We start from the raw sequence: 71,504 nt of genomic DNA, 5'->3' as shown, positions 1-71,504 counted from the left end.
TGATTCCTCCCCCTTTTTGCCTGTGCCTCAGGCTCATTTTGTCCTCACTGAGCTCTCTTGTATTCCACCTTTTCTTTCCTAGTTTATGTGCCTGTGTTTGGCCAATACTCACCTGTGTCTCGTTCCCTTTTCCCTTAAAGGGCTCCTTGATCCCTCCCCCCTTTTTGCCTATGCCTCAGGCTAATTTTGTCCTCACTGAGTTCTTTTGCAGTCCACTTTTTCTTTCCTACATTATGTGCCTGAGTTTGGCCAATACTCACCTGTGTCCCATTTTTTATTCCCCTTTCCCTCTCAGAGCTCCATGATGCCTCCCCCTTCTTTCTGCCAGTGCCTCAGCCTCATTTTGTCCTCACTGAGCTGTCTTGTAAAACACCTTTGCTTTCCTACATTATCTGCCTGTGTTTGGCCAATACAAACCTGTGTCTCATTCCTTATTCCCTTTTCCCTCTCAGGGCTCCTTGATCCCTCCCCCCTTTTTGCCTATGCCTCAGGCTTATTTTGCCCTCACTCAGGTCTCTTGTAGTCCACTTTTTCTTTCCTACATTATGTTCCTGTGTTTGGGCAATACTCACCTATGTGTCATTCCTTGTTCCCCTTTCCCTTAAAGGGCTCCTTGATCCCTCCCCCCTTTTTCCTGTGCCTCAGGCTCAATTTTCCTCACTGAGATCTTTTGCAGTCCAAATTTCCTTTTCTAGTTTATGTGCCTGTGTTTGGGAAATACACACATATGTCTCATTCCTTATTTCCCATTCCCTTTCAGGGCTCCTTGATCTTTCCCCCCTTTTTTCCTGTGCCTCAGGCTCATTTTTTCCTCACTGAGCTGTCTTGTATTCCACCTTTTCTTTCCTACATTATGTAACTGTGTTTGGGCAATACTCACCTGTGTCTCATTCCTTGTTCCCCTTCCCCTTAAAGGGCTCCTTGATCCCTCCCCCCTTTTTCCGTATGCCACAGGCTCATTTTGTCCTCATTGAGCTGTTTTGCAGTCCACCTTTTTATTCCTAGTTTATGTGCCTGTGTTTGGCCAATACCCACCTATGTCTCATTCCTTAATCCCCTTTCCATTTCAGGGCGCCTTGATCCCTCCCCCCTTTATTCCTGTGCCTCAGGCTCATTTTGTCCTCACTGAGCTCTCTTGTATTCCACCTTTTCTTTCCCAGTTTATGTGCCTGTGTTTGGCCAATACTCACCTATTTCTCATTTCTTGTTCCTCTTTCCCTCTCAAAGCTCCTTGATTCCTCCCCCTTTTTGCGTGTGCCTCAGGCTCATTTTTTTCCTCACTGAGCTGTCTTGTATTCCACCTTTGCTTTCCTACATTATGTTCCTGTGTTTGGCCAATACTCACCTTTGTCTCATTCATTGTTCCCCTTTCTCTTTCTGGGCTGCTTGATCCCTCCCCCCTTTTTGCCTGTGCCTCAGTCTCATTTTTTCCTCACTGAGCTCTCTTGTATTCCACCTTTTCTTTCCTAGTTTATGTGCCTGTGTTTGGCCAATACTCACCTATGTCTCATTCCTTGTTCCCCTTTCCCTTTCAGAGCTCCTTGATCCCTCCCCCTTTTAGCCTGTGCCTCAGTCTCATTTTTTCCTCACTGAGCTCTCTTGTATTCCACCTTTTCTTTACTAGTTTATGTGCCTGTGCTTGGCCAATACTCACCTGCGTCTCCTTCCTTGTTCCCCTTTCCCTTTCAGTGCTCCTTGATCCCTCCCCCTTTTAGCCTGTGCCTCAGTCTCATTTTTTCCTCACTGAGCTCTCTTGTATTCCACCTTTTCTTTACTAGTTTATGTGCCTGTGTTTGGCCAATACTCACCTGTGTCTCATTCCCTTTTCCCTTAAAGGACTCCTTGATCCCTCCCCCCTTTTTGCCGATGCCTCAGGCTAATTTTGTCCTCACTGAGTTCTTTTGCAGTCCAACTTTTCATTTCTAGTTTATGTTCATTGTTTGGCCAATACCCACCTATGTCTCATTCCTTATACCCCTTTCCCTTTCAGGGCTCCTTGATCCCTCCCCTTTTGCCTGTGCCTCAGGCTCATTTTGTTTTCACTGAGCTCTCTTGTATTCCACATTTTCTTTCCTAGTTTATGTGCCTGTGCTTGGCTTATACCCACCTATGTCTCATTCCTTGTTCCCCTTTCCCTCTCAGAGCTCCTTGATCTTTCTCCCCATTTTTGCCTGTGCCTCAGGCTCATTTTATCCTCACTGAGCTGTCTTGTATTCCACCTTTTCTTTCCTGGTTTATGTGCCTGTGTTTGGCCAATACCCACCTATGTCTCATTCCTTATTCCCCTTTCCCTTTCAGGGATCCTTTATCCCTCCCCCCTTTTTGCATATTCCTCAGGCTCATTTTGTCCTCACTGAGCTCTCTTGTAGTCCACCTTTTCTTTCCTACATTATGTGCCTGTGTTTGTGCAATACTCACCTGTGTCTCATTCCATTTTCCCCTTTCCCTCTCAGTGCTCCTTGTTTGCTCCCCCTTTTTGTCTGTGCCTCCGGCTCATTTTGTCCTCACTGAGCTCTCTGATATTCCACCTTTTTCCCCCTACATTATGTGCCTGTGTTTGGCCAATAAACACCTGTGTATCATTCCTTGTTCCCCTTTCCCTTAAAGGGCTGCTTGATCTTTCCCCCCTTTTTGCCTATGCCACAGGCTCATTTTGTCTTCAATGAGCTCTTTTGCAGTCCTCCTTTTCTTTCCTAGTTTATGTGCCTGTGTTTGGCCAATACTCACCTGTGTCTCATTCCTTATTCCCCTTCAGGGCTCCCTTATTCCCTTTCAGGGCTCCCTGATCCTTCTCCCCTTTTTTCCTGTGCCTCAGGCTCAATTTTCCTCACTGAGATCTTTTGCAGTTTATTCCCCTTTCCCTTTCAGGGCTCCTTGATCCTTCTCTCCTTTTCTCCTGTGCCTCAGGCTCAATTTTCCACACTGACATCTTTTGCAGTTTATGTGCCTGTATTTGGCCAATACTCACCTATTTCTCATTCCTTGTTCCCATTTCCCTCTCAGAGCTTCTTGATCCCTCCCCCTTTTTGCCTGTGCCTCAGGCTCATTTTGTCCTCACTGAGCTCTCTTGTATTCCACCTTTTCTTTCCTGCAGTATGTGCCTGTGTTTGGCCAATACTCAGCTATGTCTCATTCCTTGTTCCCCTTTCCCTTTCAGGGCTCCTTGATCCTTCTCCCGTTTGTACCTGTGCTTCAGGCACATTTTGTCCTCACTGAGCTCTCTTGTATTCCACCTTTTCTTTCCTACATTATGTAACTGTGTTTGGGCAATATTCACTTGTGTCTCATTCCTTGTTCCCCTTTCCCTAAAAGGGCTCCTTGATCCCTCCGCCCTTTTTGCCTGTGCCTCAGGCTCATTTTGTCCTCACTGAGCTCTCTTGTATTCCACCTTTTCTTTACTAGTTTATGTGCCTGTGCTTGGCCAATACTCACTTGTATCTCATTCTTTGTTCCCCTTTACCTCTCAGAGCTCCTTGATTCCTCCCCCTTTTTGCCTGTGCCTCAGGCTCATTTTGTCCTCACTGAGCTCTCTTGTATTCCACCTTTTCTTTCCTAGTTTATGTGCCTGTGCTTGGCCAATACTCACCTGTATCTCATTCTTTGTTCCCCTTTACCTCTCAGAGCTCCTTGATTCCTCCCCCTTTTTGCCTGTGCCTCAGGCTCATTTTTTCCTCACTGAGCTCTCTTGTATTCCACCTTTTCTTTCCTAGTTTATGTGCCTGTGTTTGGCCAATACTCACCTGTGTCTCGTTCCCTTTTCCCTTAAAGGGCTCCTTGATCCCTCCCCCCTTTTTGCCTATGCCTCAGGCTAATTTTGTCCTCACTGAGTTCTTTTGCAGTCCACTTTTTCTTTCCTACATTATGTGCCTGAGTTTGGCCAATACTCACCTGTGTCCCATTTTTTATTCCCCTTTCCCTCTCAGAGCTCCATGATGCCTCCCCCTTCTTTCTGCCAGTGCCTCAGCCTCATTTTGTCCTCACTGAGCTGTCTTGTAAAACACCTTTGCTTTCCTACATTATCTGCCTGTGTTTGGCCAATACAAACCTGTGTCTCATTCCTTATTCCCTTTTCCCTCTCAGGGCTCCTTGATCCCTCCCCCCTTTTTGCCTATGCCTCAGGCTTATTTTGCCCTCACTCAGGTCTCTTGTAGTCCACTTTTTCTTTCCTACATTATGTTCCTGTGTTTGGGCAATACTCACCTATGTGTCATTCCTTGTTCCCCTTTCCCTTAAAGGGCTCCTTGATCCCTCCCCCCTTTTTCCTGTGCCTCAGGCTCAATTTTCCTCACTGAGATCTTTTGCAGTCCAAATTTCCTTTTCTAGTTTATGTGCCTGTGTTTGGGAAATACACACATATGTCTCATTCCTTATTTCCCTTTCCCTTTCAGGGCTCCTTGATCTTTCCCCCCTTTTTTCCTGTGCCTCAGGCTCATTTTTTCCTCACTGAGCTGTCTTGTATTCCACCTTTTCTTTCCTACATTATGTAACTGTGTTTGGGCAATACTCACCTGTGTCTCATTCCTTGTTCCCCTTTCCCTTAAAGGGCTCCTTGATCCCTCCCCCCTTTTTCCGTATGCCACAGGCTCATTTTGTCCTCATTGAGCTGTTTTGCAGTCCACCTTTTTATTCCTAGTTTATGTGCCTGTGTTTGGCCAATACCCACCTATGTCTCATTCCTTATTCCCCTTTCCATTTCAGGGCTCCTTGATCCCTCCCCCCTTTATTCCTGTGCCTCAGGCTCATTTTGTCCTCACTGAGCTCTCTTGTATTCCACCTTTTCTTTCCCAGTTTATGTGCCTGTGTTTGGCCAATACTCACCTATTTCTCATTTCTTGTTCCTCTTTCCCTCTCAAAGCTCCTTGATTCCTCCCCCTTTTTGCGTGTGCCTCAGGCTCATTTTTTTCCTCACTGAGCTGTCTTGTATTCCACCTTTGCTTTCCTACATTAAGTGCATGTGTTTGGCCAATACTCACCTATGTCTCATTCCTTGTTCCCCTTTCCCTCTCAGAGCTCCTTGATCCCTTCCCCTTTTTGCCTGTGCCTCAGCCTCATTTTGTCCTCACTGAGCTGTTTTGTATTCCACCTTTGCTTTCCTACATTATCTGCCTGTGTTTGGCCAATACAAACCTGTGTCTCATTCCTTGTTCCCCTTTCCCTCTCAGAGCTCCTTGATCCCTCCCCCTTTTTGCCTGTGCCTCAGGCTCATTTTGTCCTCACTGAGCTCTCTTGTATTCCACCTTTTCTTTCCTGCAGTATGTGCCTGTGTTTGGCCAATACTCAGCTATGTCTCATTCCTTGTTCCCCTTTCCCTGTCAGGGCTCCTTGATCCTTCTCCCGTTTGTACCTGTGCTTCAGGCACATTTTGTCCTCACTGAGCTCTCTTGTATTCCACCTTTTCTTTCCTACATTATGTAACTGTGTTTGGGCAATATTCACTTGTGTCTCATTCCTTGTTCCCCTTTCCCTAAAAGGGCTCCTTGATCCCTCCGCCCTTTTTGCCTGTGCCTCAGGCTCATTTTGTCCTCACTGAGCTCTCTTGTATTCCACCTTTTCTTTACTAGTTTATGTGCCTGTGCTTGGCCAATACTCACTTGTATCTCATTCTTTGTTCCCCTTTACCTCTCAGAGCTCCTTGATTCCTCCCCCTTTTTGCCTGTGCCTCAGGCTCATTTTGTCCTCACTGAGCTCTCTTGTATTCCACCTTTTCTTTCCTAGTTTATGTGCCTGTGCTTGGCCAATACTCACCTGTATCTCATTCTTTGTTCCCCTTTACCTCTCAGAGCTCCTTGATTCCTCCCCCTTTTTGCCTGTGCCTCAGGCTCATTTTTTCCTCACTGAGCTCTCTTGTATTCCACCTTTTCTTTCCTAGTTTATGTGCCTGTGTTTGGCCAATACTCACCTGTGTCTCGTTCCCTTTTCCCTTAAAGGGCTCCTTGATCCCTCCCCCCTTTTTGCCTATGCCTCAGGCTAATTTTGTCCTCACTGAGTTCTTTTGCAGTCCACTTTTTCTTTCCTACATTATGTGCCTGAGTTTGGCCAATACTCACCTGTGTCCCATTTTTTATTCCCCTTTCCCTCTCAGAGCTCCATGATGCCTCCCCCTTCTTTCTGCCAGTGCCTCAGCCTCATTTTGTCCTCACTGAGCTGTCTTGTAAAACACCTTTGCTTTCCTACATTATCTGCCTGTGTTTGGCCAATACAAACCTGTGTCTCATTCCTTATTCCCTTTTCCCTCTCAGGGCTCCTTGATCCCTCCCCCCTTTTTGCCTATGCCTCAGGCTTATTTTGCCCTCACTCAGGTCTCTTGTAGTCCACTTTTTCTTTCCTACATTATGTTCCTGTGTTTGGGCAATACTCACCTATGTGTCATTCCTTGTTCCCCTTTCCCTTAAAGGGCTCCTTGATCCCTCCCCCCTTTTTCCTGTGCCTCAGGCTCAATTTTCCTCACTGAGATCTTTTGCAGTCCAAATTTCCTTTTCTAGTTTATGTGCCTGTGTTTGGGAAATACACACATATGTCTCATTCCTTATTTCCCTTTCCCTTTCAGGGCTCCTTGATCTTTCCCCCCTTTTTTCCTGTGCCTCAGGCTCATTTTTTCCTCACTGAGCTGTCTTGTATTCCACCTTTTCTTTCCTACATTATGTAACTGTGTTTGGGCAATACTCACCTGTGTCTCATTCCTTGTTCCCCTTTCCCTTAAAGGGCTCCTTGATCCCTCCCCCCTTTTTCCGTATGCCACAGGCTCATTTTGTCCTCATTGAGCTGTTTTGCAGTCCACCTTTTTATTCCTAGTTTATGTGCCTGTGTTTGGCCAATACCCACCTATGTCTCATTCCTTATTCCCCTTTCCATTTCAGGGCTCCTTGATCCCTCCCCCCTTTATTCCTGTGCCTCAGGCTCATTTTGTCCTCACTGAGCTCTCTTGTATTCCACCTTTTCTTTCCCAGTTTATGTGCCTGTGTTTGGCCAATACTCACCTATTTCTCATTTCTTGTTCCTCTTTCCCTCTCAAAGCTCCTTGATTCCTCCCCCTTTTTGCGTGTGCCTCAGGCTCATTTTTTTCCTCACTGAGCTGTCTTGTATTCCACCTTTGCTTTCCTACATTAAGTGCATGTGTTTGGCCAATACTCACCTATGTCTCATTCCTTGTTCCCCTTTCCCTCTCAGAGCTCCTTGATCCCTTCCCCTTTTTGCCTGTGCCTCAGCCTCATTTTGTCCTCACTGAGCTGTTTTGTATTCCACCTTTGCTTTCCTACATTATCTGCCTGTGTTTGGCCAATACAAACCTGTGTCTCATTCCTTATTCCCTTTTCCCTCTCAGGGCTCCTTGATCCCTGCACCCCTTTTTGCCTATGCCTCAGGCTTATTTTGCCCTCACTGAGGTCTCTTGTAGTCCACTTTTTCTTTCCTACATTATGTGCCTTTGTTTGGGCAATACTCACCTATGTGTCATTCCTTGTTCCCCTTTCCCTTAAAGGGCTCCTTGATCCCTCCCCCCCTTTTTCCTGTGCCTCAGGCTCAATTTTCCTCACTGAGATCTTTTGCAGTCCAAATTTCCTTTTCTAGTTTATGTGCCTGTGTTTGGGAAATACACACATATGTCTCATTCCTTATTTCCCTTTCCCTTTCAGGGCTCCTTGATCTTTCCCCCCTTTTTTCCTGTGCCTCAGGCTCATTTTTTCCTCACTGAACTGTCTTGTATTCCACCTTTTCTTTCCTACATTATGTAACTGTGTTTGGGCAATACTCACCTGTGTCTCATTCCTTATTCCTCTTTCACTTTCAGGGCTCCTGGATCCCTCCCCCTTTTTGCCTGTGGCTCAGGCTCATTTTGTCCTCACTGAGCTCTCTTCAATTCCACCTTTTCATTCCTTGATCCCCTTTCCCTCTCAGAGGTTCTTGATCCCTCCCTTTTTTGCCTGTACCTCAGGCTATTTTTGTCCTCACTGAGCTGTCTTCTATTCCACCTTTTCTTTCCTAGTTTATGTGCCTGTCTTTGGCCAATACCCAATACCTATCCTTTGCTAGTTTATGTGCCTGTGTTTGGCTAATATTCACCTATGTTTAGTTCCTTATTCCCCTTTCCCTTTCAGGGCTCCTTGATCCCTCCCCCTTTTTGCTTATGTCTCAGGTTCATTTTGTCCTGACTGTTCTCTCTTGTATTCCACCTAGTTTCCTAGTTTATGTGCTTGTGCTTGGCCAATACTCACCTGCGTCTCCTTCCTTGTTCCCCTTTACCTTTCAGGGCTCCTTGATCCCTCCCCCTTTTTGCCTGTGCCTCAGGCTCATTTTGACCTCACTGAGCTCTCTTGTATTCCACCTTTACTTTCCTAGTTTTTGTGCCTGTGTTTGGCCAATACCCAACTATGTCTCATTCCTTATTCCCCTTTCCCTTTCAGGGTTCTTTGATCCCTCCCCCACTTTGCCTATGCCTCAGGCTCATTTTGTCCTCACTGAGCTCTCTTTTATTCCACCTATTCTTTCCTAATTTATCTGCATGTGTTTGGCCCATACTCACCTTAGTCTCATTCATTGTTGTCCTTTCTGGGCTCCTTGATCCCTCCCACCTTTTTGCCTGTGTCTCAGGATCATTATATCCTCACTGAGCTCTCTTGTAATCCTCCTTTTCTTTCATACATTATATGCCTGTGTTTTTCCAATACTCACCTGCGTCTCATTCCTTGTTCCCCTTTCCCTTTCAGAGCTCCTTGATCCCTCCCCCTTTTTGCCTGTTCCTCAGGCTCATTTTGTCCTCACTGAGCTCTCTTGTAGTCCACCTTTTCTTTTCTAATTTATGTTCCTGTGTTTGGGCAATACTCACCTGTGTGTCATTCATTGTTTCCCTTTCCCTTTCTGGGCTCCTTGATCCCTCCCACCTATTTGCCTGTGTCTCAGGATCATTATATCCTCACTGAGCTCTCTTGTAATCCTCCTTTTCTTTCCTACATTATGTTCCTGTGTTTGGCCAATACTCACCTTTGTCTCATTCATTGTTCCCCTTTCTCTTTCTGGGCTGCTTGATCCCTCCCCCCTTTTTGCCTGTGCCTCAAATTCATTTTGTCCTCACTGAGCTCTCTTGTATTCCACCTTTTCTTTCCTAGTTTATGTGCCTGTGTTTGGCCAATACCCACCTATGTCTCATTCCTTGTTCCCCTTTCCCTTTCAGTGCTCCTTGATCCCTCCCCCTTTTAGCCTGTGCCTCAGTCTCATTTTTTCCTCACTGAGCTCTCTTGTATTCCACCTTTTCTTTCCTAGTTTATGTGCCTGTGCTTGGCCAATACTCACCTGCGTCTCATTCCTTGTTCCCCTTTCCCTTTCAGTGCTCCTTGATCCCTCCCCCTTTTAGCCTGTGCCTCAGTCTCATTTTTTCCTCACTGAGCTCTCTTGTATTCCACCTTTTCTTTACTAGTTTATGTGCCTGTGTTTGGCCAATACTCACCTGTGTCTCATTCCCTTTTCCCTTAAAGGACTCCTTGATCCCTCCCCCCTTTTTGCCTATGCCTCAGGCTAATTTTGTCCTCACTGAGTTCTTTTGCAGTCCAACTTTTCATTTCTAGTTTATGTGCCATTGTTTGGCCAATACCCACCTATGTCTCATTCCTTATACCCCTTTCCCTTTCAGGGCTCCTTGATCCCTCCCCTTTTGCCTGTGCCTCAGGCTCATTTTGTTTTCACTGAGCTCTCTTGTATTCCACATTTTCTTTCCTAGTTTATGTGCCTGTGCTTGGCTTATACCCACCTATGTCTCATTCCTTGTTCCCCTTTCCCTCTCAGAGCTCCTTGATCTTTCTCCCCATTTTTGCCTGTGCCTCAGGCTCATTTTATCCTCACTGAGCTGTCTTGTATTCCACCTTTTCTTTCCTGGTTTATGTGCCTGTGTTTGGCCAATACCCACCTATGTCTCATTCCTTATTCCCCTTTCCCTTTCAGGGATCCTTTATCCCTCCCCCCTTTTTGCATATTCCTCAGGCTCATTTTGTCCTCACTGAGCTCTCTTGTATTCCACCTTTTCTTTCCTGCAGTATGTGCCTGTGTTTGGCCAATACTCAGCTATGTCTCATTCCTTGTTCCCCTTTCCCTTTCAGGGCTCCTTGATCCTTCTCCCCTTTGTACCTGTGCTTCAGGCACATTTTGTCCTCACTGAGCTCTCTTGTATTCCACCTTTTCTTTCCTACATTATGTGCCTGTGTTTGGCCAATAAACACCTGTGTCTCATTCCTTGTTCCCCTTTCCCTTAAAGGGCTGCTTGATCCTTCCCCCCTTTTTGCCTATGCCACAGGCTCATTTTGTCTTCAATGAGCTCTTTTGCAGTCCTCCTTTTCTTTCCTAGTTTATGTGCCTGTGTTTGGCCAATACTCACCTGTGTCTCATTCCTTATTCCCCTTCAGGGCTCCCTTATTCCCTTTCAGGGCTCCCTGATCCTTCTCCCCTTTTTTTCTGTGCCTCAGGCTCAATTTTCCTCACTGAGATCTTTTGCAGTTTATTCCCCTTTCCCTTTCAGGGCTCCTTGATCCTTCTCTCCTTTTCTCCTGTGCCTCAGGCTCAATTTTCCTCACTGACATCTTTTGCAGTTTATGTGCCTGTATTTGGCCAATACTCACCTATGTCTCATTCCTTATTCCCCTTTCCATTTCAGGGCTCCTTGATCCCTCCCCCCTTTATTCCTGTGCCTCAGGCTCATATTGTCCTCACTGAGCTCTCTTGTACTCCACCTTTTCTTTCCCAGTTTATGTGCCTGTGTTTGGCCAATACTCACCTATTTCTCATTTCTTGTTCCTCTTTCCCTCTCAAAGCTCCTTGATTCCTCCCCCTTTTTGCGTTTGCCTCAGGCTCATTTTTTTCCTCACTGAGCTGTCTTGTATTCCACCTTTGCTTTCCTACATTAAGTGCATGTGTTTGGCCAATACTCACCTATGTCTCATTCCTTGTTCCCCTTTCCCTCTCAGAGCTCCTTGATCCCTCCCCCTTTTTGCCTGTGCCTCAGCCTCATTTTGTCCTCACTGAGCTGTCTTGTATTCCACCTTTGCTTTCCTACATTATCTGCCTGTGTTTGGCCAATACAAACCTGTGTCTCATTGCTTATTCCCTTTTCCCTCTCAGGGCTCCTTGATCCCTGCACCCCTTTTTGCCTATGCCTCAGGCTTATTTTGCCCTCACTGAGGTCTCTTGTAGTCTACTTTTTCTTTCCTACATTATGTGCCTGTGTTTGGGCAATACTCACCTATGTGTCATTCCTTGTTCCCCTTTCCCTTAAAGGGCTCCTTGATCCCTCCCCCCTTTTTCCTGTGCCTCAGGCTCAATTTTCCTCACTGAGATCTTTTGCAGTCCAAATTTCCTTTTCTAGTTTATGTGCCTGTGTTTGGGAAATACACACTTATGTCTCATTCCTTATTTCCCTTTCCCTTTCAGGGCTCCTTGATCTTTCCCCCCTTTTTCCCTGTGCCTCAGGCTCATTTTTTCCTCACTGAGCTGTCTTGTATTCCACCTTTTCTTTCCTACATTATGTAACTGTGTTTGGGCAATACTCACCTGTGTCTCATTCCTTGTTCCCCTTTCCCTTAAAGGGCTCCTTGATCCCTCCTCCCTTTTTCCCTATGCCACAGGCTCATTTTGTCCTCATTGAGCTGTTTTGCAGTCCACCTTTTTATTCCTAGTTTATGTGCCTGTGTTTGGCCAATACCCACCTATGTCTCATTCCTTATTCCCCTTTCCATTTCAGGGCTCCTTGATCCCTCCCCCCTTTATTCCTGTGCCTCAGGCTCATATTGTCCTCACTGAGCTCTCTTGTACTCCACCTTTTCTTTCCCAGTTTATGTGCCTGTGTTTGGCCAATACTCACCTATTTCTCATTTCTTGTTCCTCTTTCCCTCTCAAAGCTCCTTGATTCCTCCCCCTTTTTGCGTTTGCCTCAGGCTCATTTTTTTCCTCACTGAGCTGTCTTGTATTCCACCTTTGCTTTCCTACATTAAGTGCATGTGTTTGGCCAATACTCACCTATGTCTCATTCCTTGTTCCCCTTTCCCTCTCAGAGCTCCTTGATCCCTCCCCCTTTTTGCCTGTGCCTCAGGCTCATTTTTTCCTCACTGAGCTCTCTTGTATTCCACCTTTTCTTTCCTAGTTTATGTGCCTGTGTTTGACCAATACTCACCTGTGTCTCGTTCCCTTTTCCCTTAAAGGGCTCCTTGATCCCTCCCCCCTTTTTGCCTATGCCTCAGGCTAATTTTGTCCTCACTGAGTTCTTTTGCAGTCCAACTATTCTTTTCTAGTTTATGTGCCATTGTTTGGCCAATACCCACCTATCTCTCATACCTTATACCCCTTTCCCTTTCAGGGCTCCTTGATCCCTCCCCTTTTGCCTGTGCCTCAGGCTCCTTTTGTTTTCATTGAGCTCTCTTGTATTCCACTTTTACTTTCCTAGTTTATGTGCCTGTGTTTGGCCAATACCCAACTATGTCTCATTCCTTATTCCCCTTTCCCTTTCAGGGCTCTTTGATCCCTCCCCCACTTTGGCTCTGCCTCAGGCTCATTTTGTCCTCACCGAGCTCTCTTTTATTCCACCTATTCTTTCCTAATTTATCTGCATGTGTTTGGCCCATACTCACCTTAGTCTCATTCATTGTTTCCCTTTCCCTTTCTGGGCTCCTTGATCCCTCCCACCTTTTTGCCTGTGTCTCAAGATCATTATATCCTCACTGAGCTCCTTGTAATCCTTTTCTTTCATACATTATATGCCTGTGTTTTTCCAATACTCACCTGCGTCTCATTCCTTGTTCCCCTTTCCCTTTCTGAGCTCCTTGATCCCTCCCCCTTTTTGCCTGTTCCTCAGGCTCATTTTGTCCTCACTGAGCTCTCTTGTAATCCTCCTTTTCTTTCCCACATTATGTTCCTGTGTTTGGCCAATACTCACCTTTGTCTCATTCATTGTTCCCCTTTCTCTTTCTGGGCTGCTTGATCCCTCCCCCCTTTTTGCCTGTGCCTCAAATTCATTTTGTCCTCACTGAGCTCTCTTGTATTCCACCTTTTCTTTCCTAGTTTATGTGCCTGTGTTTGGCCAATACCCACCTATGTCTCCTTCCTTGTTCCCCTTTCCCTTAAAGGGCTGATTGATCCCTCCCCCCTTTTTGCTTGTGCCTCAGGCTCATTTTGTCTTCACTGAGCTCTCTGGAATTCCACCTTTTCTTTCCTTTGTTTGGCCAATACTCACATGTGTATCATTCCTTGTTGCCCTTTCCCTTAAAGGGCTCCTTGATCCCTCCCCCCTTTTTTCCTGTGCCTGAGGCTCATTTTGACCTCACTGAGCTCTCTTGTAGTCCACTTTTTCTTTCCTACATTACATTCCTGTGTTTGGCCAATACTCACCTTTGTCTCATTCCTTGTTCCCCTTTCCCTTTCAGGGCTCCTTGATCCCTCCCCCTTTTTTGCATACGCCTCTGGCTCATTTTGTCCTCACTGAGCTCTTTTGCAGTCCAACTTGTCTTTCCTACATTATGTGTCTGTGTTTGGCCCATACTCACCTTTGTCTCATTACTTATTCCCCTTTCCCTTAAAGGGCTGTTTGATCCCTCCCCCTTTTTGCCTGTGCCTCAGGCTCATTTTGTCCTCACTGAGCTCTCTTGTATTCCACCTTTTCTTTCCTACATTATGTGCCTGTGTTTTTCCAATACTCACCTGTGTCTTATTACTTGTTCCCCTTTCCCTTAAAGGGCTCCTTGATACCTCCCCCCTTTTTTCTTATGTCTCAGGCTCATTTTGTCCTCACTGAGCTCTCTTGTATTCCACCTTTTCTTTCCTACATTATGTGCCTGTGTTTTGCCAATACTTGCCTGCGTCTCCTTACTTGTTCCCCTTTCCCTTAAAGGGCTCCTGGATACCTCCCCCCTTTTTTCTTATGTCTCAGGCTCATTTTGTCCTCACTGAGCTCTCCTGCAGTCCACCTTTTCTTATTCCTCTTTTCCTCTCAGAGCTCCTTGATCCCTCCCGCTTTTTGCCTGTGCCTCAGGCTCATTTTGTCCTTACTGAGCTCTCTTGTATTCCACCTTTTCTTTCCTACATTATGTAACTGTGTTTGGGCAATATTCACTTGTGTCTCATTCCTTGTTCACCTTTCCCTAAGAGGGCTCCTTGATCCCTCCCCCCTTTTTGCCTGTGCCTCAGGCTCATTTTGTCCTCACTGAGCTCTCTTGTATTCCACCTTTTCTTTACTAGTTTATGTGCCTGTGCTTGGCCAATACTCACCTGTATCTCATTCTTTGTTCCCCTTTCCCTCTCAGAGCTCCTTGATCCCTCCCCCCTTTTTGCCTGTGCCTCAGGCTCATTTTTTCCTCACTGAGCTCTCTTGTATTCCACCTTTTCTTTCCTAGTTTATGTGCCTGTGTTTGACCAATACTCACCTGTGTCTCGTTCCTTGTTCCTTTTTCCCTTAAAGGGCTCCTTTATCCCTCCCCCCTTTTTGCTTATTCCTCAGGCTCATTTTTGTCCTCCCTGAGCTCTCTTGTAGTCCACCTTTTCTTTCCTACATTTTCTTTCCTACATTCTTTCTTTTGCAGTCCAACTTTTCTTTTCTAGTTTATGTGCCATTGTTTGGCCAATACCCACCTATGTCTCATTCCTTATACCCCTTTCCCTTTCAGGGCTCCTTGATCCCTCCCCTTTTGCCTGTGCCTCAGGCTCATTTTGTTTTCACTGAGCTCTCTTGTATTCCACCTTTTCTTTCCTGGTTTATGTGCCTGTGTTTGGCCAATACCCACCTATGTCTCATTCCTTATTCCCCTTTTCCTCTCAGAGCTCCTTGATCCTTCTCCCCCTTTTTGCCTGTGCCTCAGGCTCATTTTGTCCTCACTGAGCTGTCTTGTATTCCACCTTTTCTTTCCTGGTTTATGTGCCTTTGTTTGGCCAAAACCCACCTATGTCTCATTCCTTATTCCCCTTTCCCTTTCAGGGATCCTTTATCCCTCCCCCCTTTTTGCTTATTCCTCAGGCTCATTTTGTCCTCCCTGAGCTCTCTTGTAGTCCACCTTTTCTTTCCTACATTATGTGCCTGTGTTTGGCCAATAAACACCTGTGTCTCATTCCTTATTCCCCTTTCCCTTTCAGGGCTCCTTGATCCTTCTCCCCTTTTTTCCTGTGCCTCAGGCTCAATTTTCCTCACTGAGATCTTTTGCAGTCCACCTTTTCTTTCCTACATTATGTGCCTGAGTCTGGCCAATACTCACCTGTGTCACATTTTTTATTCCCCTTTCCCTCTCAGAGCTCCTTGATCCCTCCCTTTTTGCCTGTGCCTCAGGCTCATTTTGTCCTCACTGAGCTCTCTTTTATTCCACCTTTTCTTTCCCAGTTTATGTGCCTGTGTTTGGCCAATACTCACCTATGTCTCATTCCTTGTTCCCCTTTCCCTCTGAGAGCTCCTTGATCCCTCCCCCTTTTTGCCTGTGCTTCAGGCTCATTTTGTCCTCACTGAGCTCTCTTGTATTCCATCTTTTCTTTCCTTCATTATTTGCCTGTGTTTGGCCAATACCCCTTTGTCTCATTCCTTCTTTCCCTTTCAGGGCTCCTTGATTCCTCCCCCTTTTTACCTGTGCCGCAGGCTCATTTTGTCCTCACTCAGCTCTGTTGTATTCCAACTTTTGTTTCCTGCATTATGTGCCTGTGTTTTGCCAATACTCACCTATTTCTCATTCCTTGTTCCCCTTTCCCTTTCAGGGCTCTTAGATCCCTTCCCCCTTTTTGCCTGTGCCTCAGGCTCCTTTTGTCCTCACTGAGCTCTTTTGTAGTTCTCCTTTTCTTTCCTACATTATCTGCCTGTGTTTGACCAATACTCCTTTTTTATCTTTCTCACTCCCTTATTTCAACTCCCCCTTCCATATTATCAGGCTATCTTTGTGATAGTTAGTTTTGTATGTTTGTTCATTTCTTACATTAACAGGCCTAAGTGGTTACTGCTTATCTAACTGTCTTATTCTTATTCTATAACGGCTGCTGCACCATCCGAAGCGCACCAGGCAGGTGCCTCTGGCTTCTCATTTGTCCTCTTCCACCAGATGAGCAAAGCAGCCCTGCAATAAGGCTAATCAACTCTGTGCTAGCTATTTAGCAGGTGCAGAGTCAATACCCAACATGGGGCTCTGGATCTGGTGGAATTGAGCTCTGCTGGTACAACCCCCTCCTGCTCACTCACTCCTTGTCATACCCTCCCCCCGCTGGGCCAGTGGCAATGGTCCCAGAATGCCTTACTTTCTTATTCCTGCCCCCACTCTACATGGTTTAATTTAGCAACCACTTAGCTTGCTCTAATTCCTTAATTTTCTTAAAGTATCAGGCTCTGTTTAGCCACCACTTACCTATTTCTTTTTTCCTTTCCCACTTTATTCTCCAACATTATCAAGCTCAAGCTGCCACACTTAGCCCACTCTTATTTCTTCTTTTCTTTCTTCCCATATCATGTCTATTGCCATATGTGGCTCCCTTTTACTCCATATTTTCTTTCTTTGATTATAAGAGTTACTTGGTCACCAATCACCTCTTTCCTTTTTTTCTTTCACACTTTAGCAGGATCAATTTCGCTGCACTTAACTTTTTTATTCCTTTTCTTTGTTACATTATGAGGCTCTGTTTGGCTACCACTCCTATAACTAGGTGTTTGTTTCCATTGACAGGATTAGTCTATGTCTTATTGATAACAGGCTCACATCTGCATAAAATAAATAACACCATTTTCAAACACCTCTGTCTACAATGTTTTTTCCTATTCCAACTATTAGGAAAGAGATATACAGGTTGAGCCTCATTATTTGCGTAGGTTCCATTCCAAGCACTCACATGGATGGCAGAAAATGCACTATAGCAAATCCATTTAAAAAACAGTTTCTTTGCTCAGGTGATTTAAAAACAGCCTTGATGACCTTTGTGATGTAAGATAAGTCATTAAGAAGACAAGCCCCTCCCTTCACCAATGCAAAGTGATCACCTTTCTTTCAGTGCTGGGGGGAGGGGAGGGGTCGCCTGGAGAGACAGAAGGATTGATAGATTGTCAGCCAGCTGCCCTCTCTCTCATTAAAGAGACTATTGTTAAAGGACTGTTCAGTTTTTTAAACTGATTTTAAAGGGATGCATTTTCCCCCTGCTCCAGGGATCAGCACATTCCTTCTCATTTGCAGTGGTCATTTGTGTTGCTTTAAATATGTGTATAAATAGGCTGAACCTGTAGCTTTCTTATGTTTTCCAGGCTGAATATGGCCTCTCTTATTCCTCCTTTTTTTGTATATTATCAGGCTTAGTTTGGCCACACCTAGCTCTCTTTTGTATCTACTTTTCTCTTTAGGCTTAGGAAGTCCTCTGTTTTACACTCTTCTATTTCACACCTTATGAAACTGAGTTTGCCCACATGTGGCTCTGTATTTTTACACCTTCTCTCTCTTACTTTATGAAGCTCAGTTTGGCCACTACTCACCTGTATGTTATTCCTTTCTCACTGAGCTCTCTCTCATTTCTTCTTTTCCTTTCCTATGTTATAAGGCTCAATTTGGCCACACTTAATTCTCTTTTATTACTTTTCTTTTTTACATCATGAGGCTCTACCTGATAGCTCTATATCTTATTCTTTTCTGTCTTGCATTATCCTTCTCACCTTGGGCACTTCTTACCTGTATCTTATTCCTTTAGCACTGAGCTCTTCCTCATGCCTTGTTTTTTCCCCTATATTATCAGGCTCAGTTCAGGCACACTAAGCTCTCCTTTATTCCTTCCTTTCATTCTACCATTCCCATGCTAAAATTGACCACCACTTACCTGTGTCTTATTCCGTTTTTTCTTTCCTATCAATGAGCTCTCCCTTATTCTGCCTTTTTTGCCCTATGTTATCAGGTTCAGTGTAGACACTTAGCTCTCTTTATTTCTTTTTAAAATTATGATGCTCTTTTGGCCATTCCTGACCTGTGTATTCTTTTTTCCTCTTCCCACTGAGCTCTTCCTTATTCCAGCTTTTCTTTCCTATGTTACCAAAAATTTGGCCACATTAAGCTCTCTTTTATCCTCCTCTCTTAAATTATTAGTCCCAATTTGCTACTACTTCTGTGTTCCATATTCCTTTCTTGTGCTTCCAACTATGCTTCCCCTTATTCCATCTCGTTTTCTCTATATTAGCAGGCTCTCTCAGTGCGGTCAAACTTGGGTCTCTTGTCTTGCTTACATTATCAGGTTTTGTTTGACTGCAACCATATCTATTCTTACTTTTTTTTTTTAAACAACTGAGCTCTCCCTTTCTCCCCCCCTTTTTCCCTTTTCAGGCTCAGTTGCTTACACATAGCTGTACTTTATTTTTTCTTGCATTAGATGTTTATGCTTAGCCCTCTTTTATTCCTTCTTATTCTCACATTATTAGCTTCTACTTGGCCACTGCTTACCTGTGTCTTATTCTTTTTTCTCTCTCTACTTTAACTTACCTTTGTCCCTTTTCTATTTTACATTATCAGGATCAATTTGGCCACTACTTTCTTCTCTCTTATTTCTGTTTTTGCCCCATTTCTTCTTCACTTTTGCTTCCTGCTTAACTTTTTATTCCTTTCCCCTCTTTCTTTCCTCAGCCCTGTTTCAACTTCCTGCCATCTACATCTGTTTTATTCTCTCTCACATGTTCAGGTTCAATTTGGCTACAGATTGCCCCTGTATCAATCCTGCTTCAATTTCCTACCACCTGCCTCCCTTTATTCCTTCTTGTTATGCATTTATGTAGTTGAAATACATAGTTCTATCACAGCCTTGCAGCTCCCTAAGGGCCAGCAGGGTGCCTTTCAGAACATTAAATTAACATTTATTAAACAAAAGAACAGTATTTTATCCATTTTTCATATGAGGGCCTTAAGGCCCAATCCTATGGCCTTGTAATACCCACACTAGGTGACATAAACATGTCATTAAGCACATTTATGGCACTGGGCAAGGAGGGAATGCCAGTGTTGGGCCAGCACTTTTTCAGGGTAGGGGGAGGGAGGAACAGAGGGAGGGATCATCCTGAGAGGGGGTGAGACTACTATAGTCCTCCTTTGCTGGATCCAAAGCTCTGAGTTGGCCGTGCAAGCCTGTCACGGAGCTCTTCCTTGGGTCTGTGCAAACCAGTGGTTCTCACACTTTCAGCACTGGGACTCACTTTTTGGAATGAGAATCTGTCAGGACCCACCAGAAGTGATGTCATGACCAGATGTGACATCATCCAGCAGGAAAATTTCTAACAATCCTAGGCTGCAATTGTGTCAACACATACCTAGGAGTAAGCCCCATGGATTATCATTGTTAAAAGAATATACAGAGTAGCCAGTTAAAAGTACAGCACTGTAACATTTCCCCAGATGCAATCACAAGCCATGATAGCATCATCTAATATATTAAAAATAAAATCCTGAAATGAATGGGGACCCACCCAAAATTGATTCACGACCCACCCAGTGGGTCCCAGCCCACAGTTTGAGAAACACTGGTGCAAACAAATTGCCTAAGTGCAGATTTGAGGAAGCCCGTTGCAGAGGCTACAGCTTTCCTCAGGGGAAGGAAACCTCCAGTGGCAGGAAGCATAGGACTGGGCTCTTAGTTTCCTATCATTTAATCTCCTCCCATGTCTTGCTTCCCTTCCTTCTCTTTACATAGCCTCAATTACCCACCACCTGCCTCTTTTCCTTTTTGTCTTCCCTTCTTTCTTCCATCATATGTGAATTTCCCACCTTCTACCTCGCTTGAATTAATACTGTTTTCCTTTCTTTCTTGCTAGTTTTGACATGACTTATCTCTTCTGCTTTTATTTACAGAGCCCTGTGTGTTTTTCTGTCCATCTTTTCTTTCTGTCACCATATTCTGTTTTGCTTTTCCTACCTTTTCCCTGAATTTCCCTCTATTTTTTAGTTGTCCTCCAATTAATTCAATGGTCTTTTAATATTTTTTCCCTTACTTTTGGGGAGCAGTTGGTTTCTTGGGCAGAGGAAGAACAATGCTTGAGCTTGCCATGTCCAGGTTGTGTGAACTCCCAATTCTTCCTTGATTTATGAAAATGCGCATTGCCTGCTTGCTAGTTGGCAAAGCTAAAGTCTTTGTATTACTCCAGCTGTGAGATCTGAGGTATGCCAGTCAGGATCTGGATGTTGGTTCACATCTTCTTGTTCATCAATACCGTATATAATGTCATCTGAGGAAAAGAGAAGAGAATTGAAAAGTTACTTTTCTAAAATTTGATTTGGGAAAGGAGCTAAGAGGGTGGGTCATCAGGCAAGTGGAAGAGACTGGATGAGGTTATGTTTGATGGGGCAGAGGGACGGACTCCATTTGAACCAGAATGGAACCAGACTGCTGGCGCATAACATTAAAAAGGTGGCAGAGCAGCTTTTAAACTGATCCCTGGGGGAAGGCCGACAGGAGCCGAGGGGCATCCGGTTCGGGACTCCTCATCCCTATGGGATGAGGATGGGGAGGTTAGAGAACAACAAGACAAAGGCAGGGTAGGGGAAGAAATTGGGAAAGGTAGGGTGATGGGATGTGATAGACGGTTTGGCACAATGAGAGGATGCGGGGACAAAGGAGCGAATAAGCAGCCCATCCTGGGGCATTCCGTGTATAAATGCTTTTATGCAAATGCCCGAAGTCTACGAGCAAAGGTGGGAGAACTGGAATGTCTGGTGACAAGGGAAAATATTGACATAGTGGGCATAACGGAAACCTGGTGGAATGCGGAGAATCAGTGGGATACCGCAATCCCGGGCTATAAACTCTACAGGAGGGACAGGCAGGGGCGTGTTGGAGGTGGGGTGGCCCTTTATGTTAAGGAAGGGATAGAATCCAGCAAAGTAGAGATTGAAGGTGGGTCCGACTCCACCGTAGAATCTCTGTGGGTTAAATTACCAGGCTTGTGCAGCAATGTAATACTGGGGGCGTGCTATCGTCCTCCAGACCAGAAATCTGATGGGGACCTTGAAATGAGGAAACAGATCAGGGAGGTGACAAGGAAGGACAGGGTTGTAATCATGGGGGACTTCAATTATCCTCATATTGACTGGGTCAATTTGTGTTCTGGTCACGATAAGGAAACCGGATTTCTTGACGTGCTGAATGACTGTGGCTTAGATCAGCTAGTCAAGGAGCCCACCAGAGGACAGGTGACTCTGGATTTAATTTTGTGCGGTACGCAGGACCTGGTTAGAGATGTAAACGTTACTGAGCCATTGGGGAACAGTGATCATGCTGCGATCCGTTTTGACGTGCACGTTGGGGGAAGAATACCAGGCAAATCTCTAACAAAAACCCTTGACTTCCGACGGGCGGACTTCCCTCAAATGAGGAGGCTGGTTAGAAGGAGGTTGAAAGGGAGGGTAAAAAGAGTCCAGTCTCTCCAGAGTGCATGGAGGCTGCTTAAAACAACAGTAATAGAGGCCCAGCAGAGGTGTATACCGCAAAGAAAGAAGGGTTCCACTAAATCCAGGAGAGTGCCCGCATGGCTAACCAGCCAAGTTAGAGAGGCTGTGAAGGGCAAGGAAGCTTCCTTCCGTAAATGGAAGTCTTGCCCTAATGAAGAGAATAAAAAGGAACATAAACTGTGGCAAAAGAAATGTAAGAAGGTGATAGGGGAGGCCAAGCGAGACTATGAGGAACGCATGGCCAGCAACATTAAGGGGAATAATAAAAGCTTCTTCAAATATGTTAGAAGCAGGAAACCCGCCAGAGAAGCGGTTGGCCCTCTGGATGGTGAGGGAGGGAAAGGGGAGATAAAAGGAGACTTAGAGATGGCAGAGAAATTAAATGAGTTCTTTGCATCTGTCTTCACGGCAGAAGACCTCGGGCAGATACCGCTGCCCGAACGGCCCCTCCTAACCGAGGAGTTAAGTCAGATAGAGGTTAAAAGAGAAGATGTTTCAGACCTCATTGATAAATTAAAGATCAATAAGTCACCGGGCCCTGATGGCATACACCCAAGGGTTATTAAGGAATTGAAGAATGAAGTTGCAGATCTCTTGACTAAGGTATGCAACTTGTCCCTCAAAACAGCCACGGTACCAGAAGATTGGAGGATAGCAAATGTCACGCCTATTTTTAAAAAGGGAAAGAGGGGGGACCCGGGAAACTATAGGCCGGTCAGCCTAACATCCATACCGGGTAAGATGGTGGAATGCCTCATCAAAGATAGGATCTCAAAACACATAGATGAACAGGCCTTGCTGAGGGAGAGTCAGCATGGCTTCTGTAAGGGTAAGTCTTGCCTCACGAACCTTATAGAATTCTTTGAAAAGGTCAACAGGCATGTGGATGCGGGAGAACCCGTGGACATTATATATCTGGACTTTCAGAAGGCATTTGACACGGTCCCTCACCAAAGGCTACTGAAAAAACTGCACAGTCAGGGAATTAGAGGACAGGTCCTCTCGTGGATTGAGAACTGGTTGGAGGCCAGGAAGCAGAGAGTGGGTGTCAATGGGCAATTTTCACAATGGAGAGAGGTGAAAAGCGGTGTGCCCCAAGGATCTGTCCTGGGACCGGTGCTTTTCAACCTCTTCATAAATGACCTGGAGACAGGGTTGAGCAGTGAAGTGGCTAAGTTTGCAGACGACACCAAACTTTTCCGAGTGGTAAAGACCAGAAGTGATTGTGAGGAGCTCCAGAAGGATCTCTCCAGACTGGCAGAATGGGCAGCAAAATGGCAGATGCGCTTCAATGTCAGTAAGTGTAAAGTCATGCACATTGGGGCAAAAAATCAAAACTTTAGATATAGGCTGATGGGTTCTGAGCTGTCTGTGACAGATCAGGAGAGAGATCTTGGGGTGGTGGTGGACAGGTCGATGAAAGTGTCGACCCAATGTGCGGCGGCAGTGAAGAAGGCCAATTCTATGCTTGGGATCATTAGGAAGGGTATTGAGAACAAAACGGCTAATATTATAATGCCGTTGTACAAATCGATGGTAAGGCCACACCTGGAGTATTGTGTCCAGTTCTGGTCGCCGCATCTCAAAAAAGACATAGTGGAAATGGAAAAGGTGCAAAAGAGAGCGACTAAGCTGATTACGGGGCTGGGGCACCTTCCTTATGAGGAAAGGCTACGGCGTTTGGGCCTCTTCAGCCCAGAAAAGAGACGCTTGAGGGGGGACATGATTGAGACATACAAAATTATGCAGGGGATGGACAGAGTGGATAGGGAGATGCTCTTTACACTCTCACATAATACCAGAACCAGGGGACATCCACTAAAATTGAGTGTTGGGCGGGTTAGGACAGACAAAAGAAAATACTTCTTTACTCAGCGCGTGGTCGGTCTGTGGAACTCCTTGCCACAGGATGTGGTGCTGGCGTCTAGCCTAGACGCCTTTAAAAGGGGATTGGACGAGTTTCTGGAGGAAAAATCCATTATGGGGTACAAGCCATGATGTGTATGCGCAACCTCCTGATTTTAGGAATGGGTTAAGTCAGAATGCCAGATGTAGGGGAGAGCACCAGGACGAGGTCTCTTGTTATCTGGTGTGCTCCCTGGGGCATTTGGTGGGCCGCTGTGAGATACAGGAAGCTGGACTAGATGGGCCTATGGCCTGATCCAGTGGGGCTGTTCTTATGTTCTTATAGAGTTGTGCTGGGGTTCCCTGAGCAAATGGTAATGGCTACTTCTGTACTTGCATTTTGGCTGCGAGTTCTTCTCAGAAAAGGCCATGTTTGTTCTAAGGCACAGTTGGGATTTGGGGAGAATGTGACTTGGGTAGTTGGTATCTGGACCCAATTATGCATTACTTAGATCATTTTATTAGTCCTTACACTCTGGTACTTTCTCCCCTCTAAATATCATGGCCTGAAGACAACCCAGATAAGGGTTGCAGTAAAAGACAAGAGAGGTTTTAAGTTTCAGTTAGGGTCTCCCTGTGCATGCTCCATGTCCTGGGAAAAACATTTCTATTGGCTTCAATGCATAAATGACATACATAGAGCACCTTTCTTTGGATCCAGGTAACAGTGGTAAGTAAAAGCTAAAGATGGCCACCCCCCCCCCCAGTCCCACACAGGATCAGAAAATAAGAAGGGTGAACCTTTCTCTTTGAATATGTTGTGTCCAGGGATTTCCATATTGGGTCTTGCAGTCTTCCGCTTTCTTTCAGTTCAAGCCATTCTTCATGGACCTGGAGATTGTGCTTATTGCCATTCAACAGTACAAGGCAAGAGATGTGGCATGATGGTGTTCCTGCATCCTTAATTCATTGGCCAAGACAGAGAGCCCCAGAGAGAACAAAGTGGTTGATGCTGCTGATGACATGCAGCTGAATGGCAATCTTCCCTTGGGAGGCTTTCTCCATCCCTGTTTGAAATGAAGACATATTTGCCACACCTCCTCAGTGTGCTTGCCTTTTCAGTTCCCACAAAGTTCTGTCATTGGGTCCTGCTGCAGCCTGAAAGAGGAAGCCAATGTATGGCCTCTTTCCTTAGCCTCTTCCTTCTCTGTCTGAAGTGCACAGTGCCAGCTGACCAGCAGGTGTATTTGTCGCAGTACTGATGAGAGTTGTCCTGGTTAAGGTCACCTTCAGGTCTTGACAAGAAGGAGCATCCTTAGTTGGTCAGAGGAGTGCAAGTTCTGTTCCCATTTGAGGAAAGGGTCCACTTTACTGGCGGGATGGAAGGAAAAAATAGGACATGGTGTGAAGAGGGACAGTGATCCAGGTGCTACTGCATGTGGAAGTGGGCAGGGGATTGTGAAACCCCACCTGGAGGAAGGCATCACTACATACCTTGGGGCTCCGAACACCAACAAGTGGTAAGATCAGCAGTGAAGCTTCTTCCATTGCTGAGGATTCCCTGGTGCAGATGAAAATGGAACAAAATTGGATTTTTAGATGCACAGGAGCAGGGGAAATACATGTTCCTCCCTCACCCCTCTCAAAACCAACATTTTCCAACTCTTTTCACTATTATTATTACTTGCTTATTGAAGGGACTGTGTAGAAGCCAAGGCAATGAGACAGCCCTTCCTTTCTCAGGGGGTACTAGTTTCCTCCATGCCTCTTCCTGTGGCTTGAACGGCTCTGTTTGCTTGCTTGCACAAGGAAGCATTCCTACTATGGTTCATCCTTTCCTCCACCCTGACAGTACCTAATTGCTGTGAAAAGATATTCACTGAGGACTAAGGCTGCACTCAGACCCTCTCAGGATGAACATCATCGTACAGGACAGGTCAGCTGCCCCTCCCCACTGGTCCAAGAACATTGTAGCTGCACAGCTCACCACCACCCCAACCTGAAAAGAACTCTGCTCAAATGTCCAGTTGCTCCGTGACTGGCAAGGAGAATGCAACAAGCCTCTGCAATGGGTCAGAGGGCTATGGGCCCAATCCTATCCAACTTTCCTGCACCGGTGCCACCGCAATGCAGTGCTGAGGTAAGGAAACAAATGTTTCCATACCTTGGAGGCCTCTGTGACTTTCTCCTCATGAAAGGATGCAATCAGTGCATATCCCACTGGCACAGCTGCACTGGCACTGGAAAACTGGAAAGGATTGGGCCCTAAGAGGCTCCTGGTTTCCTTTGTATTATAAACTGCCATGGTGATACTTTTGATCAAAAAGCCAGGCATAAACCTAAAAATAATGAACCTCTTTAAAAAAAAGAACCTCACTAGCCTCTTTAAAAAAAGATATTTCATCTCTGTATGTAGGTGATTATCCTTGCACCCAAGATGATGGATACAGACTCCGCGATCTGAGCAGAGCATCTTTCATCACTTCCTGGAAGAGATTAAGGGGCAAGACACAGCAGATGAGAGTTAGTGCCCAGTGGAATCCAACAGGGTTGCTTCAGCCCCCCTCCCACACTTTTCTTTTCTCTAAATGTCACAATTCACTGCCACTTTGTCAGTGACAATTCTTTAGAACAGGAATTACTACTTCACTGTATCTGTTTAATGTTCTTGAAATCAGCCTGAAAGGGACTTGTTGAGGCTTTGTCCAACCTTGACCTCATGGCTGTTGTATAATTCCTTGGGATCCTGACACTGGCAGGTACAGCAGCTGCCATCCTATCATTTGGGCCTCTCCTCTGAAGATGGCAGCAGAACTGGCAGTACTTGAAAATTTGAGACAGCTTCCCCCCCCCCCCCCACACACACACATTTTGATGGTAAACGACTGGAAATAACCCCTCATCTCACTTTCAGGTACATACATGTATTGGGGATAAAGAAAAAAATAACTGAAATGCCACAAACACTCCTATGCTCTCTCCTTTAAAGGAAACTGGGTGAGAGCAGATTTGCCATCTTCTCACTGCTCAAGAAAGTGGAGACCCTATCACAGCACAGAAGAGAAGCCTCTTTCTCCACTGCCCTGCCTCACCTGGTGGAATTCTGACGATGTTCACAAAGGTTGACTGCCTTGACGCATTTAATCTGGTCCCAAGCATCACTTTTAACATAATTCTCCCCAGCTGCCAAGAAACAGCTTCCTAGGATTGCCTGAAGTATCAGAGAGATTCAGGATGTAGAAGTCATTAATAATAATAATAATAATAATAATAATAATAATATATATACTGCTTTTTAACAAAAAGTTCCCAAAGCAGTTTACAGGAAAAAAAAATCAAATAACTAATGGCTCCCTGTCCCCAAAGGGCTCACAATATAAAAATATGCAACACCAGCAGACAGCCACTAGAAAAGACACTGCTGGGGGGAGGTGGGCCAGTTACTCTCCCCCTGCTGAATAAAAGAGGAGCACCCACTTGAAAGAGTGCCTCTTACTAGTTAACAGGGGTGAAATCCTTCTGAGATCTTTCAACATGTTAACATCTTTCAATCAGTATAGTCAGGAGGGAAAGAATGAGGTAACTGGCAAAAAGCATTCCCTCTCCTGATCATTAGAACAAACATCATTACTAATATGCTACAACAACCAATAAAATCACTAATACAGTACTCTCTTCATACCTCCCTTCCTCTCACTAACTCAATCTCTTTATAACAGAAAGGATGAAAAATGTGAAATCATGGTAAAACAAACACAGACTGTCTTGTCTGGTCTGGTGAGGGTAATGTTCTGATCAACTGACAGTTGAACCAAGGGACTATGATGTCAGTGTGATGTCACAGTTAGGCCATGACACTGAGAATCCTAGGAAACCCCTGATAAACAGCAAATGGTATTGAGTGGCCTCTGAACTGAGAGGTTCCACTTGGCAATCATGATTAGCAGCTGTTGATTGGCCTCCATGAAATTGTCTCCTCCCATTTTAAAGCCATCAAACTGGTAGCCATTACCACTTTTTGTAGCAGCAAATTCCAGAAGTTAATTTCATTTCTTTTATTTGTTTTGTCTGTTTTTATTGCCATGTATACTGACCTTCAGTATAAATCATCAGGACAGTTGGCAACACTCTAAAAAACACGATACTGTACATTAAACACTTCTCCCAACAAAAAATCTGGGAGCATAATGAAGTCTTTGGTTGGTGCCAAAAAGACATTATATATTGTGGGATTAACTCTTCTCTTCTGAATCAATGTCTATCAATTTCATTGCATCACCCAGAATTATGGGAGATCGAGAAACACTCTAGCTACTTTTTCCATAGCGTGTGTGATGAATTCCTGGGGTTCCCACTTCTTTTCTGTGTCTTTTTGTCTGTTTTCTTACATTTTGGACAAATTTAACTCACCAGCAGCTTCTGTGCATTCAAGCTGCTGAAAGCATCACAGGTAGCTTTTGTCCCTTTATTTATAAGCACCATAAGCTCTCTTCCGCTTGGGTCAGAGTTCCTGTCAGGGACAGGGATGTGCCTGCTCACTGACTCGCACTCCCATATGTCCTACTCTAGAGGCATAACTATGTAATCCCTTTCCACTAATCAAGTAAACCAGTGACATCATGATAACCAAATTTTAAGGCTTGCAAGCCCACCAGGAACTGAGTGGTCTTCATTCCAGCTGCCCGAGAGCCCACTCTGTGGATATGGGAGAGAAGCGACTTGCAGGGCAGCAAGAGAATGTGGGCTGAAAGTTCCATGTTTCAGGTGATTAGGATAGGGACAAAGTCTAGCAGAGATCTGTCAGGCTTTGATTAATTTCAATTCAGTTTTTTCATCAGTTTACAAAATGTTCCTAAATGAGACAACCAGATTAGATGCCCCCCCCCCTCTGTTTGGTCTGATAGTCTGGCCTGATGGCAGCAAACATATTCTAACAAGGCTTTTCCCTATTCAACTGCATGTCCAAAAAGGGAAAGAAGGGAACAGGAAAAAAGTAAACAAGCTAACCATGAAGCACTGTTTTCCTGGGTCAGGCTGCAGTCCCTTGGGGAGCCCCCTCTTCTTCCTTGACAGTAAGCATAATTTTAAAGACCTCACTCATATTCCCCCTACGTGCAGATTCTCTTTTTTCTAACTTAAGAGATCCTAAACACTTTAGTCTCCTCAGAGGCAGGTGCTCCAATCCCTTGATTATTTTATCTGCCGTTTTCTGCATCTTCTCCAAGCCTACACCTATCTTCTGTGCAATATGGTGACCAGAAAGTACAAGTAATCCAAATATGTCCATAATTTGTTTAAGAATTCTGCAGTACTGGCACTTTTGTTTTCAATTCTTTTCCTAATAAATCCCGAGCATGTAGTGTCCCCATCCCTCATACATGATCAAAATTGTCATTAAGATTAAGTCTTAAGATTTAAGTCTTAATCTTAAGATTAAGATTAAGGTGGATTAAGTCCACCATGACTCAAAATTATTTTTCTCCCATAGTCATCACCACCAGTTTGGACCACATCAGTGTACATGTAGAGTTTGGATTTCTTGCTCCAATATGAGTCACTGTATTTACTCACAATGAACCTCCTTTGTCATTCTGTTGACCATTCACCCAGTTTGAAGAGATTTGCCAGAGCGCATTGCAGTCAGCTTGAGATTTCTGTGGAAGAAGTGACAGCATGTGAGTAGAGATACACCAGGGTATAGTTACAAAGGGCATGATTTGTTGCCTGTAACCTATCTTGTTAGTTGGTTAGAACTTGTAGGTTGCTTCTCTTCCCATAGCTAATTAACTTCCTTGTTAGCTTTTGTTTTCCTGTTCTGTAGCACAAGCAGTGTAACAATGCCTGCAGTTTTCCTGTTGCTATGAAGTCATCACAAACTCAGCTTTGCTTTGTATAGTACTGATTAATTTAGTCAACTCTAACAATTCCATCATCCTGAATAACCTGAAGTGTCACTCACAATAAACACTCTTAACAACATCACTCACATTCTTAACAGCTAATCACAAGATCAGCAAATGAAAAGTCCTCCCTGTTTCTACAGACTACTTTGCTCTCACACCTGATTCCAATCAACTTCACATCCCAACTGACACTCCTAACTGCCTCAGAATGCTCTTGTCCATCAGACACAGCTCTTTGCCAATCACTGAAGATGACATGTTCCAATTCCAGTTCCATGATAGCCTCCAGCAGCCCTAAGAAATACATTTCTGTAAGTCCTCTTGTCCAGAGGCTTTCCCTCCCCAAAACTCCACTTAACTCAGAGGATAAAGGTCTGAAGCCTCCAGTCCAAGTCCAATCCTATCCTATCTAATCTCCAAAGCACAGTTCAGTCTTCCCAATTCTTCACAGTCTAGTCTTCTGCAGCAGAGTCTCATCTCGTCTCCAGCAGAGTGTCCCCCTTTTCCCATAGCTCTTGGTCAGGTAGCATCTCCTTCTGGGTCAGGGTAGTCTTGCTCCTTCTGAAGCTGCCTTTTATCCTTGTATGTCCCATTAAGTCCAAATTAGGCTCAGGTGAGCCACCTCTTCAGTCCATGTCCATTCAAAGTCCCATCAAGATCAAATGAAGCTCAGGTGTCCATTCAGGTCTCCATTGGCCTTGATTGATTACAGCTGTGGAGCCAGCCCTGCCCTTCCCAGAGCTGTCAAACAGCTGCCAAAACATGGACTCGCTGTCAACACCACATCATCCACCTGATGATCTTCTGATCTTCCATTACAGAGATCCAACTGTGTGAGCCAAGCAACCTCTCCAGTGTAGGTGAACTTGTTTCATCTAAGTCAGTGATTTTCAACCTTTTTCATCTCATGGTGCACTGACAAGGGACTAAAATTGTCAAGGCACACCGTCAAGTTTTTGACAATTGACAAGGCACACTATGTTGTCAGTGTGAGGCTCACATCCCCAATTGGTCCTACTAATAAATGACCTTTCCTCAAATTCCTGTGGGACACCTGTGGACCACTCGCGGCACAGTGGTTGAAAATGGCTGTTCTAAGTCACTGTTTCCCAAACTGTGGGTGGGGACCTATCAGTGAGTTGCGAGCTGTTTTTTGGTGGGTTGCAAAGTTTCTGAAATATTTAAAAAAAAAAAACTTTGCAAGGACCCTTGCTGTTTGCAGAAGAAAACAACAGCAGTGAGCAATCCAGATAGAGAGATCACTCTCGTGGCTGGAATGCTAACCTGAGATATGAGGCAATCTTTGTACTCCCCCAATTAAAATGTCACATTTTCCACTTTTCTCTAGTAATTGGCATGCCATAGATCACATGTGAACCCAGTTTCAGCCTTCTGTCTGGGCTGTAAGTTCCTAAGTGCACATCTTGCTTTGCAGCTTTCTGGGTGCCCTGGAATGACGAAAAAGGTTTTGAGGAACAGTCCTTGAACTCCATTTCTAGGGAAAGCCAAGCAAAGGTCTACATGCACATACAATATGTAAGGTCTCTAGCAGCCTTGGAAACACAGGATCCTGACTGTTATTAATTAAAAATTTAAAATATCTCTCTCTCTCTCTCTCTGGTCTTATAAAGCTATGTGGATCACAACAGATTTTTCTTTTTAAAAGTGGGTCCTGATGCTAAAATAAAATCCACTAAGTGGATTGTAGTGCAGGGACTGTTGAGTTAGAAACTGGTTTTCTTTTCTTCTATACTGCCTGTAAACTCAAGTACTGTATTTGATTTTGCCAGTGTTGTCCTATGCCTGGAATCTCTGCTAGCAGTTAATCTACCCACCCCCTGCCTCCCCCACTATTGGGTTAGGAACATAGCAACAACAGCCAGAACAGGTTGCCATGTGGTGTGCTTCAGTCTTCCATTCAGGAACCAAAGAGTCACTTCAAGGTGAGGCACACAAGCCAAGTCCCCACTGGCAAATATCCCATGGCAGATGCGCTTCAATGTCAGTAAGTGTAAAGTCATGCACATTGGGGCAAAAAATCAAAACTTTACATACAGGCTGATGGGTTCTGAGCTGACTGTGACAGATCAGGAGAGAGATCTTGGGGTGGTGGTGGACAGGTCGATGAAAGTGTCGACTCAATGTGCAGTGGCAGTAAAGAAGGCCAATTCTATGCTTGGGATCATTAGAAAAGGTATTGAGAACAAAACAGCTAATATTATAATGCCGTTGTACAAATCGGTTAAGGCCACACCTGGAGTATTGTGTCCAGTTCTGGTCGCCGCATCTCAAAAGACATAGTGGAAATGGAAAAGGTGCAAAAGAGAGCAACTAAGATGATTACTGGGCTGGGGCACCTTCCTTATGAGGAAAGGCTACGGCATTTGGGCCTCTTCAGCCTAGAAAAGAGACGTCTGAGGGGGGACATGATTGAGATATACAAAATTATGCATGGGAAGGATAAAGTAGATAGAGAGATGCTCTTTACACTCTCACATAACACCAGAACCAGGGGACATCCACTAAAATTGAGTGTTGGGAGAATTAGGACAGACAAAAGAAAATATTTCTTTACTCAGTGTGTGGTTGGTCTGTGGAACTCCTTGCCACAGGATGTGGTGACAGCATCTGGCCTGGATGCCTTTAAAAGGGGATTGGACAAGTTTCTGGAGGAAAAATCCATTACGGGTTACAAGCCATGATGAGTATTTGCAACCTCCTGATTTTAGAAATGGGCTATGTCAGATGCAAGGGAGGGCACCAGGATGCAGGTCTCTTGTTATCTGGTGTGCTCCCTGGGGCATTTGGTGGGCCGCTGTGAGATACAGGAAGCTGGACTGGATGGGCCTATGGCCTGAACTAGTGGTGCTGTTCTTATGCTCTTAATGATTTGGCCTCTCAACTAGCTTGCAGTTGCCCAACTTAATATCAGGTTCCATAAGCTTTCTGCAAATATTTTGCTAATTCACTAGTGTCCTTATCTGCAGCTTGAGGCATTGTTTGCTCTTGTTTTTAGTCACTCTTTCCTGGTCACAAATTGTGCAAAAGCAAATGAAAAAATGTTTGTTTGTTTTTTAAAAAAAGATTGATCCTTGGTGTGAGAAGACAAAAATAAATATAGACCTTGCCTTCCAGTTGGAGTTTCTTTTTATCTGTGAGGCCAAGTCTACCCATCTGGGGGCTCACCCCCACCTACAGGCATGGCAGCCATACTCATGGCCAAAATCCCCCCCCCCCCATTATAAGCTGCAGAAGAGGAGTTTCCAGAGCCCTCTTCTACCAGATTTCCCCAATGTGGAGTCCTGGTCTACCAGCCAGGAAGGTCTGGCCAGGAAATATCTGGCTCCTTTCCTTTGATGTCACCCCCCCCCCCCGCAGTTTGTCACTCCACAGTGACACCACTGGTCACCATACAGATTTTTGGGGATCCCCACCACTTCTTTCTCTCTGTTGTGAAAACTGTCCCTTTACCCCTACCTTTTGTTTCCTGAAGAAGATCCATCCTCTTGTCCCATGATGGCTCAGTTCCTTCAAAAGCCTTTGGAGTCTTAGGGCACAATCCTAACCAGGTAAGTCCTATTTTGTTCAATGGGGCTTACTCTCAGGAAAGTGTGGTTAGGTTTGCAGCCTTAGTCCTGTTCAAAAGCTATGAATATTTGACCCATCTGAGGAAGAAAAGACATTGTGAGACCCACTGGATTGGCTTGGCTGAAACCAATTGTAGTTTGATGCCTTCCCTCCAGAATTGTCTTCATTAGCAGCCTCTGACTTGCATCCCAGAGAGGAAGGCAGCAAGGTTCACTCCATCAACTCTCATTTGGCTCCTCTCCCTCTCAACTGTCATCCTCAGTGGACATTCCATCTCAGGATTAGAACAATTGTGACATATGTATTGTGACATATTATGTATGAACTGATACCTGAATTTGCTTGCTTCAACATCTCTTCCTAATCCTTTTCCCATTTATAGTGTATTCAATGTATTGACTGCCATGATTAAATAATTTTTCAGTTGCTACCTGCCTTGAGTTCATTGGCAGTATGGTGTGTGTGTGTGTGTGTGTGTGTGTGTGTGTGTGTGTGTGTGTGTGTGTGTGTTATATATTTAGTGTATGGAATAAACTATCATTTTTGTTCTACTTTGTCTCAAAGCTTGGGGTAAGAAAACACAAATTATTAAAATAAAAATATCTGTAATGAGCCCAGGAATCCCCAGAGAAATATATAGAAATTACAGAGCTCTTTGCTGAGAAATATGCAAAAGCAAAAAAAAAAAGGGGGGGGGGATCACTGTGCTATTTGCCTGATTGCAAGGTTCCCTCTCCCAAGATATAATCTGGAAGTCATGAAGATTAGAAATTTGCTTCTTCTAAAAAGGGAAACTGATATTTGCTTGATTCTGTGATAGGCCAGGCAGCAGGTGTGTCTGTGGTCATGACCACTACTCCACCTTTCTATGATTCAGGCCTCGGTTTCCCCAACTGGAGCAGCAGAATATTATTTTTATAGCTCAAAGGCATCCTGAGGCAGCCTCAAAGGCTGAGGTCTGACTACAGTTCTTTTTTGCAATGGGCAGCACAATCCTAACTTGCGCTGGAACAGGTAGGTTCTGCTGCCCTGCACTGTATCCAGTGTGAGTTTCTGGCTGGCTGTGGCCTGGCCAGGGGAAGTAATTCTCTGAGCAGAACCGAGCAGCCAAGAGCAGGTCCAAGCTGCCCCGGGAACGGGGTCAGGACCTGCCCCCTCCCGCTCTCCCACCGCCTGCCCACAGGCCCATTCACCACTCACCCTCCCCTGCATGCTTCGTCCATGCCCCCCCATCCCTGCACTGGCTGAGCTTGGCCAGAGCAGACTCACCTGTCTCTATTGGCGCAGAGGCTGAATTTGGTCTCTGTGGGCTGGCGCATATGTGCTAGCCCAGCTGACTCCTAAGGAGGCACAAACATGCTTTATAGCACGTTTCTCCCAGGCTGGTGCAAGGGATTTGCGCTGGCCATGGGTGCAGTTAGGATTGTGCCCAGAGTATGTGATTAGAACACTCATGTTGCATTAAGAACAACTTTCATAATGGCCATTCCTGGAACTTGTTTTCCATAAGATGACTCACCCCAGGCACATGTGAATAAATAAGGGCACAATCCAAACCCCTTATGTCAGTGCTTTCCTGCACTGGCATAAGGGCAATGCAGCTCTGAGATAAGGGAACAAACATTCCCTTACTTTGAGGAGGGCTCCTTGAGTGACACCCAACTGCAGGATGCAGCACACATCCCATTGGCACCGCTATGCCAGTGCTGGAAAGCACTGACATAAGGGATTAGGATTGCACCCTAAGAAGAACAAACTAGTATACAATGCAAAGTATACTTTCTGCATTTCTAAGTAACCCTAACCATCCTTCTCCATAAAGTAGGGTGTGAACGTCCCAGCAGTCTTGAAGCCCTGCACTTATCATTTTAGAAATGTTGCCCCACTTACAGATGATGTTACTGGTTTACCACCACCAAAAATCTGGTCACAACCCACAGTTTGCAAACCACTGCTTAACAAAAAGCAGGCAACGCAGGGGGCACTGGGAGTGTGTATCCTGTGCGGCTTGCTTTGATTAAAGAGCCATGCAGAGGAAGGGGCCCAGAAGAAGGCCGGCTCCATTCGTGGAAGTGGAGGAGAGGTGGCAGGCATCTGTTCAGGACTGCTCGGGTCCCAATCCACCACCCAATGTGAAGGACGTCATTCGCGACATGGACAGACTGGACCTGCGTGGGTGGCACACTACCCATGCAGTGGCGTAGCTAGAAGGGGTGCAAAGCACAGGGAACCTCACCGCGGCGTGCAAGCAGTCCCTCCCAGATGTTTTCTTTTGTCTGTTCTCCCAACACTCCATTTTAGTGGATATCCCCTGATTTTGTGTGAGAGGGAAAAGAGCACCCCCCCTAAGCGTGCAGCAGAGGCATGCCAGGGACCCCCAGGCAAAAATTACTTCCTAGTGCTCATTTCCTACGTATTTAGAGTCATATGTCTCCCGTCTCACTGTACATGCACAATCTGCCACCAAATCAAGTGGCAGGGAGTTCCACAGGTTAACCACACTGCTGCCTAAGCACACCGAGAACTAGCACCTTCAGCGTTTGAGTGGTCACAGGGGAGGTCGAGCCTCCCTCCCTTGGGTCCAGCGCCCCCCGCAGTTGCCCAGAGCCCCCCACGCGCAAGGGGAACCAGAGGGATAGGGACTGACACAGCCCACGAGCCAGGTACAAAGCGCTTCCCTGCCATAGAGATGTTAGGCGCTTTAGCCGCACATCTCTATGGTGCCTCGCTACACTTAACCCTCTCGTGACCATAGAGCTGTGAGAGCGTCCGAGAGCGAGCCCATAGACAAGCGTTGGGCGCTCTAGCCGCACATCTCTATGTTGCCTCGCTGCGCTTAACCCTGTCGTGACCAGCTGTGCTGCTTTGTGGCTTTCCTGGGTGGGTCCCTTCCTCTTCCGGCAGCAGGGAAAGCGCATGCGCAGTGAGAGCGGAGCGATGGCTCGCCGGCTGATGTGAGTAGACCGTAGGTGGCGGGGAAGCGCTTTGTGCCTGGCTCGTGGGCTGCGTCAGTCTCTCTCCCTCTAGTTCCCCTTGCGCGTGGGGGGCTCTGGGCAACTGCGGGAGGCGCTGGACCCGAGGGAGGGAGGCTCGACCTCCCCCGTGACCACTCAAGCGCTGAAGGTGCTAGTCCTCAGGCAGCAGTGTGGTTAACCTGTGGAACTCCTTGCCACTTGATTTGGTGGCAGATTGTGCATGTACAGTGAGAAGGGAGACATATGACTCTAAATACATAGGAAATGAGCACTAGCAAGTAATTTTTGCCTGGGGGTCCCTGGCATGCCTCTGCTGCACGCTTGAGGGATGGTGCTCTTTTCCCTCTCACGCAACACCAAAAACAGGGGATATCCACTAAAATGGAGTGTTGGGAGAACAGACAAAAGAAAGCATTTCTTGACCCAGTATCTGTGGAATTCCTTGCCACAGGATGTGGTGATGGTATCTGGCCCATGTACCTGCAAAAGGGGGTTGGACAGATATCTGGAGGAAAAGTCCATCACATGTTACAAGCTGCGATGTGTATGTGTAACCTCATAAGAAGAGCCCCCCTGAATCAGGTCATAGGCCCATCTAGTCCAGCTTCCTGTATCTCACAGTGGTCCACCAAATGCCCCAGGAAGCACACAAGACAACAGGACAAGACAATCTCCTGACTTTCAAAAGGCTACCTCGGATTGCCAGATGCAAGGGAGGGGAGCAGGATGCTGGTCTCTTGCTGTGCTTCCTGGTGGGCCACTGTGAGATACAGGAAGCTGGGCTAGATGGGCCCTGAACCTGATCCTGTGGGGCTCATCTTACGTTCCTGTGTTCTTAAGAAAATCCCATTGAGTTGGGTGGAAAGCTCTCTGAGAAAAGAGTGCCCAGAACAGCTTTCTGTTGCTTGGTGTTTCATTTTAAGTTAATTAATTAATTAATTAATCATTTTATACTCTGCTTTATCTCCCTCCCAGGCATTCAAAGTGGAATTCAAAGTTTGTGTGTCATAAGTAAAATTTGCCTCTTGGCTTTATCTGACAACTGTTCATTTACCAACAGAACAACTGTTACTTAACAGCCTTGGGTGTAAATTGATTTTGTTTTAAAGTCTATGATTTGCAGCTGAGACAAGTGAAAAACAGATTTCAACTTTTCTTTTTTTAAAAAAAGGTCAAATTAACGCTACCTATTTTCCACCACTTATTTTTCAAAGAACTGTGTGGATGAAGATTTCAGGATACTCCTTGAGAGATCTCTTCTTGTAAAACTTGGAGCCAAATCAGGACCCCTGGTTTTGGGTTGTTAGTTCACCTCTTACAGGTTTAAGGTTCTCTATTTTTATTCACTGACAACAACAACAGTATTTATATACCGCTTTTCAACAAAAAGTTCACAAAGCGGTTTACAGAGAAAATCAAATATCTAATGGCTCCCTGTCCCAAAAGGGCTCACAGTCTAAAAGGATGCAAAGGAATACTAGCAGATAGCCACCAGAACAGACAGTGCTGGGGTGAGGTGGGCCAGTTACTCTCCCCCTGCTAAATAAAAGAGGAGCACCCACTTGAAAAAGTGCCTCTTACCCAGTTAGCAGGGGTCTGACAGATTTTCACTCTGCACTTGCCTTCCTGTCTGAAGGTGCTCAATGCAGCTCCCAAGAAGAAAGGTAAAATGCCATAAATTTTTTAAATTGCATAAAATAAAAAAAGAGTTAAAAACTCATGCTGCATCAGAACAAAACAAAACAAATAATCCAGCAGTACTCAAAAACCAAGTGAAACTGAAAAGTCTTGAGCTGATGCTGAAATTGAGGCATAGATGGTATAAGGCCTTACTTCTTGGGTGAGGCTAGTTCTGCAACTTGGGTGCCATCACTGAGAGGGCCGTTTCCTGTGTCATTACCAGGAATGTTCTGTTGGTGACAGAACATGTGACGAGCCCTCTCAAATAATCACAGGAAATGGGCAGGTTCATGTGGGACAGAGGTAGATTTGGTAGGTACTCTGGCTGAAGCAATGTTCCCTCTATTTTTTTTTTTCTTGATTGCATGCAATCCTGTGGCATCTGTGTGGCCTGGCTGTTTGGATCCAGAGTGCTTGGCAATGACATCATAACTGAGCTCTGTAGTCATGGGAATTGTTGTTGGTGCACTGCAGCATTGTTCAGCTGCTTGGGACTTCAGTTCCAGGTGTGCAGCTATGCAACATGTAGGGAAGACTGGTCATAAGGCATTTAGGACCTTTAAAGGCTAAGAACAGTACAGTGGGCCCTCAGTATCTACAGGGGACCCCCTGCAGATACCAAAATCCACAGATGCTGGAATTGGGGGGGCATGGCTGGCATGGCATTGCAGTTATGGGGCTTCACCAGACCCTCTGGAGATTGCACCGAACCTGTGGCTCACTCCATGGACTTTCCCTAGCCTCAGAACACCTCCCAGACTGGAAGTCATGTCCATGGACTGGGAGTGGCTTCTGGTTGCATTGGAGGCTAGGGGGAGATTTCCAAGCACCCAGGAGGCCCTCTGAAGCACCGGCTCTGCATCCATGGTGGTGGAATCAGTAGGTGCCAAGCCCATGGATTCCAAAAGCCCACTATACTAGAATTGTGATTGGAAACATACTGGCAACCAGTGCAGATGTTGCAGTACAGATATGATATGATCCTTGTGCCCTGTGCTGGTTAGCAACTTAGCAGCAGTGTTATATATGAGCTAAAGTTTCCAGATGGTTTTCAAGGGCAACCCCTCATATAATAATCTAAACAAGATGTAATCAGTGCATGGACAAACATAGGCAGGTCTGACTGGCTCAAGAAAAGATGCAGCTAGCTAACTGTCCTAGGCTGAGCAAAAGCACCTTGGATCACACTGAACACCTGAGTAATCCAGGTGCGAACTCAGACCCAGAAGTACTCCTAGACTGCACACCTTCTCTCTCAATCAGAGTGCAACCCCTTCCAGAACAGGTTGACAGTCCATAGCCTGGACCTCTGGACCAAACCAGTAGCAACTCCATCTTGTCTAGGCTTAGTTTCAGTTTGCCTCATCTGTGTCAATTTCAGGCATCAGTTCAGGACCTCCAGAACCTAGCTATCTGCTACCTTAGGTAGCTATCTGCTACCTTAGCTGCAAGTCATTTGCATATTGATGACATTTAGTTGCATAGCCCTGGTGATCTCCCTCTACAGTTTCATGTAGATGTTAAATAACATGGAGGCAGAAAAGTCTAACAGATAAAGGGTTAAGCAACAATCCTGCAATAACATCTTCTGAAGTCTACTTTCTGGGAAGGATTGGAGTCACTGCAAAACAGCGTCCCCATGTTCCACCCTGGGAAGGCAATCCAAAAGATTATCTTTGTCTATGTTAACAGTAAGCCCTTTTTAATATGCTTAAAAAATAAGATGGATATCCTTGATTCAGATTCATATAACAGACATCACAACTCTGTTGTGTTCCTGAAAAATATGAAACCTGATAGCGTTATAATTGTTAGTAAACAACCTGGTACCTTTCTTCTTGGTAACAAAAAAAGGCCATAACAGTTGCTAAAACTGGCAAGTTTATCCAAATTTATCGTTTATCCTGTTTCTTTCTAAATAGTCTATTATCTTCCCCTCTGTAGTTTACCTACACAGACTTGGAGCTGTGACAGTTCTTCACATACCCCTCCACCTTTGAAGTTAATTCACAGTTAATAGGAAATAGCATGCAGCCCATGTGACCATTGTCATGATAACATTTTTGTTATTTTCTTGTACTATTCTAGCACAATCAAGAGCAGAAAATCTAATTATCTGATTAAGATTTCAATCATATGCTTGCTTAGCAGGAATTAAGTCCCATTGAATTAAGTGAGACTTATTTTTGAGTAGTCATGCATAGGATTGTGATGTGACTATAGTGTATGATAGCAAATGTGGGGTTTTATTTCACAGTATACATTGTCTAATTGATGGTCAGAGACCTCTTTTTGCACCTTGGAGTTTGTTTCTACTGTTCCCACAAAATGGTAGTGAATGCATTTTAAATGGTTTTAATACAAATTCCATGTTTTTCAGACTTTCCATCTTTTGCTTTTATCTGCAGTTATCCCCTGTACCAGCTTGGAAATCCTCAAATAAGGGTTTTCCGGACAAATTACTTTGTGACACTGGTGAGGCCTGGTGTTCCACAACCAGAAGACACTGTGCAATTCCGCATCCCCATGGAGTAAGTACATGCAAGAAAGGGAATTGTCTGCTGACTGGTTTAAAACCCTTAAAGAGAATATAATCCACCTCCCTAAAATGATGGACAGCCCAGTTCTTATCTGCGCTGAAACAGGCAGGCCAGCAATACCCAGAGGAAGGTTGGGGGTAGCTGTGGTGCAACTTGGGGCAAGGGGATGTTTTTCCCCTTTATCCCAAACACTGCCCCAGCCACCGCAATGGGGCTACTCAGTCTGTGCCTGCTAAATCACTGGCACAGATTCGAGCAGTCCAGAGTTAGGCTGGGCTGCTCAAGAGGGAGGTTAGGATCCGACCTAAGCGCCGGAGGCTGGTCCCCCCCCCCTGGATCTGGTGCCCCTCCCCCTGCGCCATATCACCCCCAAAATGCCATCCCCAAATTCCTGTGCTGGCAGCCTGCGTCTGGTCCAAATGCACCTTCTCCACAGCTTGCTCCAGCGCAGGGATGCTGGTGTGCGCCTTTGTGCCAATCTCCCTGACTCAGATGGAGGCACAGATGTACCTTATAGCCATTTATAACTCTCCTGGACAGGCATAAGGATGTTACGCTGGCCCAGCGCGATCTTTGGATTGTGCTCTCAGGGAATATACTGTGCTGGAGGTATAGGTAGGACAGAGAAGAGATTTTTGCCATGTTAGCTTTTCTGTTTTCCTTCTCTTCAGACCTTTCCACAGCATCAAGGGGGTCCTACCACAGTTAGCCACTCCCCCCAAACCTGAGATGATTTGCTCTTTTCTGCTGAAATGAGGAAAATTATAATTGGTAAAATTATTTCTGACATAGCCAAATTTGTCTTAGGCAGCAGAAGATCTTCCAGCATTAGAAAGACATGTAGTGCCTCTGTGAAGTTCTTTAAATAGAAAAGTGATATATAAAAAGTGGTATATCAAGTGGGATCTCACTTAATGCAGGCATCTTGGCGGAAATTAAAGTTGGATTCATTGCTTCACTTGCACCTCTGTGCATTGATGCTCTTGTGTCCACTGGAGAGCTTTAGATGTCTGTGTTGAAAGTCAAAGTTCAAAGTCACATTTGAAGCCAAGGAATGAAGAGCATGAGTGCTTTGTGGAGTACCTGAATTCAACCATGCGTTCCCATTGTCTTAAGAGTGAGATTTCAAGCGTATTTTCCTGGAAGTCAGCCCCACTGATCTAAGTGGTGCTTATTTCCAAAATGTTTTGATGTATACAGGTGGAGCCTATTTATCCTCATTAGTTCCGGTCCATGACTCAACGTGATTAACAAAAACACATTGTGCTAAATTCCATAGAGTTACACAAATACACTGCAGCCTGATGCTTCTGGATGGAAGGAAACTAAGGCAGCTGTTATCAATCCCCTCCCCTCTGTACTCAGCTCTCCCTGTTGCCAGCTCTCCCGCTGAGCTTTTAAGAGTCCAGCCCTATGTGTAGGCTAAATTGCTTTGCTTTGCTTACTGGGAAGGCTTACTTGTGTTGGTGATAGCCTGCACCATCTGGGGGGGGGTTGCTTGTGTCGGTGATTGCCTGCACCATGGGGGGGGGAATTCAGCAAACACTCCCTGGGTTTTTTAAAGCAGTCCCTCTGTTGCTACCACATGTTCCCCTGTGTGTGTGTGAGAGTTAGAGAGAGAGAGCGAGAGCGCGCGAGAGCGCGAGTGAGCTCCACCTTGCTGCATGTGTTCTGGCTGCAGAGATTTTCCACCCCCCTTCCCCTCTTCAGCCTCTTTGCTGGCTCAGGGGCTCCAGGAATGCTACTGTTCCTTGCAAGGGTCCAGCTCCAGGGCTATTTCCCTGCCTGGGCGAGGTGGAGCCTTTTTGCAGTGTTTTGGGCTGCCTGGAAATGGATTGAGATGCCAGTGCAGGGCAAAGGAGTGTGTGACTTTCAGTTCCCCCACCCCATTCTCATTGAGACAAATCCGCAGATAAAAAATCCATAAGAACATAGGCTAATGTTCTTAAGCCTATAAGAACATAAGAAAATAGGCTGCACCTATAGTTGCTTTGTGTGCCCGCTTGGGAGAAAAGCAGGGTATGAATGAATGTCTTAGCAGATGGTGGACAAATTTTACAATTTTTTTTTTCTACAGATAAGAACAAAATGGAATTTTTATTCCATTTTTAAAGTGGAATTTTTTTACAGATAAGATTATCTCTGTAGTGCCAATAGCTATTAACCTGTTAGGATGGTATTTTAAATGAATTTTCCTCAGTGCTGTTTTCATGGTTATGTGCTTTGACCAGCGATTCCTAAACTCCTCAGGAGTTTGGGGGTAAGTTGTTATGGGGGAGGGTAGTAACCCAATCCCCAGGATTGTGCTGCTGCCAGGACTGATCAGGGGTTTCTTATCTTACAATCCCTGCTCCGGCCTCTGATCACATTTTTTTACATTAACAGAAGCTTGGGCCACGGGGCTCCCTGCACCCCCTAGAGGCTGGTGCAAGGATTGGTAAGGTAAGAAACCCCCAATCAGCCCTGGCAGCAGCACAATCCTGGGGATTGTGTTGCTGCCTTCCCTGCCCCTCAAGGCAGAATTTCTCAGGCTGGTGTGTTGCAACACCTCAATTTAAGAACCTCAGCCTTTGACCATGGTTGTTATTAGAATCATCACGTGGTTAAAGTTTGTTCTGGTTGTGTCCTAGGAGATTCCCTCAGTGTAGTGCAAGAGTCGTGTGTTTTGTAACAGAAGGAACAGTCCTGGTCAAATGAAAAACAACATATTTTTTTCCAAAGGCATGGCTTTAGTGTGTAGCTATTTTATGCTTTTTGAAATTAAATTAAATTCTGCCATTGTTTTATTCTGTGTTCTAATTGTTTGTTTGTATTGTGTGTTTGGTGCAGAATGACAAGAGTGGAATTGAAGGATTACCTTGAAAAAATATACAACGTTCCTGTGGCTGCTGTGAGAACCAGAATACAGCATGGTGAGTCCAGAGTTTAAGGGCTGAGGGTCCAAAGAACTGGCAGGAGCAAAATGGTGGTGGTGGTTGTAGTAGTAGTAGTTTGTGATTCAGAGGCTTGGGGAGCCCTGCATCCCTTGTAAGATCAGTGCTGCTCCTGGAAAGTCCTAAAAATACCCTTTGTCCATGGCAGTGGCACAGTCCTGGTGATCTTGTCACTACCCCACCACTTAAGGGGGCAGTGGCAGGGCTTCCCTGGCTGTGGTGTTGCAACGCCCTAGTTTGGAAACCTCTGATTTTAATGTCCTACAAATCAGTTATTTGTAAGCCCATTTTGAATGTATTTCCCACAGCCGATGATATTGTTAGTGTCTTTTTAAGGGAAAGGTGCTGATTAAATAAAGAGTGGTCTTTTTTTTTAAAGCACATCTGCTGAAGAAGATGGAAGCTCCATGTTTCTAAGAGAAAATACTGTCTTCTGCAGGGTAACATGACCAGTCCATTTAGCACAGTAGTGTCTCTGTCAGTCAGCAGGTTCAATCCCTGGTTTTGTCAGGGTTTCATTTACCAGCCATACCTGGAGATGCCAGAGGTTGAACCTGGGGCCTCCTGCATGCAAAACCAAGTACTCTGCTACTGAGACTGGGGCACTTATAATAGGAGGATGCTTCCTGCCTTCCATATAAGGGTTTTCTGTTTGACTATAGTAGTACAATGTGGATGCTTTTACACAAACACTCACTCTAATTCTTTACATGTAACACTGTGAGCTTTGTAACATGTAACACAGTGCTGTGAGCTTTGGTGTTGCAATTACTTATGAATTTAAAAAAAGAGAAAAATAGTCTTTGAGGCTGTAAAACTGCAACAGAATTAACAGTCCATGAGTCAAGTTCTAGGCGCCACACAAATATTTCTTCTCAAGCTACAAATTAGAATTTTTCAAAAGATCAAAACTGACTGAATGGAAAACTTTTTGCTATGGAAAAGGGGAATCGCTGGCGAATGTTAAACCAAGTCATATATTTCCTGTACTTAACAGGTTCAAACAAGCAGAGGGATCACAGAAACAGACGAATAAAGAAGCCAGATTATAAGGTTGCGTATGTACAGCTGGTGAGTACGTGTATCTGTGTGAACCTGTGAAAGAAGGGTATTATGGTGTACGTTTAACTAAATGTCCTATGCATCTACTGAATTGTATGGATCAACAGGCATTCGTGTGTGTCAACATTTTGCCAGGAAAGAGCTATTTGTCTAAACAGCCTCAGTGAGAAACTGCCACCTGTGTTTATAAAACCATTTGTGTTTATGGATACATTACTGAAAGTGTAAGACAGTAAGGCAATTGGATCATGAGTAATGGTGCTAGTGCTCTTTGTTTTGGCATATTATCCTGCAACAAAAGAGCTTGTTGAACTTGCTCTTAAAACTTCAGGGAGGGTCTGCTCTACAAGGTTGGTGCTGACTTTACTCTCCTGACTTCCCCACTAAGTACTGTGAGATTTTCTAATAGAGGATTTTCAGCTTTCTCACAAAACCACAGCTTCCCAAAAGTCCTTTGAAGAAAGCAATAACAATTAAACAGCTTTGTTGTAGAACAGAATGTCTAGGCACTTTTCCTATTAATCCACAAACATCTGGGATTAAATTCCAAATCCTATAAATGGAATGAAGAATGCAATTTAGAAAAATCTGCATAATATTAGTTAATTTGCAGAGTTAAGTTTCCTGGTGGGCTTCTTCCTTGTTGTACAGTTTGATTTGTCTTTTAACTTTTGAGAACTGGGAATTATTTTTTGGCATATTTTTCTCATGATCTTGAGGAGGGAGCTTGGGTTAGCATATTAGGATCTTGAAGGCTAAGAAAAGGGGCCTGATTATTGACTGAAGTACTGTACTCCTCAGATGAGTTGGTGGCCCTCACGGTTGGAACATACAAAGTATTGGTACATTAGAACCAACGGCTGCTGTTGTGTCAGCAGAGGGATTAGGAATTCATGCTAGTCTTGCTGCTTTGGGATCCTTCTGAAACACCCTGCAAGTATGAGCCCCTGCCCTCCTTCTGGCTTGGGAGAAAGGCAAGGGGATTGCACCTTCAGTCCCACTTGACCTTTGGAGATGCTCAGAAGTAGAGAGAAGTCTTGCTGCATCCAAGTGTCTCTGCAGCCCAGTGTGAGGTCAGAGACAAGCCCCTGCCTGTCTCTCTTACTCTGCACTCACCAAGTGAAAACATATGTTTGGCACTAGTGCGCACGTTTGTGGATTCCTGCTGTCTAACATGGGTGGAGGAACCCAAGATTTGAGCAAACATTAGCCTTTCTTTCCTGTTCCATCTGCTGTCTTGCTGCTACCATGTGGGTCCCCAATTTGGCCTCATCCTGTGATTGGTCTGGCTATAAGTCATAAGTAGTGGAGTTTCAAAGAAGCCAGAACAGGACTTGGCTCAAAGGATTTTAATAGGGAAATATATGGTGGTGGGAGAAGCATCTGTTCATACATAAGGCTGGAAGCTGGTTTTTAGGCTCAAGAGTGGCTTTATTTTTTATTTTTTTTTACCCTACTGATGGGCAGATTTCTTGGTAATTGGATGCAGGCACTGGAACCTAATTGGTACTTCTAGAAGGGAGAGGCTGATGAGAATGAAATGGTTCATTTTAGCTGCCCACACTACTTTTGCTGTCTGGGGAAAGAAGAATTGAAACTGCTTTGCTTATTCCTGTTACCTGAGGTGTGTGTGACTGAGGGGAAGGGTATGCAGGGCTGTGTGGGGAGGATTCTTCAGTTATGCACATGCATGTTCATTAGAAGTGCATAGTTACACAGTTTTCTTGGTATAGAATAGTGGCTGATACAAACTAGCAAAATGTCTTCCCAGGTGAAAATTATTTCAGGTATTTGGACACATACATAGTTAAGACTTGAATACTTTGCTGAGGTGCAGGCAGTGTACTCATAATATTTAAAAAGTTTCAGGTTACATTTCGCTTCCCCTTTTGTCGTCTTATTCACCTTGCCAACCATATTGAATTTCATTTCCATTTTTGTACTGTTCTTTGCAGTAGTCTTAGTTTGCTGCCATGCCTAGCTTTAAACTGGACTTTGTTCTCTTGCCTGCTTACTAGGGTTGCCCGATGGAGCAGAGAGCAGGGCCATTTCTTTGCACCTTTGTGATTTCTAAGAATTAGTCATTTGTATGAATATGACATTTGAGCAGCTTGCTGATCTTTGACATGATGTTTGGTCTTTTAAATACTAAAAACAAAAGCAAAAAAAAGCGACACCTGTGGTAAATGTGTTAAAATGCACTTGGAAAATTTCATATTCAGCCTTGACTGGTTTGCCCTTGTCTACTGGATGTTGTCAGTCTGTCCTGGATTTTGACAATGTTGTCATTATTCTAAGCAATGACTAATCTTTGTTGCCTCCACAGCCTTTGAACCAATTACTGCATCTTTTAAAAAAAGGCATTTCTGATTAGTTTCAAATGAGATGCTAATCCTATAAGGTTGCTGCTATTGTTTTCCTTGCTGAGTTGTCTGTAATTAAGTATGCTGTAAAATGAATATTACTCTTGAATGATGTGGGAGGAAAAATGACACTAAGGCCTGTTTTATATGACCAGAATTACCATGTTGCTTTCAGAAGTGATTAATTTGCAGTGGGTATCCTGAATTGGCAACCTTAACTGGGTTAGCTCACACAGGTGAACCCAGGATGCTCTGACACACTCCTTTTGCTTGCGGCTTCCATCGGCTCTTTCCCATGATATCATTTTCACAGCCTTCAGGGTGAAACAGGAAACAAAGGAGACTTTAATTGTCCATAGTTTCTTTTCCTTGCTTTTTACCTTGCTTCATCTGCTAACTCACTCTTTGATTGTTACAAACAAATCCAGCGCTTAAACAGGCTCATGTTTGCTAACTTCCAGGTGATTCTGTAAGAGAGTCATCTGTCCTGGAAGATTTTGGGCTGGCCTCCTTTACAGGGTCAGTAGGTGGCAGCAGCATTCTTCCTTGTATTACTTTCTTCACTCTGATTTTTTTTGTGTGTATCTGGGACATTGTTTTGTCTTGAAGGCAGCAGTTACGTTTCCCTATTCTGGAAGTCATCAGCTTCTAATTTCCAGGCCAACTTATGCAATATAATATGCACACATTAATCATTGCATTCAAGTGTTGGAAGATGAAAAGGCTGATGTGTTAGACATCATATAACACATAGCTGTATGGGTGAAAGTAGAGAATTGACTCATATGCATAAGGACCATATTGTCTTGAAGATTGGAGGTTCTTTCTGCCCGACCTCAGACTTGGCAAATGAGGTTTTTCAGTGCAGGTGGTATTTGTCTCCTATTGCAAATGACCTCAGATTGGTGCTTGTGGTCAATATCACCTTCAGCAGTTTCAGGCTGTTCTTGATGTGCTTTTCCCTTCCTCCTAAGGAAAAAAAACATTTTGTAACTTTGGTCATGATACAGAACCACTGCCTGCCTTTTATGCTTCATAAGCTACAACTAGATTATTTAGCAATAGAAAAACAGTTTTTTGTGTCTTTAGTACCTCAGATGTACTCTGCCCTGAATTCCCCCTCCCCCAGTACTCTAGAGGAGTGATGGGAGCATTTATCACTTGTGCTGTTGAAGGGAGTGGGGGAGGCTGACCCAAAGGCTAGCTGTGATCATCTGGTAAGTGGAGCACCTTGTAAAGACTCGGAGCTCTTTTGCCTTTGGGTAGTTCATTTAAATCTGGTACATATTACACACGACTCTGAGGCCACACATGACGTGCCAGCTGTGTATGACTGTCTGCCCTGTGCTTGATACAGTTCCTTGTTTTGTAGCCTGCCTCTTCTGTTGGAGATTACCACTACACATGTGAATGATGAGGTTTTTCTTTCTCCAGGTTTGTTTCCAGCATTTACCGGGGCATTTGGCAGAAGCATGTTAATTTGTACTCCATGTTTGCACTGGGCTTACTATAGGCCAGCCATTTTCAACCTTTTTCAGTTCATGGCACACTGGCAAGGCACTAAAGTTGTCAAGGCACACTACTAGTTTTTAGTCACATTATTATGTTACAATTAATTTAATTGATATAACTAAGGGCACAATCCTAACCAGGTCTACTCAGAAGTAAGTTCTATTTTGTTCAGTGGGGCTTACTTTCAGGAAAGTGTGGTTAGGATTGCAGCCTTAGATCATTAAGTGACAATGAAAGAAATTCACAAGAAGCTTGGAGAGGGAAGTATACAGTATGTGGTTTCTGGAAAGGAGGAACAATGTTTTGAAGTAACGTAGATACTCGCGTATAGTATGTGAAATTTTTGCCAAGTAATCAAGCTCCAATTCTCACTTCGCCTGATCTCTGGATCAATCAGAGGGCAGAGCCTCTCAACTCTGCAGTTCCTTTCTCAAGGGCAGACAGGCAGGTGCCAAGTTTCTCAAGCAGCAGGCAGACACCAGGCAGGCAGGGCAGAGATCATTTCTGCGGCAACTGGGAAATTCCAGCCAAAGGTAACCTTTTAATCTCCTTCCTTCTGCTGCAGCCTGCTTCTGGTTCTGGTTCTGCTTGGCAAATGCTTGCAAAGCAGGTCTGTTTCTTGAAACACCAGGATGGGAGCCTCCTTCCCAGGCTACAATTCAGTGCACCATTACTTCAGAATAACACCCATGGAAAGCAGTGGGTCTACTTCTGAGTCAAAAGGGCTTCAAATATATGCAGCAGCATCTCTCTGTTGTGAATTGAATTGCACACTCCCAGTTATGTGTTCTGGGTTGTATGTTGTACGTAGAGCTTCTGGCTTAACACACCAGACACCTTAAAGGTGGATTTGATTCATGGTTCAACCTTTTTCACTGGCATATCCCTTGGCAGCCCATTTCCATAAATTGTACCCTTCCTATTAGCAAAATGTCTGTAATTAATAATACAAGCCCTCATCTCCTCTCTATGAAAGCCCAGACTTCATGTATTTATCACAGTGTTTTCTCTTTTCATCTATTTGAAGAACAGAAGACTCTGCCTTTGCACTGTTTTGCACCAGAAGTGTACTGAGAAATTCTGGCTGATTGATCACTTTCCATATTATGTTTCAGCTTTTTTAGTGTGCTGGTTTTCAATCACTGGTGCATACATGAATTGATGACCAAAAACTAGCTATTGGTGGGGCTTTCACAGTCAACTAGCTACCCTCCTTCCTGCCTTGCTGGCCCTGCAAAGCATTCTGGAGCACGACCTGCCTTTTCTCCCATTATTCCATTCTTTTTCAAGTACCCCTATAGGTCCTGTTGAGTGTCCCTGGGAGTACATGAATACCAGGTTGGGAACCACTGTTTTACTGCTATGTTGTTTACAGTGCACTTACACTAATAGTGTTTACAAAAAGGTGGTGAAGACCAGAATTTAAAAAAGAATAAAAATGTATCTTATGATCTTTTATTATGTTTTTAATAAATTAGAGACTACAGTTCTTAGGTAACAATTAGTGGTAGGTTATTTTTACCCCAGGCCAGATCCTGAAAATCAGACAAAACTATAGTCAGACACCCCCCTAAGTTTAAACCCAGACTTATCCGAGGGTCATAGTAAATTCCATGGTTGTTGGCTCAAAACCTGCCCTCGACTTATCTGTTGGATCGACTTATAGGCGAGTATCTGCAGTAGGTGATCACATTGTTATCAATTGATATGCCAGGAAGTGTTGGCAAAGAGGGGTGAGACTGAGCACATACTGGAGAAATGTGGGGTGAGGGGCAGTGAGGGGATGTGGCTGAAACAAGTACAGGATTCACTGGGGTGGGGGGAAGAGAGAGAATGCGAGGCAACTGATTCTGGACTTTGAAAGGTGGGGAAGAGGGAGGGGGGGCAGTAAGAGAGGGGTTAACTGCAATTATGATGGGTGTGCAGGAGGTGGGGGGGGAAGAAAAGCGTCAATTGCCTGCTCATGTATTCAAGACAGTGCAACCAATAGCCCAAGCCTCTGTACGTCTACTCAGAAGTAAGCCCCATTATAGTCAATGGGGCTTACTCCTGGCAAGTGTGAATAGGAATGTGGCCCGGCGCCCTTACTGCCAAAGCCTTGCCATTGGAGGCAACACGGGAAGGGTCACTTTGGGGCATTCCAGGCAAGGAAAAGGGTCTCTCAAAGCTGGCTGGCCTTTTCCAGCCAGCTGCTCTGGCTCTGTACCTGTTTCCACCTTCTGGATCACTCTCACTCCCTCCACACTCCTGCTGCCGACAGCTCTTCCAGGCTTTTCTGGCTGCCCGGCTGGCTGCCCAATCAGCAAGCGGGGCAGGCACCAGCAACAGCAGGCACTTTGAAGGCCTTCGTGGGCTGCCCCTTTTTCTCCTGCTGCCGTGTGAGGCTCCAAGCAGCCGCTTCGCGTGCATGTGCAGCTGCTGCCTGACTCCTTGGCCCCACAGCACACCTGAGGAAGCCTCATGGCACACCAGTGTGCCGTGGCATAGTGGTTGAAAAGTGCTGCTCTACGCTCTCCTGCTGGAGTGCAACTCTTGCATGAATGCTTCTGCAGGCAAGCTCCCAGCACAAAACACTTCTGCAAGATCTTTTGCTCATACCTTCTTAACTTTGAGGCTAGACTACTTCAAGTAGTGTACATGGGGTTTCCTCAATGTCTGTCCAGAAGTTTCAACTGGAACAGAGGATAGCAGTCCACCTGTGTGTCTCTGGGAGTACATTAGACTAGACCTTGTGTGGCCAAGATGAAGTACCTTATAGGTTCAGTGTTCACTGCCCATGAATGCAAACATTCCTTGGCATGATTTCCCCACCTTCACCAAATGTTTGTAAATATGGCAGATGCTCAGCCTTGACTTGTCATGAGCAAAAGGTGTTTACAGCTGCAATACTTCAAAGGACAAGACTTCTGTATGAGTCTTGAGCCCCTTATGTATAGTTATGCCTCTGGGTATAGCTGAAGTAATGATATGGTCACGATACATGCTTTTGAACACTAGCTACTGAACATGCACAGTAACTATTTTTCATAAAGCTTTCAGCACTCCAGAATCTAACCAGTGCAAAATGACTGCATGGTATTGTTGAGGATTTATAAGACTTTCAGTTCTCAGAGTTCAATGTAATGTCTTGGCTGTTTCAAATCCCATCTGGCTCCCAGCCAAAATCAGCATTTCTCAGCAAAACAAGAGATGGAAAGAGCCAACTAGTCTGCACTGATTTTTATTTATTAAAAGGTTCCAGATACAGATTGACTTCTGCTCAATATTTGATTTTAACCAGCCTTGAAATGGAAGCACTTAAATGGCTGAGATTGTCTGGTTCCGCTGTCATGTCTGAACATTCTTCTATGCCCTGTTCCTTGAAACAAAAAAAGGAGGGGGAGAGAAATGTGTGGCATTTTGTGGCAACATCCGCTCTGAGTTATTTACCTTCAGTTTCCAGGAATGCAGTGTCAGATTTTGGAAACATGGAAGAAAGACAAGGCCTGGCACCTTGGCTCGTCCTACAGGCCATATCCCTGTCCTCTGAGAACGAAGGGCTGTGTCTACCACAGACAAGGCTTCCCAGTTTTCAGCTTGGCAGTAAGCTCAGCCCTGGAATGTGTAAGAACATAAGAACAGCCCCACTGGATCAGGCCATAGGCTCATCTAGTCCAGCTTCCTGTATCTCACAGCGGCCCACCAAATATCCCAGGAAGCACACCAGATAACAAGAGACCTGCATCCTGGTGCCTTCCCTTGCATCTGGCATTCTGACATAGCCCATTTCTAAAATCAGGAGGTTGCACATACACATCATGGCTTGTAACCCATAATGGATTTTTCCTCCAGAAACTTATCCAATCCCCTTTTAAAGGCATCCAGGCCAGATGCCGTCACCACATCCTGCGGCAAGGAGTTCCACAGACTGACCGCACACCACAGTAAAAAAATATTTTCTTTTGTCTGTCCTAACCCTCCCAACACTCAATTTTAGTGGATGTCCCCTGGTTCTGGTGTTACGTGAGAGTGTAAAGAGTATCTCTTTATCCACTTTATCCTTCCCATTCATAATTTTGTATGTCTCAATCATGTCCCCCCTCAGGCGTCTCTTTTCTAGGCTGAAGAGGCCCAAACGCCGTAGCCTTTCCTCATAAGGAAGGTGCCCTAGCCCAGTAATCATCGTAGTCGCTCTCTTTTGCACCTTTTCTATTTTCACTATGTCCTTTTTGAGATGTGGCAACCAGAACTGGACACAATACTCCAGGTGTGGTCTTACCATCAATTTGTACAATGGCATTATAATATTAACCTTTTTGTTCTCAATACCTTTCCTAATGATCCCAAGCATAGAATTGGCCTTCTTCACTGCCGCCGCACATTGGGTCGACACTTTCATCGACCTGTTCACCGCCAACCCAAGATCTCTCTCCTGATCTGTCACAGACAGCTCAGAACCCATTAGCCTGTATGTGAAGTTTTGGTTTTTTGCCCCAATGTGCATGAATTTAAACTTACTTACATTGAAACGCATCTGCCATTTTGCTGCCCATTCTGCCAGTCTGGAGAGATCCTTCTGGAGCTCCTCACAATCACGTCTGGTCTTCACCACTCAGAAAAGTTTGGTGTCTTCTGCAAACTTTGCCACCTCTCTGCTCACCCCTGTCTCCAGGTCATTTATGAAGTGGTTGAAAAGCACCGGTCCCAGGACAGATCCTTGGGGAGCACCGCTTTTCACCTCTCTCCATTGTGAAAATTGCCCATTGACACCCACTCTGTTTCCTGGTCTTCAACCAGGTCTCAAACCAGGAGAGGACGTGCCCTCTAATTCCCTGACTGTCAAGTTTTTTCAGTAGCCTTTGGTGGGGGACCGTGTTGAACACCTTCTGAAAGTCCAGATATATAATGTCCACGGGTTCTCCTGCATCCACATGTTTGTTGACTTTTTCAGTAGTAATATCACTTGATGATGATGTGAATGCAAGGATAAGGGGCAAATGGCAACCGTGCAAATATTGCTTGATCAGTATCTAGTGCTGCCCTTGCTGTGTGTGCTAGACTTATTCTTGTTGTTTTTACTGATTATTTTTAAAAAGATTTCCACCCTGCCCAATCTCTTAGGACTAAGGTGGACAACTGCCAGTTTAAGATAAAAATATACAGCCAAAATACCCCCAGGCATTAAAAGTCAGTTCAACTTTTCTTTTTTCTTTTTTGGTAAAATCTTGTATTGCTTTTGGAAAATGCCCCAGCCTGAACTTGAGTGGACCTCCAGAAGAAGAGAATTTTAGAGCTGCAGAAGAGTTGTCAAAAATTTTTTGGTTCTTTTGTGACACGACCCCACAATAATTCAGCTGAATTCAGGGTAGTGTCCTAAGCAGAACACAGTAAAGGCAGGCAGGGAAAGAGACAATTTCCTATGTTTGTAAGAACTAAGGTCCCAATCCTATAGTCACCAGCACCAGCAGTACGCATGTACCACTGGTTCTTGATGTCACAAATGTGTCGTAAAGCATGTTTGCAGCTCCTGGTGAGGAGGAAGTGCCGGCACTGGGCCGGCTCCAGTCGGCGCTGGGCTTCAGTGCCGGGTAAACACTGCAGAGGAGCTGCCAATGGTAAGTGTCACTGCCGGTTGGCAGTGAGGCTTCCTGGGATGGGGGAAGGTGAGGGGAGGGTGGAACTGGGTGGGGGTAGGGAAGGATCAGGCCTGGGGGGGCGGAGATAGCAGCATGCCACCTTATTCTGTCCCCCCTCCCTGGCCAGGCAGCTCGACACGAGCCTCCTCAAGACTGTGCCTGCTCAACAGCAGTCACAGAGCTAAGAAAACCCATTAGAGCCATGACGCTGTTAGCCAGGGTAAGGGAGCAAATGCTTTGTTCTCCGAGGAGGCCTCCGGAGGCTGCTGTAGCCCCATAGGATACAGTGGCAGCCACTTCAGCACCACTGTAACTTACAGCGCTGGTGCGGATAGGATTGGGCTGTAAATCTCCTAGGTCAAGGAGGTAGAGCATTAAACAACATATTTATGTGATGCACTGAGATGTGGTTCTCTTTAGATTGGGACCAGGACCTCTAACATGGGCTCTAAGCCAAGAAGCCTTAGGATACATCCTTGTGGTTGATGCCAACAAACAGAGATGAAAGTTGTCACTGCATTTTCACATGTCGTATCCACTTCCAAAGCAATTGCGTGAGGCCACTGTCATTTGCAAATGAGAGCTTAGAAACCAGCATTCATTTGTTGTTGGCAAAACCTGGTTAACTTGCAAAGCACACTTTGATTGTAGAATGGCAGCAGAAATGTTCATGGTTTCACAGTTTTATATGCATCAATTTGCCAAGTTCTTTAGGGGTGGGCTGTTAAGGTATTTCTGAAAATGGTTTTAAAATAGCCCCAGACATTGGTTTTTATAACACATCTTTCTGTGCAGTATTATTGTCTGATAGTTTTATTATACACCAAGTCCTCCACTTGAAGTGAATGGAAGGCTGACAGGGTTGGTTTTAATGTGGTTGTCAACACTGCATACAGTATGGAAAAATAAAGAGATAATGTCAACGGAATAAAATGCTGTCCTAGACTAATAGGTTCCTGTTGTTAAATAAAAGCTAAAAGGTCAGCCGATGATTGTTTTCCAAATGGGAGACATTGAGTCTGTGGCAACGCTCTGTGTTGGCATTGTCTCTCTTCATTATGGAGAATGATTGCTGTAAATTTAATGCTGCATTTCAGGAATTGCATGAATTTTACAAATTTATACAATTTAGTCTAGTATATCGTTTTTCTTGTGCTATTGTGCAACAGACCTTGAGACTCTGAAGAGGCATGGCCTGTATTTCGTTGAGATCCCTCTCTCTCTCTCTCTCTCTCTCTCTCTCTCTCTCTCTCTCTCTCTCTCTCTCTCTCTGTTCCTGCTTTGACTGATGGTGGACCTAAAACTATAAGGCACAAAGTTGAAGAGATCACTTAAGGGGTCTTAAATAACCCATGTCAAAGATAGCTCCCCCCCTTAATAACAATCTTAAAGCAAGAGAAAAGTACTTAGTAGTCTGCTGAAACTTGCCTGTAAATGTGCATTCCCACTGACCTCTCCCTTCTCGCACATCCCAGTCATTTCAGTTTCTGTTCTGTCTCCTTTAACCCTTGCCACTCGCTGTGTCCCTTCCCTATCCTTTTTGAAGCTACCAGACACCCCATAAGTGGGCCTTCTCCAGTTTTCTTGCAGTAGTCTTAACCATGGGGCGTATGCATGTGTCTGTTCAATACACTGAGGTTTTCCTTTTCTCCCATTGAACTTAGTGAAAAGAGTAGGTTGAATTAAAATCCTGATAACCTCTCATAGTTCGATGCAGTCACATCTGTTGCAACTGAGAACTGTAGTTTGTAAAATATTAACACATTTGGCAGAATTGGTTCTTCCCTGTAATCAGGTTTATCTTTCAATTTGACCAGGCTTCCCTGATGACTGAAGAAGGCTTCTTGAACTCTGTTATGTATTCATGTTGCAACAAACCATTGTACCATATTGCACAAGAGACTGTGATACCCACTGTGTCGCCATTTTGTATTTACTTATTTGCATTTATATGACACCTTTCATCTCAACTGATGTCACTAATCCAGTGCTGGGTATTTGCATGCATGTCTTCTGTAGGATGCATGACCATGAGAAAACCAGTGTGGTATAGTACTGATAAGTATGAGAATATGATTGGGAGTCCTAGGTTCAAATCCCCACTCTGCCATGAAGCTTACTGGCCAGTCACACTCTTATCAGCCGCCCTATCTCATTGGCTATGCGATAATATGATGGGAACAGGCGCAGGGTACATGTATACTGCCCTGAGCTCCCTGAAGAAAGAATAAGATAAAAATGCATGATGATAATGCAAATTCAGTACCTAATTGCCTTTGAATTCTGCTGAGGCTCTCTTAGAGGCTGGCAGTAGCATTCTGGAGCAGCTGAAACTTTACACAGCTGTCTAGAGAGTGTTGTAGCTACTACTGGAACAAGTGATTAAACATTTGTTTTCTGTCTTTTTAGGCTGTGGGACAAACTTTTCAGTTTCCAGACTTGTTTCCAGAGCAAGAAGAAACTATTGAGCCTGGTTCTTTTGATGACATCCAGAAGAAGTTTATGGAAGATGAGAGACAGAGACAGAAAGATGACCCTAGGCGAGCAGGAGTTCCTAGCTGGTTTGGACTGTGATAGAATGAACCTGTTTTTCTTTCGGTTGCTTGGAGGGACTCTAACCACTGGTGTTGGTATTGGTCCTGATCTTGTAGTACTGCTGCATCTTACGGCATTTTTTTTAAAGTCCTTGGAAAATGTCTTGCTGGTACCCATTTGGTGCAGAAGAGAAATGCAAAGCATCTATCCATGGAAGACCAGGCAACTTTTTCAGATCTTATGCATACTTTTCATGATTTCAACTTAGGAAATTTCAGTTATGGTATGAGGAAGTGCTGCTGTCTGAAGAGATGTGTCATCCAGGCCACCCCAAAAAAGTTTTTTTGAATGCCATTAACTGAAATGCTGCAAAATAGAAAATATGCATAAGGTCTGAGGCAGCCAGTTACTATAGTGGTAAGGGTCGGATATAAGAATTGAGCTATCTGTTTCTCTCTCTAATTGGCAGATCTTGAGTATCTTGCTACCTTTGGAATGGCATTCTTGGAGATTTGGGAATGCGGTCCTCTTTCCCCATTCATTTTGTACTGATACAATTACACAGGATGTGCTCTCACAGCTTAGAGGAGGACTCTGAAAGCTGAAAATGCAACCTGGTCCAATAAAAGTCATTGCAGAGCTGACCTTTCTTTCTGTGTATGTGTGTGTGTATGGACTTTTATCTGTAGGAATTCAAAAATTATTGTGCTTATCCCTGGGTAGTCAACAAGAGCTATTTGGGGTGGTTTTTTCCCCCCTGCTCTTGGCCCTGTTTTTTTTTCCTCCTTCAGAGAGCCCCTTTCCTTTTTAAAAACCAATATATATATAAAATGCAGAGACGTGATTTCCGATTTACTCTTGTACTTTGAAGTTCATGTGTCAGTTTTCAATCAAGACAGCACAACATAAGGAGCCTTCTTTGTGGAAGCTTAGCTCTGTTGCTTTTTGAGGAAATACTAGCTCAAATGTAGTGGTCTGTGGTTGGATTTCCCAGAGGTCTGTCCTGCTACTTAACCCACCAGTGTGTTTCAATAAACATGCACTTTTGCTCTCACCAGTTCTCTTTAATTTAGCAAAGCCTGCACCACTGTTTAGTATGCAGCAAAACAATGGAAAACAGGCTGGCCAAGGCAAACTAACTGAATGGTCATCTTTTGGTGGTTCAGATTGAGAGCTGCATTGTACCCAATCAAAGACTGATGCCACGTTGACTTACTTACTGCAATGGGTCTAAATCAGAGCATGACGCTTGTGAGTAGCATTCGCAGCTAAACTGTCTTCCATAGGATGATTTAGGACTGCTATCTATACAACTTGACTGTTTTGGAAATTGGGAAGATGCACTGTGGGTTGTCTTTCGTAAGCCTGTGAAAAAGCCAGTTTCTCCTAGATACTTCTTTTTCCTCATATTTATTTACTTATTTGATACCTTTCAGACTGATAGCCTCCAAAATGTGGTTTATATGCAATTAAAAATGACAAGGAAAGAATCTGTTCCCCCCCCCTTTTAGGCCATGGATGTCATAGTGACCCTTGGCTGCCACTTCTTCCTCATACAGCACAAAGGCTGAGGGAATGAAATGGCAACAGTCATCACCCCAACCCAGAAAGTGTGGTAGAAGCAAGAGATAGAAGTACCATAATTTCTTACCTAAAAAAAAAGCATAAAGATAACCCTGCATATATGAAGTGGAGGCTTGCATGTGTGACTGGGTGTTCATTATATCCTTGCATTTCCTTCAACTGAAATGGTTGGCCAATGACTCAGCTGCAAATCATCAAATTGCAGGTAATCAATTGATATGCATGTATGTATGAGCCAGGCTTAAGGCTTTCTTTAAAGGAAAAGAACAAGCTTCAGGAGAAGGGCAGATTTTGGGTAGAAGGTTTGCAAGTTCTGAACATTATGTTAAAACATGATCATCTCGAAAAATATATTACAGCACTGGAAAAGGTACAGCAAAAAAATTACCAAAATGATCAAGGGCCTACAGCACTTGCCTTACAAGGAAAGGCTTACAGCATTGTAGGCTTTTTAGTGAAGGAGGATTACTAAGTAGGGGGTAACTGAAGGGGGGGGGGGCTTATGAAATTAGGAATTGTACAGGGCCTGTGGGGAGAGTAAGGAATTTTTCTTTCTTCCTACAAGGTTACCCCTTGAAAAACCGATCAACTTTAGGTTCAGAGCAGATGAAGATTTTTTTTCCCCACATAGTGAACTTGTGTAGTAAGTAATGGCTTCTAGCTTTGATGTCTTTTTAAAAAGCAGAAAAAGCCATGGACTCCTAGAGGGGAGTGGTCTACCAACAGCTATTGAACATGACAGCTGAGTGGAACTTCACATTCAGAACCAGACTAGCTCTGAATAAATGTTTCCTGGGCCAGAGAGTGTGGGAGAACTGCAGTCTTCATCCTTTGCTTGTATGGTTCCTGCAGCAATGTTCAACCTGCACTGTTAGCTTTCCATGTACAACTGAAGATGCAGCTCAATTGTTAAGAAGACTTCCTGGAAATATATGCATCTTGAAGTTTCCCTGCTACTGCGTTCTGTCACTTGGAAAAGCATTGGATCTTCCCTACTGACACCTTCTCTCTGTGTCTCTCCCCCTCTGGCCTTTAGCCACAACAAATGTTTTCCATTCAAACTTGAAATCAGAACTAATAAAATGTTTACAAGGAGACAGCTGCTCCCCTGAGAAGCAATCTAAATAGGATTTTACGCACACCCTTCTGCTCATTAGTTGCCTTCAACCACCCCCACCCGCCCTGCCCTTTGACAGTCTGACTTGTGCAGTTTGTTGCTTACAACTCCTGTGAGTTTCCTACCCCCTTTGTGTACAATAACCAAAAGCAAATATTTTGGAGTGCATCATGATCTACTTAAGCTAGCAGGTTAATCCAAAGCAGAGGATGAAGGGTGGTCAGGAAGACTTTGCCACACAGTAGTTAATGAGAAAAAGTACTGGATCCACCTACAGTTATTCCTAAAAATCAGCAAACGTGCAGGTTTTCCAAAATAATATAGCATTGGCTTTACAAGAAGGTAGCTTACTGTTTTCGAAGGGATCAGGTTTGTAGGCTAGTTGGCTGTCTGTATTCTGACCAGCACAACTGCTTTAGTGTCACTCATATTTTGTACTTACTGCTATGCAGGACAGAGAAACAGTCTTTTCTCAATACTGTAGAACAGTATAGATTAGAAGACAAGAATACCAGCCCTGATAGTTTAAATGGTGCTACTCTAATCAGAGTCAGTATAGCTCAGTTGCCCTGATATTGAGAATCAACCTCAGGGAATGACTGTGAATGAATGTCCCAGGCCAGAGTATCTGATTGGCAGCCGTTAAACTAGGTTTTGTTCTGATTTAGCTAAATAGTACTTATGTTCTTTTCATTTTTGTTTACGTTCTTGTCATTTTGTTCATATTTGTATATATTATACCCTTTACAGGTAAATCTGACAAAGTGGCTTACACAGAATGGTTAAAATAGTAGCTACCAATTACAAAAAATTGTAAGGAAAAATGTTCTTATGTTTCTTCTTAGATGGATATGACTATGGTAGCAGAAGGGGTATGTGGAGCAAGAAGATTTGAAATACAAGTCGTGAGAGTTGGAGAGAGGATGAGTCTCAGCAATGGATACTAGTTAAGAGTAAGGGGGCCCAGAACAGGCTTTGCTATAGGCCTTGAGAAGAGACTTCAAGGAGGATAAGGAAATGGGTTGATAAATACAGAGCAGAAGGTTGGTTGAAGCTGCAGGGCAACATGTCAGAATCCCTGGTGATGGAAACGGAAATGTTATGTCTTCCTTAGAATTTTGTTTAGGCCTTTTCTTGGGTCTCTTTACAACACCCAGCAGGTGGTATACCTGCTCTTAAATGGGCTGTCTAGGTGTTGTGTCTCCTTCAACATGTACAGGAGAGAAAATGTCTAAATAATTAAAAGTGGGACACTCCAGATCCTTCGCAAATTCTGGTGTCGCTCTTTTTCCAAACCAAGAAAGTGAAATGAGATTTATTTGTATAATGCTTTCCCACCAACAGTTGTGCTCACAGTTGCTCACAATCTGCAAGAAGTCACACCATGTTCCTCCTTTCTGCACTCCCCCAACGAGGCATAGTAAGTTTGGGATTAGATCCCAGATGTGTCAAATTCTTTGTCCCTTTGAGGAAACAAAAGGCTGTGGTACTTTATTGCTGCATTAACTTTTGGAGGTACCAGCCCCCTCAGCCAGAGGCAGCCTACTAGTTTAGTGTATAGCCCTGCACAACCACTCATCCACACCCATTTCCAGTAGATTATCGCAGCCCTTCAAAGCAACTCAGCCCAAGTTGGTACTGGTCGGTAGCTCAAGAGGTCAGCTGCTGTACCTAGGAGGTCAGGTCGTGGACGCTTAAGTGGGTGCATGTCTCTGAGGAATGAAGCAATTATTTGACAGAAGTGCCTGGAATGAAGCAACATCATTTCTGGAGTGACGCACAAAGCTGTTTCTCACATTTGGCACAAGGAGGGCTGCAGCTGTTGGCCTTCCTGTCAAGTAGCGAAGTTGCGGAATGGCTCTTTCCCCCCTGGCTCTACACAGATCCCCGCAGAAAGTGGACGGGGGAGAGCATGAAGGGATTTATGATGTCTTGCTCCATCTGCACTAGGTGGATGACTCTGTGTCTGCACATTTTGAAGGCCAACAAAGGGCACGGAGATTATTACATCTGCTCATAGAGTTTCATCAAGTAGTGCCTGCATTGAGCCTTTCTGATTTGTGGCATCCAGTTCCTTCGAATAGCAACCCAAGCATCAAAAGCCTGGCCGTGATCCCAAAGCTGCCCTGTGGCAGCTTTGCAAAGAAATGCACTCATCAGACTGTAAGGCAAATGGGTCTGGATTACTCTGCATCTGTACACTGGGCTGAGTGTCCATTTCCTTGTCTGCAACAGGCAGTAGTTTCAATGTCTTTCCAATATGACATTTAGATGTGGTTCATGGTAAGCCACTCATAGCTGGTAACTGAGTTTCCAGGTTCTTGTCCTGCTCTTAATTTTTGCCTTTACTCTTTCCACCACATTTCCAGTAGCTAATATCTGGAATGTCATTCTTTGACATTTTGGTCATTATTTAATTAAGAGATTTATATCCCGCCTTTCCCATGCCAAAGCAAATGCCCAATTATCATTATCTCACTAGATTCCTAGGAAAACTAGTCAAAGCCAACTCAGGACAAACAGCTTTCACTGGTTTGGTTCCTGAGCAGTAGTGATGCCCCAGCAATGCCCAGCCAAGTTTGCTGCTGTCGGAGCCTGAGGAACAGGAGGCCAGCAAAAGTGCAGGCTGTTCTGGGGAGGACCACCTCAAGGTTTGAGTTCCTCACTGTGCCTTTGTGGATCTTGACTCGTGCTCAGGGTTTCAATTGTCCTACAGCTTTTTCCAAAAAAACATGCATGACCCATTTGATAACACAGGGATGCCAAAGCGAAACAAGGTCTCGGAAAAGGTTACCTAAGACCAGGCAGAAAGCCATGGTAGACATTGGATTTGAACTCAAGCCTTGATTCTCAGTGTGGTTTGTACAACCCGTCCCAAAAAATATAGGGTAAAACCAAAAAACAAGTGCCACAAGTCAGCACAACGCTGATGCACTTCAATTCTTGTTTATTTCAGGGGGATGTGAGTGTGCCTAGCTGTGCACTGGATTGTGGCCCAGAGATTTGCTGAGCAATGGAATATCAAACTGGCAGAGAGATCTGCTTTAACTGCATCTGTACAAATTAACTAACTGCCTTTGTCCTGGAAAGCAGATGACATGACTAGGTAAACAGCCCACCAATGATTCAATGGGTTTTTTTTTTGCCTCCTCCCATTTATTTTATTTTTTGCTCTGAATGTCTAGGACTGAGAGAGGCTTCTATGTGACTCAAAAACTTTCTTCTAATTCTAACACAAAGCAATTCAGAGAAAAGCATTCTCTCACTTGCCCTCTGAGTTCCTTGCATTCCCTCCCTCCTGCCCCATATTTGGGTTCCACCATGCGCACAGGAGAGCCCTGGTGTGTCCTGACAGCTGCAGAAGGTTGGTAAGCATACTGGGCAACTCTAAACATCCTGTTTATCCCAGAGAAAAGGAACAGTTGATTTGAAAGTTAAATCAAAGAGTTTATGCTTGGAGCACTCCCCCTTGCTCCAGATTGCAAACAAAGGGAAAGAAATACTTCTGTCAAGGCACATGGATTTCCACGCTCTTTTCTGCTCATGTGGGAAATCATGCGTCTGTATAGTGCCATATGGAGTGGGAGGGGTGTGGCATTGAGTGCATATGCAGGTTGCCAAAAAGTGAGTGAGTGAGCGAACAAGCGAGAGAGAGGGATTGACCCTAGGCATAGCTTATGTTTCACCACAAAAGAACACAGATTGTAAATGAGCTGGCAGGAATATTTTATTCCCCACCCCCCTCCACTTGTTTGCTGTTCATTTGTCGCGACAGGAGAAGTTGTTTACTTTACTAGAGAGAAGGCCAGATGCAAGAGAAGCTGTTTTGCATGCAAGGTTTTTATGAAAGGGTTGGGGAAAGGAGGAGGGAAGACAAGAACGTTCCAAGTCCATTATAACAGATTTTAAAGATCCAGAAGCCTGTTGTTTTGCAGGACCAATCTGTAGCAATCTCAGCTTTCAGGCAAAATGCAACAAAATCAAAATGGCTTTCCATGCTCTGGTAGGTGTTGACCATCCCAGGGCATCATGGCATGGCCATATCTAGGCACATGTACGCTGAGCCAGAGTTCTGCAACACAGAGTTCTGTACAGAGGCATGTACAGATGCTTTGCACAAGGGAATTCCCACATTGACAAGGAGGGAGTCTATTGGGGGGCTCAGAAGAATGCTCATGCAGCCTGAATCTGCTAAGAAACAAATGAGAAAGCACTTCTTGCAGGGAAGCTCTGTTCTGATTACTGCTCTGGAATGACAAAGGGCACAATCCTAACCAACTTCCCAGCACTGACATAGCTGTGACAGTGGGGCATGTGATAAATCCTGCAGTTGGGGGAACAGTCACTGAGGCCTCCTCAGGGTAAAGGAATGTTTGTTCCCTTACCTTGGAGTTGTATTGCCCTTACCTCGATGTTGGAAAATTGGTCCAAAATAGCAGTAAAAGTAACCGTTGTCCCAGGAATCTCATGTGAAGAGCATAATGGTATCTTGTTTGTGAAGGAGAGAAAGACAGTAAGCTGGAGGAACTTTCATCTGAGATCTGAAACTAATTCAGCTCCCCCATAAAACATTCTTTCACACACATATGCATGTTCGTTTATCCTATTTTTTTCTCTCTGCATTTTGATGGTGAGTATCCTTCAAATAATTCTTTGAACAGTTGCCAAATATTGAATCATATTCAGCATTTCAGTTGACGTCCAAAGTTTTGGCAGTTGCAGTCAACATTTAACCGTACCTAGCAGGAGGCAAGCCATATTTTCACTGTTTGACAATCTGACAGCACGCATCACACCACAGTCAACAGTTACATCTGTGTTGCGCGTAGCAGTTGGCATCAGGTTGCGATATGCAGCAAACAACATTTTGACAACACTTAACAGTATTGCAGTAGAGGTCAACATTTGGCAGTATCAGACATGGCACTAATCAATAACTGTCAATGTCTGACAACTGACTTGAAACTGATTTACTGCCATGCAGATGATTTGACAACAGCAGAATGCTTCTGTTTTAGGAGCTCTGTTGCAATTGTGGCAGCATGGTAGAACCACTGCTGAACCCAGGAAGGTAAGTCTGATGATGAGGTGGGGTGGGCAGAACAGGGATTGAATAGGGTGGAATGGGGAGGAGGGGCAGATTGAGGTGCAGAAGGAAGTGGTATCTGGCAGAGGGACTGATATCCTATCCTCCTTCCTAGCCTTGATCTGCCTTCCTGGGTCCACTTGGACTTTGACCAGCAGGCGCAGGTCTGAGTAGACCTATCAGGCAGCAGAGACTTACTTCTGGGCAAGTGAACAAACGTTCCCTTATCTGGAGGAAACCTCTTGGGCCTGAAACTCCCCCACAAGTTACAGTGCATACCCTGTTGGCATAGTTACATCACCACATGGGCAGTTAGGTAGGACTGGGCTATTAGTGACCTTCATTCCTTTAGGCCACAATCCTAACCAATTTTCCAGCACTGACATAAGCGCACTGCAACTCCAAGGTAAGGGAACAAACATTGCCTTACCTTGAGGAGGCCTCCATGACTGCCCCCCAACTGCAGGATGCATCACATGCTCCATTGGCACAGCTATGCCATTGCTGGAAAGTTGGTTAGGACTGCGTCCTTAGTGAATCAGAATAGGGAAATTTTAAATTCTGATGCCAAACTGATTTCAGAACCTGAATCTCACATTTCTGAGGGCAATTTTGACCTCCAGATTCAACTTTCTCCATCAGAAGTTTGCTGGGGCTTGAACTGTGACATTTTGTTTCTGCTCTAATTTTTTCCATAAAAACTCCCAAGTAAATGCCAAGGGGGAAGCCATTACAATATATACATCTACAATATATACATGTATACAATATATACATCTGTGGCCCAATTCCTAACCAACTTTCCAGGGCTGGCATAGCTGTGCCAATGGGACGTGTGCTGCATCCTGCAGTTGGGCGGCACTCATGGAGGTCTCCTCAAAGTAAGGGAATGTTTGTTCCCTTACATTCAGAGATTCATTGCCCTTATGTCGGTGCTGAAAGTGGGTTAGGATTGTGCCCTGTGTGGAACAGGCTCAGAGAGTGCTCTATAGTGACTTGGGGCCAGCTTGGACCAGACAATGGTACCCTAAGAACTCCACAGTTTAGCACCAAAATGACAACTTTAATTTTGCACCATTCCCAAACCAGTGGGCAGAGGGAACTAGACCTGAACCTCTTGTAGTAACCTAGCCTTGAATACTCCACTAATAGCCCAGTCCTATCCACACTTGCCTGGGAGCACGCCCCATTGACACTATTGGAACTTACTTCTGAGTAGACATGCATAGGATTGGGCTGCAAGTAGTTGCATTTTTTTACTACACTCATAGAGAGAATGTTTTTTTGGCCATGAAGGATGGCTCTTGGTCTTAGATGGTCATAGAAGGATGGCTCTTGGTCAATAGTCCTTGGACTATTTTGGACTTGTGGTGAAGATAATACAAAGGTCCTGAGCTCTGTCCACAGGCGGCTCTGAACGACCTGAACTAGAGGTTATCATAACTTGAGTTACTCAGTCCAATGGCCATTCTAGGAAGGAACAAGCATTCCCACAGGCCTAGTTATTTGTTTTCTATTTAGACATTTCCTTTGCTTTTGTTGGCTTACATAGGGAATATATGATGAATTTGTTACTAGAAGCAGGCTACAGGAACTCTGTAGTCAAATGTGGTGGGTGTTGTTTTGGAACACACAGTGCTAATGAATGCATTCACTAGCCCCCATGCTTTTCTCTTGTTACCTGAGATATATTTCCCAAATATAGCAAAGACTGTTGTCCCTGCTTATTTGGTGGTGGTGATGATGACTCTGGCAGTGATTGCCTTTCCTACCAAAATATCACCAAAGGGTAGGGAATGGTGTAGAAACTATCCAGGTTAGTCCTGGAGTCTCCAGGAATCAGTATCACTTTCTAGATGACCAGTGAAGCGCTCCTGGAGATTCTAATAGGCTCTTCTCTGGTTGAATGTCATGTTGGGGACAAAAACCTCCAGGAATAGCTTCAAGCTGGCAACCCTGGAAGGATGAAGGCTCACAGATGTGGCAGCATGGAGGGTATCAGAAGGGAGGGGCCTAGAGAGATGAGTCCTCTTGTTCTCTGTCACTGCCAGAGAAGCAAGAAAAACAGGTGTGTGGGTGAGAGAATTTGCTTTCTCTTCCATCATGGATTAAAATCTGAGCCAGAGAAGCAATAATGCTCACCTTGTACTTGAGGCAAACTGTGTGAGCTGCCAAAATTTGCTTTTCTGAGTTAGAGAGTATGAGTTTTGGCATCACCCATATGAAGGTGATGCTAAAGACTGGAGCAAGACTGCCAAATGTTCCCAAACCTTGAGGAGCCTTCTATGACTGCCTCCCCACCACAAGATGCAGTGCACGCCCCGTTGGCACAGCTACAACAGCACTAGAAAACTGGATAGGATTGGGCCCTAAGGCATTCCAGCACAAAGCTTTACCTGTACCCCTGAAATTGCAAAGGATTGCTAAAGAGGGGAATTTCAATTTGCCAGAGGAAGAGCTCCATGTTATTCATATATGGTGGGGCAGTGGATAGCAAATTCTTCAGCGGTAAGGATTATAGAAGACCATTCTGCCCATGCTTCACAATTTGTTTTGAGCACCTGATCCAACTGGCGAGGTGGTTTGCAGGCAACATTGGTCCTTTACAGTAAACTATAAGGGGCTCTTCTCGAGAATCTCAGAGGCCTTGAGCCATTTCTGCCCAACATTGCATACATGCAACAGAGACCAAATGTGTACACTTGTAGGCCACGCAGAAATGGATTAAACCTATATGAAACATCAAAGGATACCCCCCAGCACACAGTCACAGCAGGTCTGTAAAAGGTTTGAAATGGACTCTTTTGCACCTGACTACATGCCTCTCCATTTTAATGTCTATGTTATCATTTGCCCTCCAGTGTAGACTTTATTATTTTTAATAGTGCTGCTCCTAGTCACAATAAGCAATTTTTTTCCACACATCTGGCTTTCATTGGTTTTGTTCCGCGCACGCTACTTTTGACTAGGAAAGGGGTGAAGATGGGGAAAGAGGGCAAAGACTCTTTTTCTTTGCAGTTCAGGCTGTTTTTCACCAAACAGGAAAAGGAAGTGCTTGACTGCCAGCCAAGTTCATCGCTGTCCTAAATTTGCCTTGTTTGCATATGAGAGCTTATTGATTTTGAAGCAGCCAGCTGCGGCTCATGAGACACTTTTGTTTCCGGCTATTGTGCCCGAAAGAGATAATTCAGCAGTGACTTGGTGACCCCCATGCTTAGCCTGTTTTATTTATTGAAGGAGCCATTCCATTAGAAATGTACAGGTTGATGAAAACGGCCTGAACTCAAAGCCCCTGGTACAGAGACACAAAGTTCCTTCTGGGGTAACTGGATGATTACCTCAGCCACTTGAGGGAAGAAGAGCCAGTTCATATCTGTATCATATCTGATTGTGTGTATAAGGCCTACTCTTGCAGTATCTCCCCTTAAAAAGGGGAGAAACTGTGTGAGTAGGTCCAAGACCCTACTGTGAGCAGTGGCACAGCTAAAGGGGGGAGGTGTTCAGGGCCCCGGGGATTACGCCACGGGGGTGTCAAAAGTCTTCTCCACTCCATTCTTTGTGGCAGCAAGGAGGAGGAGGAGGCTGAAGCCAGCTGCAGGCCCAGGAGGTGGTGAGAGGTCATGAAGGGTGGTGCAGGAGAAGATATTGTGATGGTGAGGTGGTAGTACCTTCTCCTCCAATCCCTTGTAGGCTCTGGAGAACTCCTTCCATTCAAAAATAAATGGTGTTGCTGCAAAAAAAAGAGGAATAACAATACAGGCCTACAAGCCTCCCCCCCCCCCCAAAAAAAAAATACCATTTTTTTTAAAAATTGCCAAGGATGTTTGAACAAATTTAGGATATTTTTGGGGCACTGGGGATATTTTGGGGATATTTTTGGTTTGGCAAAACCAAAATCACATTGGTTTTGCTCAATTGGCTCTAGTTTGAAGGGTACAGCATAGCCAACTTATATACTGATTCAAGCTATTTCCTCATGAGGAAGCCAATGCCATGTATTGTGTGATATTGCCCTTACAACAACCCTGTATTACCCTCATGTTGCAGATGGGCGGCAGCTTGCCTAAGGCTGCAATCCTATATACAGTAGATACTTATCCGAAAGGAAATCCCATAGTGGAACTTATTTCCCAGTAGACATGCACAGAATTGCACTGTAAGAATTCATGGCAGAGGTGAGATTCAAAGAAGGCAGTGTTTCTCAATGTTAGCCCTCCGCTGCACCACTTCACATGGTTCACCTAATCGAAATACCACCAGAAGTAACAGGCAACAACATCATTGCAGTTATTTCTGGGTTGGGAGGCCAGATGTGACATGACAAACACCAGCAAGAGGCTAAAGACTGGGGGGCTTTTTGAGCATGGAAAGGCATGCTTTGGAGTTCTGCCCACAGAGCCAAGCTGTTTGTTGTGTCATGTCACTGCCAGGTGGCAGGTGTTCAGGGATCTCTTGAATACCACCAGACACCACTTTAAGCACCACCCCACCACTGGTTGAGAAACAATGAATCGTGACTCACAGCTCAGATGCTTAGCCATTCTGCCACACCAGTGAACAATGGTTATGGTTATGGTGTGTTAAAAAAAAAAAAAGAATGAAATGAAAAATATTCAGTGCATGCTGTGAAGTTCTGTGGTGGACACTGAAGCTATGTGCCAAACTACCAAAATCCACTGAAATCCTTTTAGTTTCAGAGATTTCTTTAGGTCCGTGGTTCTGAGACTTTTAGCACCAGGACTCAGTTTTTAAAAAGATACTTTGTTGGGATCCGTCTATATGATACTTTTAAAAAGGTGATCACAAAAGAAATACTTGATTTATTTATTTATTTGCAAAAAGCTTGATCCATTTCTCATAATGAGGCAGCCCTAATGAATAACTTCAAGGTTCGAGGGGCTTAATTATGTGACCTAGACTTCATCTGCCCCCACTGCCTGTCACTGACAGACTTGGAAAAAAAAAAACACATCAGAAGAAAAGACATTCAAACATTTATCTCCCTATATTTACACAAACTTGCAAACTGCAGGAGTAAAGCTGTTTGCAGGGCAATTAGCAGCTATTTTGCAAACTGTAGGAGCTCAGCTCTTTGCCGGCCAGTCAGCAGCTATCTGATCTTTAATAGCCTCAGGGTTTTCGGCAGATAGTCATCTGATCTTTCCATCATCCATGTTTTCATTGGAGGCTCTGTGTGACCTACCAGAAATCGGGTCATGACCCACCAAGTGGTCCCTGACCCACAGTTTGAGAAATGCTGCTCTGGGTCTTCACTATAAAGCTTGCTTCAACTATTATATGGACTAGACTAGAAAGTTTGTTTTAAAAATGAAAACTAAGATTCTTTTTCTTTATTTGCTAGGATTGCATGGTAGAGCTAGCACTGTATACCATATCCTGCTTTCCTCTGAAACATTTGAGCAACTAATATGACTCAAGGTATGTTGTAAGAGCTACTTAGAAAGAAGGCACAACACTGAGCAAAGTTTCAAAGAAAAACAACACTCCAGTTAGTTTATTTACAGGGACAGCACACATTACAGTTTATTACATGTGTCTGTGCAATGAGGAAGAGAAAAGAAAGCATAATTAAAGTAGGTCCCAAATCTCACTGTGTATCTTGGCTTGCAACTTACTGGACCTCTTCCCCTTCAGTCTTTCTTATTTCCCAGCCTGAACTAGGCCAAGAAATCCAGGTCAGTCTTTTTCCAGTTATTCAAGAGTGATTATCTTTCTGAGAACAGTAAAACCCTTGCTGCAAATACTGGTTTATAGTGGCTGTATTTTCAGGTGTTTAACATGGTTCTTGAGTATGAAGTAGAGCTCCAGCACTGCAGTAGGTAAACTACACTTCAAGAGAGCTACTGCTTCTAGTGTTTCATTTTTATGCTGTTTATGGTCCTTTGGAAGAAGCCCCTTTGTATGTGTAAGAAGCAAGTGGTCTTGCTGGGTTAAACTAAAGATCCATCCAGTTCCACATTTCAACAGTGACCAACTAGATGCTCTTGGAATCTCACATGCAGAGCATAAGGGTGTTGGCCTTTGTCTTCTCTCTTTATCCCTAGTATCTGGTACTGAAACTCGATGATGAGAAACCTATACAGATCAGCACAGAAGTGTGTGTGGTGCTCATCGTGTAGAGCTCCTACATGAGCAGACATTTTTCAGTAGCTTAGGAAGACATAAAGGTGTCTTCAACCGAATCAGACTCTTGGTCTTTCTAACCCAGGGGTTTCCAAATGTTTCAGTAAGAGGGCCACATCATATATTTTACACATTTTCCACCGGCTGAAAAAAAAATCATTTTATATAGGGCAGAGGTGGGCTACTCATGACACACTGTCTCTGTCCGATCCGTTGCAAAAACCAGTGTGTTATGATTTGTTTATGCATGTGCAAAAATGACACAGTTTCCTCACTGCAATTGTTTTAATGCATTTTATGTTCTATAGTGGGAGAGAGGCGTGGTGTTTTGCCCTGAATAGGTGGGAAGATGGGACACTGGAAAGGAGGGAGGGCTGTGTGGTTGGAGAAAGATCCAAATCTGCATTCTGCTTTGACTTCAGGGCTGGAATGTGAATTCTGAGCTATGCCAAATAACAGCACAAGTGTCCTACGTAATGGGACCTTTGACAGATTACATTTTAGGTTTGAAGCCTAAATTAACGATGCCACTTCCAGCCTTCCACTTCATGTCCAGGATAATGATATCACTTTTGGTGGGTCCCAATAGATTGCCATTCCAAAGAGTGGGTCCCAGTGCTAAAAAGTTTGAGAACCACTGGCAGAGGTTTGTTCCCCTTTCCATTGCAGAGCATTTTGTTTTTTAATACAGTGAAACTGAACCACTGGAGAAATCATCCTGCAAAGCCAGTTGAACTAAAAACATGCAAGTCTTTGATTTGTAGCTCTCATAAAGTATCATATGTTTTAGCCAGAACATAAACATTATTTATGTGGCAGGAAAGGTGAAAAATGAATGTGTCTTTTCTTCTAACACACACACACAGAGGATAGAAGTTTGCAGTGACATCATACTTTAGTCTGTGCTCTCCAGATATTTTCCTTATTTTTATATGTAGACATTTCTACATATAAAAATTTCATAGTCTCACTAAAGCAAGTCAGGCTCTTCCTTGTAAGACGGTTCACTGATTACTGAATTCCTCAGCTCATGTTACTGACCTTTGGTTGTATGCCATATAACATCACCTGCAGTCTGTTCGGATAACTCCGAAAGCCACTCCTGTTCAGGGCCAGTTTCAGTGTTACACCCCATGACTGCTGCCAGAAAGGCCATCCTTGGACAGGTGATCCACATGGCAAGAACTAATGTTTAGATATCCCTTCTGCATGTGCTAGTCTAAACATATGGGACATTTGCAGACCAGCTTCACATGGCCTGAGAGGCACCTGCCAATAACAGGTGAATGGTCCGTGTATTCAATGTGGGGGATTCAGACAGGTCATTTGAGCTACATGAATTACCTTCATAGGCAGCAACCACAAAAGATGACTAACATTGAAATTTATATGCAGTCTTGCTGCTTTTGGAGAACGATTATTCATGTACAATTATACTAACCAACCTCCAACGGCATTCATGGTTCATACAGACTAATGATATAGTAGTAAATTTTAAAGTGCAGGAATTTTTAGATTGTGAGCCCTTTCGGGACAGGGAGCCATTAGAGCCATAGTTATTTGATTTTCTCTGTGTATCGTTTTATGAACTTTTGTTGAAAAGTGGTATATAAATACTGCTGTTGTTAATAAT

General features: G+C 44.5%; 1 protein-coding gene across 1 annotated transcript; it reads left to right on the top strand.

Annotated features, from left to right (window-relative positions):
• The first annotated feature begins 35,602 nt into the window (after positions 1–35,602).
• On the top strand, positions 35,603–56,994 carry MRPL23 (mitochondrial ribosomal protein L23). The gene is made up of 5 exons (XM_066636266.1): positions 35,603–35,679; positions 39,789–39,911; positions 42,750–42,832; positions 43,851–43,924; positions 55,815–56,994. The coding sequence occupies exons 1-5, from the start codon at positions 35,642–35,644 to the stop codon at positions 55,977–55,979; spliced, it is 483 nt and encodes a 160-aa protein (XP_066492363.1). The 5' UTR covers positions 35,603–35,641; the 3' UTR covers positions 55,980–56,994.
• Positions 56,995–71,504: the final 14,510 nt, after the last annotated feature.

This window comes from Tiliqua scincoides, chromosome 1, assembly GCF_035046505.1.
Source record: "Tiliqua scincoides isolate rTilSci1 chromosome 1, rTilSci1.hap2, whole genome shotgun sequence".
Lineage (NCBI taxonomy): Eukaryota > Metazoa > Chordata > Lepidosauria > Squamata > Scincidae > Tiliqua > Tiliqua scincoides.
The sequence above is the reverse complement of the archived record's forward strand: the minus strand, read 5'-3'. Positions and strand labels throughout refer to the sequence as shown.

What these genes read in the sequence shown, in the direction of transcription:
- MRPL23 (XM_066636266.1), top strand. Translation starts at nt 35,642, where the DNA reads ATGCGCAGTGAGAGCGGAGCGATGGCTCGCCGGCTGAT. An exon ending in GCGATGGCTCGCCGGCTGAT is followed by an intron (nt 35,680 to 39,788) that starts GTGAGTAGACCG and finishes TTTTATCTGCAG; the next exon opens with TTATCCCCTGTACCAGCTTG. An exon ending in CAATTCCGCATCCCCATGGA is followed by an intron (nt 39,912 to 42,749) that starts GTAAGTACATGC and finishes TGTTTGGTGCAG; the next exon opens with AATGACAAGAGTGGAATTGA.